The sequence below is a fragment of the Columba livia genome, chromosome 16, assembly GCF_036013475.1.
Source record: "Columba livia isolate bColLiv1 breed racing homer chromosome 16, bColLiv1.pat.W.v2, whole genome shotgun sequence".
NCBI lineage: Eukaryota > Metazoa > Chordata > Aves > Columbiformes > Columbidae > Columba > Columba livia.
The window spans coordinates 9,572,567-9,633,514 of NC_088617.1; the positions used below are offsets into that span (position 1 = coordinate 9,572,567).

Consider the following 60,948-nt stretch of genomic DNA (forward strand, 5'->3'; position numbering starts at 1 on the left):
GTACCACAGTAATTCTCATTTTTTAATCAAAAAAAGACTATTCATTCACATCATTTCCTTCCATGGCAAAGCCTTGGTAACACAAGCTTGTGCTACCACTCAGGGTTGCAGATTCACAGAGGCATTGCCACGCTCTCTGGTTCAGCCCTCATGCTTTGCCCTTTCCCCATCTGCAGGGAGTCCAGGTCGCATTCCAGGTCCCTTCCCATCTCCTGGAGCCTGCCCAGCCAGCTGTGGTCTGCTGCTCCTGCTTCACCCAATTAGTGCCTCTCCATGCAGCATCTCCTGTCAATCATTGTCATGCCAGTGGTGTTGCTCCCAGCAACGCCAGTTCAACAAAGAAAAGACAAACAGTCTAATGGTTGCCAGCAGGTGAAGTGAGGCTGAGGCAGAATAACGGTTTCAAGTATTTTAGGCATTTCTGAAATATTCACAGTCACAAGAACAAATTGCTATACTTACATACATATATATACTTACAAATGGCAAAGTGACATCTGAGTTTATCTCTTCGGTACCGGCAGTAGTTTGTTCCTGTTGCCATCAGCAGGGCTGTTCGTTAATTGAATGGGATTTGCCTGCCCATCCTCTCCTCCTTGGAAGCCAGAGTCGGTCAAACCCAGTGCTGCCATTGCACCGACTTTCAGGGTCAGCAGGACTAGTGCTACATATCGGGAGGAGTCATACTGCTGGTATGGCCCACAGAGACTGCAGACTCTGATATCTGCCGTCACTCCATTAGAAAAGAGGAGCAACAGCTGTTTTACATTGAAGAGACAGAAATTAATCACCATCCTTGGAAGGGAAGAAAAATAAATGAGTCTCTGAACTTGTCTGCAAACACTACTAGGTGCTTTGCACAGATTCTTATTCCAAGAAGCCTCTGGGCTGCATGATGTACCATCAAAGATGTTCCTCCCCAGTCCTGCCTTTCTGCAGCTCTGCTGTACTATTTACCTTGCCAATTTACAGCTGCAGCACAAACATTTTATTTCATTTTCTTAGAGTTGTCTGATGAGAAAAAAAAGTGTTTTCTACCTTACGAAGGCTGATTTTGACTCACTACTTGGTATTTAAGGGCTGGCACCTTCAGTTCTTCCTGCATTCTTTGAAATTTCCTGATCATAGGCTTCCTAAATAGAACATAAATTCTGAAGACAGGGTGGTAGAGTCATACGTTACATGGTGTTTAACACTTACATGAAATCCTTCATCTTCAGGGATGCTAATTTCCTGCAGATACCTGATGTACTTTTCCTTTAATGCATTTGCAGTGGCCTTGCAGGTTGCAGGCAACTAACAGGGTGGGAATCTGTGCTCTAGTCCATTCTCCTCTTCTGATGATCAGGTATATTTTGACCGTTCTTACCAGCTGTGTTTTAAATTATTCAAGGATTACTATTCCACTGTATCCTTAAGCAATCTGTTCACATACTAACATTAGAAAACAGACCCATTTCATTTTCCTTTAATGAAAGTGAAATTATATACTTCTTGTCCTCTGCTCCATAGACAGGGAGAACCACTCAGTGGTAACGTCTGAAAAGTGTTGCTGTCCAAGCTTGCTGAGGGGAGAAAATGGGTATTTCTCTGCTGCACCTGACATCAAGGACTTTGAATTTGCATTCCAGATCTTTTAATAATTTCCTATTAGAATAATGCTTAAAGAAAAAAAAACCTATTAAATGTTAATACAAAGTGTTACAACTTATTTGGTGGAATGTGGCTCATTGACCTGGTTAGTTTTATATCAGTGTCAATATATGTGGCATTTTTAAGCATCATTATGCACTATACTCCTGTTGATGCTTCTCCATTTATTGTTGTGGTAATACATTTGGCACAAGGGACATATATAATGCTAACATTTCTATGATATACACACCAAATAAAAGCTTTCTCAATTTCATTATTTTGACAGGCAGATGCCATTAACACAACATTAACATTGCCACAACAATCATGTTCCTTTTCTTCAGGATCCAAGAGAAGAGGGTTATTAAAAATTACAGGCACTACCCTTATACGCTTAATCTCTCCAAATTCACTTTACAATTGCTGTCAACATCAATAATACCAGACAGTATAATCAGGTTTGTACGAAATATCAGAACTTGGATATTGTCCAAAGGGGATTTCTTTCCCCACCTAACAATGCAACCGCTGTTGGTTGTTGTTTGGGGTTTTTTTCAGTCAGAAAGAGATGCTCCCAAAAGCCTGTGGAGAAGGTATGTGCTGTGTGGTAGTCAGGCTGCAGCTCCTTCATCTCATCCCATTCTTCACACTGTACCTTTGGTCCACCTTTCCATTTCAAAACCCCTGTCATAAATAATGAGAGGAACAGGTCTTCCAAACCACAGAGGCTTTTCTTTAGGAGAAGCAAGAGCTTGGAGAATCCATATCCCTTCTTCATTTGTTTTTCCAACAACTATGTGAGTTGTCAGGCAAAGATTACTAATATACAGAGGTATTTGTATCTTGAAAGTTGCTCAAACTGGGAAGGGACTTACAGATTGCTAAAAGTTGTCTGTACAGGTTTCCAACAGTGTGTTGTTAAGGGATGATTGTTTAACAGCACCCACTCTATACTGAACAAAAGGCTTTTATCCTTTTATATGCTGGTGTTATCTAAATTTATTGCAAGTATCTCTGACAGGGGAGACTTATAACAGAGAAGGACTCTAATGTTTGAGCAATTATGCAGCATCGATAGCATATATGTTTAATAAGTTTAGCATGAATGATGACCTGTGATGCCAGCACAGTCAGAGCTTCAGTCAAATAATCTGATTCCTCTTTTCTTAATGCCCAGTTTGTAAACCGTAAGACCGACACGTCAGATACATGCATATGGATATAGATCAAAAGGGTGACTGCACACGTTGACAGGACACTAATTAAATTGATCCACAGTTAGTGATTACCTATTCTGAGCTGTTAATTTTGCAAGTGATAAGATAGGCTGCCTTCTTTTTTCTAATTAAGAGGCACTGATACTGTCTGTCTCCTCTAGACAGTGAGTGCCACCTACTGCACACTCACTGCGGCGGAATGGCCAAGAATTCATAACGTGAGTACACCTGAGCAAAGAGAATACTCAGCATAAAAGTGCTTCATCAGGAGTGTCAATGGCTTAGTTCTGACCTGTATTATGTAAATATCTCATAGAATAAATAGAAAATAGACTGATATTTCTGTGCAACTGTATGGAAATGTGACAAGTAATGGTTCTTCCATCAGCTGTCCCAGAGGGTCATGCAAGTGTATTAATAAATAGAGGTGAAGAGCTTCAGAGAATCTAAAAGGTGTGACCATCACACCTCTCAGTATAAAGGCACTGATTTTTTGGGGGATTTTTTGCTAAAGTCTCCATCGATATCCTGTGGTCAAACCTTGATTAAGATCAGAACATAAAAGTACTGAAGCAATTGACAGTGTTGATATTTATAAAAATAAAACACGGTTATATTTCTGATACTCATGCCAGTGAACCAAAGCAGGAAAAAGAGATTATAAGGCACCTGTCAAAAATTCCTTGACAAGAGAAACTTCATGGGTAATTCTCAGAAAATGTGCTTTGTGAGGGTTCAGCAAGCCCTTAAATGACTCTGCAAAGACAAATACTAAAAGAATACTGCTAGGAGAAGCTGGATTTAGTAACGTATTTTAGATTCTACAATATGCCAGGCAGAGCTATCATTTTGCATCCTTAGAAACAGCTCTGTTGTCTCGGGAAACAATTCTGAGAGGGTTTCTTGACAAACTGTTACCAAAGAGGTTATGCAAATGCACGGTGGTTTGTCTGCAGTTCATTTTTCACAGCAAAACGGCATCTCCTTGCCAAAAGGAGATAGCTGTGACTTCTCTGACAGATGGGGCAGGGCAAATTGATTCTAATGAAAAGCTAAAAAAGCTGAAGTTTGACTAAAATGAAAACAAATTTAAGAAAGGAATTCTGTTCAGTCCATTGTCCTTTGAATTTCACTCCAGCGGGAGATTAGAAGCTGAAAATATGCTTGAAATGACTACACAGGAAACTTCGCAGCTGTTCTACAACAGGGATTTGCCTGTAAGCAAAAAGATACAGGTTTACCTACGTTGCTTAGATTCTGAGCCAATGACCACAGAATTAACAATACTATTTTTCTTATTTCAGAGAGCTTTGATTCCGATATTTGGCAATAAAAAATGAAAGAACTGAAATTAAGAAGTAAAAACACTTCAAGGTTAAAAGATTTTACAAGTGATGAGCTAATACAGTAGAGCTATGTATATTTAGTACATATTGATCAGCATCTCATGAACAAAGGATTTAGGATGGATCCATACTTTATTGCAAACCTTTCTTTCAATCGAATAGATTTTTGTGTTTATAGGCCGGATTTGTAATTTAAGGGAAGGATTTACAAGAGGAGCCTAAAGGATGTAAGCACTCAGCTGCTTATGAAGTTCAATGGTATTTGAGTGTCTGAGTCCCTCAGGCTCTATTATGAATTCTAACCGTAACTTATTGACAATAGTCTTTCAGTTCAGAAAGCACAAAATGGTTACCCTTTACAACAACCGAATATTTGTTTTGTAGCTATAACAATAATCTAGTCTGCCTTCCAGGGACTATTTTGTGGTCGAATTCAGGATAATTGACACAGTTTACCTCAGCGGAAAATTCAGCTTTGTGTGTGAAGAAGACCTGTCTTTACTATAGATTTACAATCACAAGTTGCTGCCTAAAAGATGTTAATGCCTGCTCCAGCTTCTCCATCCAGAAGACCCTCTTGTCTGCCCCCTGCTCATATCTGTTCAGCCCAGAAATGCTTCCTCAGTGTCTCTAACCTGGGCCTGACCCAAGGCCTCACAGACTTTATTCCCAGCTCCCTTTCCCCAGGAATTAGTCTGATTCCACAAAACACCCCAGTCCATCATCTCACTGCTGCTGTCTGGCTCTGAGAGTATAAAAGACACATTAGGACATAAAACCAAGCGATGGAGATGGATCTGGAGTGTTGAGTAAAGCTTCAGTTTGTCTTGTGGTCTCTATAGTTCAATTTTGCAGGAGCAAATTGTAATAAATATCTGCATGTGCACAAAAGAGACTCTCCCTCTGCAGCTGAGCTACACTCAGCGTAAGGTTTAGAGGAAGGAGCAAATAGGGTTTAGAGACACATTCTGCTGTCCAGATAGTTGGGCTGGCCAAAGGCAGGGACAAATGCCTGCTTTACGATTTTTCATGTGAGATAAAGGATATTCAATATAGCTGTCACTACGTAACATTCCTTAACTACTCTACTATCTGCTAAAAAGTGCAAAGAGACAGAGAGGAAACCAAATGGCTTTGCAATAGGACCAAAATCAGGATGGTGGTTCCTATTATGGGAACACTTAGTAAGGTCTCCAAGTTGCTCTTGCAGCTCAGCGTAGCCTGACACAATGCCTATAAACAGTCATTACTGCTTGACTGAGGGTATGAGGAGGGAAATTCTAAGACAAAGTTAATTTACATCTTAAAAGAGTTTCCTCTTAAAAAATCACACCATGGTAACAAAATTTCAGTATTGTAATGATTAATGTCACCACACTGTACTGACTCTACTGCCTCATAATTAAATGGGAGATATTCAGTTGTACAGCACTTGAATATGATAATGGTTTATGTATTAAGTCATTCACCTTGCAATTTCTTGACCCATTTTTCATTTTTAGAGGCACATGATGATGGGATGTATACAACAGTATCAACTCTGAGAGCAGTCTCCAAGTAGTCATGGGGAAATGAGAGACACTGTTGCTATTGGCTTTGCATAAGGCTTCCTGATAAACTGAAATAAAAAGCTGGAAGTACATTTTCTGAGGGCTTTCTAAGTATTGCACTCTAAGTAAGGGACTAGATAACTAATTCCCAGCATATGGTTCTAAAAATTTTCCATGAACCAAATGACAGCTGAAGAGGAAAACTGGAAACTCTGCTGGTCCTTTTGTTGCAAATCGCCATTTGTTGATTGTAGGGATTGCCTGCATCTAGTGAAACAGAGGAAACACTTAAACTCCTGTTCAAAGATACCTTCCCTTCTCTCAGTAATCCAAAAAGTGCAAAGAAAGTAGTCTACACTTCAAACATTAGACAAAATTCCCAATAATTATGCTTCTCTACCATGTTAAAGCCACCTACATTGAAATATGTTGGGATTTTAAATCAGTAGATGTGTTTGAGTTTTTTGCTGGTTTCTGTCAATGTCTCACTCTGTGATGTTTGCCAAGTATCTTACATCAACTATGTGAATGCCCAAAGTTAACCATTGAAGTTCAACAAGACAGTGAAATAAATCTCAGTTTCTCAGAGGTGTTGTACTCCCACACTTTCCATTCAAGTCAAGCACGTGATTGTTTCACCTTCATCGTGGTCTTGCTAGTAAATATCCAGCAATTTCATAGCAGGGTGTCAGTTTTCCTCCTCATTTCTGATATAACTAGCTTCTCTACATGAAAGCACAGACTATAAATAATATTGGATCTTTAGCTTAAAAAATGCATATCCTGATGAATATTTATTCAGCACATTAAAAATATCATCCATGCTTTGCTTTCATTTGGCTCATAAACCTGAATATTGCAAAAAAACTAAAGACAATATTTATTCAGCACATCAGCAAAGCATCAGTTTAGGAAAACTTCATATTTCTGTTTAGGATACTTATGTGCCTCCTATTGCTGTCCTGTTAAAATACTTCATAATCTTTGGAAGTATTTATTTGAGACAGGAAGGACCGTTCCCATTTCACAGCTGGAGAGACGGAGTAGACAGATTTATGACATCTATTTTCCACTAATTCCAGTGGAGGCAGATGCTGCATAATTCGTTAAAATCTGACAGCAACCAACTGACCCAAGGTCACAGAGGAATCTCATGAAGCATGATTTTCAGAGTTGCAGATCAGCCTGTTGGGACACCTGGCTTCCTGATTTTCCTCTCATGCTGAGGGTACGTTATTTAGAATATCGTGACTAGGTTAATACAGCAGTATTAGCTTAGGTTTTCAGGTCAAACTTGAGCCAAAACTTGCCATTGTCTATCCATAGCAATAGCTTGCTCCCTGGCTCTGTTTTGGAGTAAGCCACCTAGATCTTCAAGCAAGAAAACTCCAGTTGCTTTTTACTGTTCTGCTGGAACAAAATGCAAACACGAACTGTCTCCTCCACCGGAGGTCCTGATTTTCTTGTGTCTGGAGAGGGATTTTGCAGTTTGAGTGCTCTTCCATGTATGCAGTTGCTCCAGACACAGCACCTCTCTAGCATAATTATGTCCAGGTTTGCGTTACTCTCTAGCACAGTGCTTTGCCATATTAAGCCTTTTTAGCTTCAGTGTTGAGTCACTCCAGAATCCTTCATTCTTGTTCATTCAGTTTGGATTTGAAGAGATCCCATTTTATACTGCAATTTCTAGGAATGTCAGAATAAGAAGTTGCCCAGATTCCACAGTCCAACCTTTCTTGGCTTCTAACATCATTGGGAAAGGTCAGCTTGTATTTCCAATTTCCACAAGTGTATCTCCTTTTGAATATATGCTCCAGAATTCCCTCTCTTCAAATAGGCAGAAGGTTCCTCTGTGTAATGCTGGCATGTGTAAGCAGAGTGTCCTGGTCACAGTCATGGACGCTCTGACCAAGACATGCACGGGGCCCCGTCTTCTCCATTTGCTTCAGTTGACCACACTGGTTTTACTAGTATCATTCTGGATTTGCCCCAGCATAATGGAAAGAAAGATCAGGCACTGAAGTGAGAAATTCTTTCTACCATAGGTAGAAATAGGAACTCACATGTCACTGCTGCTTTCAAATGTATTTCTAAATGAAAATACCTTTTATACTGTCGGTAATATAACACAGAGATGACAGGTTCTGTTGGTTTTCCATCAGTTACAGCCTGTGTCAGCAGTTTTTCAGGATCCAGAACACACTCCAGTTTCTGCACTAAAAGCCATTTCTTTATGTTGCCTTTTTGCCACTGTGAGTGCTAGTGCCTTGTAATGCATTTGTTATTCCTTTTTTCATAGAAGAATCTGTAGCGTATTCCTTGGAAGATTTGTTGCCACAGCTTCCACAATCACCTCCTATTTTTTCCATATCTCTTCTAAATACAATTCAGCGAAATAGGTTGATGGTGTTTGCATTAGTCTAAGCAGAATTCTTGGCAATATGACAAGCTGAACTGGGCTGAGTTTTTGTGGTTTTATGATAGTCCTGGCCATAGCTGATGTTTCTTAAACTAAATGTTTGAAAACAAAAACATGGCTTTTCTTAAATGTGAGATTCCTGTCTCTGGTTATGTGGAAGCTATTTGGGGCAGGAGGCAAAAATTGCAAAAAGAAAAATACCCTTTCACAGATATCCTACAAAATGTGTTGGAAAAAAATTTCAAAAGCACAAATAATAGTTCTGTGTCTGATTGTTGTGACTTACATTGCAGAAGCATCTTGCAGGCCTAATTAGGGACTAAAATCTCTTGTTTCAGGCTCTGCCAAGGAATAAAAGATGATGCCTACCCATACAATATGTAGGCTGAGATTCATTGATGTTTGATGGAGATCAGGAAGGATGGTGAAGTGATAGTCTACCCTTCTGAAAGAAATACGTGAGTTTAATATTTTTTCTTCTCTTTTATATTAGTATATTCATGTCTTCTAGTCCTAGACATTTTACCTTTATCAGTTCCTGGGAATTCATTCAGAACTTAGCAATGTGACACTTGCCTTGCCAGCTGTTTACAAATCTCCTTACATAACCCAACTATTGCATCTCAGAGCTGATTTGCAACAACTGCACTAACTCAGCTCTTGGCCTTCGATAAGGGGAGGATTCAACTATGACATTCTGTGGCACTTTGCAAATGCCTAGAAAAAAAGATATGAATGCAGAGTCTATGAAGATCAGTTTCAGCAGCTGTGTTATCAGGATTTGCCCCAAGGTCCAAGAAGTGTTGCTTGTTTAATTGCATTTCTCCATGGTTTCACTTCTGGTCAATAATGCTAATGTGACAAACAGATTTCCAGTTAGCAAATTTCATACTCATCCCAAATGCAATTTTATTGTCACTGAATGAAGAGAGGGAAAGTGATCTCCCCAAATTTTTGTTTCTTCTTTGAAGATCATTCACCACCATGTGCAGAACATATTTTCTGTTTATGGGATTGATAAGTTTGAATGATGAAAATGTATATTGGAATATGTAAATTGCTCATGTGGAAAGTGACATTTTGAAGGCCAGTTTCAAGCATAAGTCTCCTTTTTGTACTTGGAAGTGTTAATTTGCTGGTGGAAATGGATTCTCCCATATGCCCTATACTTTTAGAAATTATTTGAATCAAACCCTTTGGAAAAGCAAAGAGAATAAAATGAACTAGACAGAGTACACTACAGATACAAAAATACACAGATATCTTTCTTGTCAGTCATTATTGCTGTCTCTTCATTGAAAGAAACAGCAGGCAAACAGAAAGATTTCTATATAATGGACATAGTCTAATGAAAAAAAAAAATCATGTGTTTCTGCTGAAGATTTTCACATTAGCCTCCTCACATTCCTTTTTCTCCATACTGTTGTACAGTTATTAAGTGGTACTTTCCTTGCATGATGCTGATGAGGAAAGGGCTATGTCTTAAGAATAAAAAACCTCCCCACTGACCATATAAAAAGGCATTTTTATAATCAGATTTGTTTCGAAATAGGGTATTAGGAAGCCTTCCACAGTTTTCCTTCTCGGTACTGGAGGGTTGATAACTAGCCTACTTATGCCATCTTCTGGATACTTACAGAACTGTCTTTTATCACAGGAAAAGCCTCCATCAAGAAGCATTAATAATTATCATTGCCTTGAAATAATTTGCTAATTGAATCCCTGAAGTAATTTTCTTTCTTATTTTACAGAATTTAGAGCAAGCCAAAAATTACTGAATTATTAATAACGTATCATATTCAGCTATTATGAATAGCCAGAAGATTGTACAAAACAGGTCTTTGTAAGCGTGGTCCCAACAATAATGATAGTGAAGTTAGGTTTTACAAAAAACTACTTTTTATGCTGATATTTTACTAATGAGAGCCCAATTTTCTCAAAGACTGGCTTTTTATCTCTTGGGGATAATCACAAAGAAGGAACAGATGTTAATCATGTTGCATAATATGTGTGCTGGGTGACACTCGATTACCATTCTGGAGCAAGTGGTAGAAGAACCTGCAAAGAGTAGATGATTTTGTAGGAGCTTCTGGAAATTTTAGCTTTGCTATTCTGTTTATTCATTTAATCACTCTTGCCAAATCTCACATTGGGTAATTACATCTGTCTTAGAAGACAGGGAAAAAGGCTGAAGGGCCTCTACTGTCTTCTGTAGCCTCATTATGTTTCATTTTCCATAGTATATAATGGTTATCTTGCAAACTGGGTTTGACTGCAGCTTCCAAAGCAGTAGAGAGGTGGCACAGGCAGAGCAAAAGAACTGTGGAGATTTATCCTTCTGAGTGAAAAATGTTTTGCGAGTTTGAGTTTCAGTTCACACCTTACAGCACAAGTGGAAATAGTAGACTCCTACCACAAGTGGTAAGCGAAACAAAGTGGGCATCTGAAATATTAAATATTCGGGTTTTTTAAGTGCCTTCTGTTTCTTGAGAAATATATCAGTGCATAAGAACTGTGCATTCAGGATTGAATTGATTAATTACAGTAGACACAGTGAATTATGTTATTGTAGACATCAAGAAAGTGTCCTGCTCAGATCCGGGTCAATGTGCTGTGTTTCACTAACAGGGTTAGCACAGGAGGGTAGAGGTCTCCATTTTGAAAGCTTCTCATCACTTTTGAAGAGCGCGAAGAGCAGGGATGGCACAGAGAAGTGCCGGCCCAGGGAAGCGCTGGCTTGGTGTCTCTTCCCTCGCTTTTCCCCAATCACCAGCCTTCCCATCCAAGTGCAATTACAGGCTATGATGGAAAGCCACATTGAAACGGCCTGATTCTCTCATTATTCACAGTCTTCAGTACCAGCATGTGTTAAGAAAGAAAAAGCCCATTTTCAGTTTCTTTGAAGATGATGGTGGCTTTTGAACTGAGTTGAGAAACTTTGCCATTGCCACAAGGGCTACAATGTCTGTTCCCTACTTGTTCTCAGAAAATTCGAGAGAAGTCCCCAGCTTGGCCTATGGGATTTTTTAAAACACTAATCTAACACTTTGTATCTAAGTGTTTAATTATTAGGACTGTGGAATACAACACCTAGAGCATTAATAGAAAGAACTAACTATAGCAAACTCAGCAAATGCTTTGCCCTTGACTTATAAAATCTCTTGTCATTTATTTGTCCTTTAAATGACTTCTTGTAACACCTTAATCAGGATAAATGGATTCTTCAGAAGAGAGAAAATGGGCCCCAAACTGGCACAGAAAGATCTGATTAAAACTTATCCTCCTTCTGTGGCAGCCTGAAGATCCCAGGGGATCTGCCATTGCTCAACAGAGCAGAGGGAAGAGCAGACAGGGAAAAAGCTTTCTGCCTGAGACCAAAAGATTTTATTGCTAACATGCTGCCATCCACTCTCTGTAGGACCATCCTGTGATCAGTCTCTCTTGTATCCTTTAAAACTCAGTGTCAGAAGTTTGGTTCCACTGTGATTAATTTCCCCTTTACTGATTGTGTGTCATTTACTTTTACGTAAGATTTTTATAAACGAGGCAAAACAAAGACAGAGATGAAGCTTGTGCGGAGATAAACATTTGTGCTGCTGGGACTCCCACTGACTTGGGCACAGCAGGGGCCAGAAGTAATGGGGATTCACAGGCATCCTGATTAGACCTCTCACTGTGAACAGGTAATTGAAACACTATAGCCCATCACCAGCATTTACCGGTGTCACCCCGAGACCCCCGCAATGTCCCCATGGGGTACCCCCAGAATCATCTATAAAGGTAATTAGTTTAAAGCAGACCCTGAACAAACCAGAGGCTTCACACGCTCCTTCTGCCATCATGTACAAGCAAAGCAGAAGCTGAGGCCATCGATCATCCATGCTTGTGTTTGCACAGACAGCACTCCTGACACCAGCCCTGCCGTTGTCCCCTCAGCAATGGCTATTTCTGTGTAGTGTTTTGGTGATTGTCAGCATGATGTGTTGTAGACCCAACACAAGCTTACACAAACAATAAACACACAGAATACTTTCATTGTTATTCTTGTATATTTTTCAGAAAATATGGCAAAACACGGCATAATTCTAATCTGACCATTATGGTTATAGTTTGCAATAAAAAAGTCATCTTGGTTATTAGCAGTGCTGCTAAATCACTGACCTGGTTGGAAATGTTCCATCTGGAATTATAAATTAGGGACAGATTATCAGAGTAGTGATTTATTGTGCAAATAGATCCTGCTGATGGTATTCAGGAAAACTTATCTGCCTGCCACTCAGCCAAATTCTTTTATCACAATTGACTGAGGTTTCCAGCCTTGAATTATTAGTTAATAACATCAGAGCAAAATCAAAATTTATAGCTTAAGTAAACTTTGAAACAGGAGAACAGTGCCTTAGATACTGGACTTAGTGCTTGCCTTAGGCAAAGCGTTTTTCTTTTAGCACAGAATTGTAATAAAACAGAAATAAGATTTGTGACTAATTCCACATTTTATTGCCTGTATAACTTACTCGATGGCAGAATACTATCTTCTGAGCTATTCTTTCCTCGTTTGTGTATTTTAACACCAATAGCCATCGTGCTATAGCTGAGCATAGGCCAATTGCACACATCCAGATATGTACAAACCACAAAATTTGAAAGTAACACATCTGTGGTTTCTGTTTAGGGAAATTTGATACAATCCCTGTTTTATCATTTCACCCGGTTTATCAATCGTGCTTGAGGAAACCCATGGATTCCTTCAACTAATTTAGAGAAGATAGTTACGTGAATGAAAAGAAACACCATACCTCGTCCTCTGTCAACAATTTCTTAGCATTTACAGTATTATTTACAATTGTGTAATAATAGTAACAGCCACCAGATGCCAGCATAAGCACGCAGGCACTAAATAAGTGCCTGTTTAATGCTAAAAGGCAGGGGTGGCGCAGACCTCTCAAGTCATTATGCAGCCACAGTCATGCGAAGAGAAGTGCACATTCTCTTAGATGTTTCAATGTCATATGGAAATAAAAGATCTGATCATCGAGTCAGATTCACATGGCGCTGTACTGAAGTTAATCTTGGATTTAAAGAGACCACTTATTGGAGAAAGGGCTGTATCACTTGCCTAGCTGGTAATCACCTTCTCTGCTCAAAACTGGCTTTTTTCCATATGGAACTTTGACTGGAATTTCTAGCCTAATAGATCTCTGGTTTCAGTTTTTTGTTGTTGTTTTTTTGTTTTCCTTTGCATGTTAAATTGAGGATCATAAATACCAGATCTTCTATTTGTGTAAGTGTGCACAGAATATGCGAAAATCACTCCATCATCTATTCAGAGAAGGATGGACCTTCCAGACATGTCACATTCTCAGCCGTGGACATGTAAACAGTGCAGGCAGGAAGAACAAAAGGCAAGTTACTCATAGTGCAAACGTACTGTGATGCTTTCAAATGCAGATTTTCCTCTTGATTAGTTTCAGCAGAACATATGAACATGCTGCGTGTGAAATTAAGTTACACATACTTATCCACATATAGTAGCAACATGGCAATGTGGTTTTCTGCAAGCATCTACCCACATGTCTGTGCTGTTCTTTGGATCATGTTTTAAGTGTCCTGGAGATTATAAAAGAGAATATGAAACTCATTGATTAGTATGAATATGATGAAGTAACACAGCCATTGCAGAAGTGACTGCCATTTGGAGTAGAAATAACCATAAAGCTTTAAGTACCCAGAGCTTGGCCAGCAGCAGCCAGAGAGCCGAGATATTCTGCACTGCATAAACAAGTTCTCTACAAGAAAAATCCAGAGGTGCCATCTTGTGGATGATGAAAAAACTACAAATAACAAAATAGGTAATATCTCACTTTTATTATCATAAATATACAGTAACTTTGATTTACAAGATCACTTTCCAATGAAATTACTAGCAAAAATATCCACCAAAAAAGTTCAAATAAATAGAACACATGGTTACCAACATCAAAAGCTCAGCTGCAAATTCTCAGTTAACAGAGTTCCAGTCTTTACAGGTAGAGTGGTCTCTTTAATTGTTTTTCAGAAGAAAACCCACTAATGCCAACGGGAGCAACAAAGGCTCGATACCTTTAAAATAAGGCAAAAACCAGTGCATTACAGGTAATTTCATACTGTAGAAATTTCAGCTGTAATATCTGTCAAAATACTCTCATATTTCTAACAAGATCCTTTAAATAGCAAATACAAGATAAAAGTTACCTCAAACGACAAATGAAACACAGAAAGGACGCAAGCAATACTGGGATTATGGCATAATGGAGCATTGTGGAGTCAAACGAGACAGTTGGGTCCAATGAAATAAGAAAATAAGTATAACCATCCTAACTTCTGACCTGCTGTATGTAACTGAAAGGTACCACAAGGTGTGAGGGGCTGCGGGGGAGGTAAAACTTTATCTGACCACAGTATTTCACTGCAGAGATAAAAGTAATGTAGAGAAAAAAAGAAACATGTCAAGGGAAAAACAATATTTTTTAAAAAATTCACGTTATGCATTAAAAATACAGTTTAGCATTACCAAGGCAAACAGTTTATACCTGTTGGAATACAATTCTGTTTCTTAACATCCTTATAACAGGGTAATTTCACTGAAAACAACACAGTTGTTTAAAGCTTATACTAGTGTAACTGAAGTAGAATCTCGCTATTTATTTAAAATGCAACCTGAGTGTATTCGTTCTGTAGGTAGGACTGCAGAACACGACATTTTCAAATTATCCAGAAAAAAATAAATCACTCTGTTTCAATATCTCACATCACAGTAAACTTGTTCTTCAAGAAGCATCCTCGGTGCTCGGCTTAGACACACGTAGGATCATATTGCTAAACATGGCGGGAAAAATATACATAGTCACACAAACACTGTGCTCTGGAAGGATTTTAATTTCAAACTGAATGTATTTGATGGAATAAACTTTTTCTGCTATACTCAGAAGTGCTTCTAAAGACAATATAAATACAAAATGAAGGAAACATAAACCATAGTCCTCTTCATAAAAGGAGCTCTTTTTATCTATAGGCCCAAACACAGTCAAGTTAAAATGGAAGCAAAAATGCTGCAGGATCAACTCCAACCCTTGCAGGTCTGCTCATGCTAAGAGCTGCTTTTTGAGGCAAAATTATATAATCTATATAATCTATTTCTGTACGTGAACAAAGAAGACTGTGTAAAAAATAACAAATCAATGAACAAAACTGAGAGTTGTGTGATTATCATGTGAGACAAACTTACTTGGCCAGATCACAGCCAAAGCTTAATGATGAACACGTACTCAGACTCACTTCAAGTGGCATCACCATCTCTGCCTGCTTAACTTTTCAGTCTCCATCAACAGACTGATGTCCGTCAGATCACAAGCGCTACCTTCAGTCAAGCCTTTCCTAGGCCTGTGACAAAAACCTTTATTCAGTGCCAATCAAAGCTGACTGAAACACTATTTATTTATTCTTTAAGAAGTGATCATGCAAAATGTGCCTGTGTCTACACGCCCTCCTTACAACCTAGGAAAGCATCAATATAGAGTAACATTTCAGAGAAAAATTTAGCATACACTAATATTCAGTGCTATAATAACATGCTAAATTAATTACTGCATCTAACAGAATATGTTTAAAAAAAATGCTATTCAGATTATTGACTCGAGGCTGCTCACCTCGCGTTTGGTACTTCTAACAATGCCCTAAACCGGAGTACTCAAGTCGTGCACTAAAGTAGCGCTTATTGGCAAGAGCAGTCCTACTAACTTGTGCTACTCTTAACATGAATCAGGAAAACTTGACTAATGAAGGTTTGCAGAGTTTGGCCAGAGCTTCAAATTGTAGCACTAGATGCAAGAACCTTTTCATGTAAAAAAAGCCGAAATACCCAGCGGGTCTGGAACAAAACAAAAGGATGAAATAGCAAGAATGGAATGTGCTGGTCCTCTGCGGTTGCTGGTGTTGAACGCCCTCCTTTAAGTTTCACCACACTTCTGACTCAGCCCATTTATTTGATCTTTGAGCAGGTCAGATTAAGTTTCACTTTAATTGCATAGAGCTGAATGTACATGCGACTACAATCCATTTTAATTGTACCTTCACAAATACTGAATATGGAAATATAATACTCTGTATTACATGTGTTTCTTTTGTCAATTTAAAATTTCACATTTGGTCTCCAGCAGACTAGGAAAAAAAACACTAAAAATATTTCTTAGACTATTCCTGAGCAATGTACTGTAAAATACTCTAGTTTATTACTACATTTATTAATATCCTCACATTTTAAACTATAGATAAATCCATGCTTTGAAATCTTACAAAGCTGTAGATCTGATAGGCACAATGAAAGAGCAGAAACAGCTAAGCATCTTAAAACCAAGATGAGATAAACAAGTGCAATTTAGCTATATACATACTGTACTCTGTAGGATTTGCTACTTTTCCATTTTCTATCACAATGTGAAGGATCCACTTGTAAAATCTGGTCCATCAGACCTCAGCTCCCTTCTCATAAACAGTTCACTGTGGTGGCTGAGGATGAAGTTAATGCTGCTCAGTATTTAATTTGAAAATGAAAGTACAAAGCATCCTCTAGAATTTCATCTTTAACAAGATTGTGTCCCCAGCTGCTGTGATTGATTAATTTGAAATTATAACAGATGAACTGACATTCGAACACTCACTGAACCATTCTTCGTATTCTTATGTATCTCACAAACACAGGAGAAAGGAGAGGGTCCAAGGACAGGGTTGTACTGTTTCTTTCTGCTGGGTATTTCCCCACATCACTGCCCTAAACCTTGAAACAAGAAGCCAAACAAACTGAAGTAGACTGCACCATGGGAAAACCAATAGTCATCTCAGGTGGGTGAAAATAGGTATCTTTTATATCAAAATATATCTTTACTTGAACTTAAAATAGCCTTTAAATTCACCCCCCCAGTTCTGCAAATTAGACCACAGTCTCTATTAATACCCTTATTTTGCATTAGTCATATATATCCATGTGCAATTCGAAATTTGGCCATTTCCTCTAAACTACAAAAATTATCAAGGCTTACAAAATGAACTTTGAGGAAAGCTGTCTGTAAACACAGTGAAGATTTCTGGGTATAAAAATACACATTCCATTTTCTTAATCTGTCACTATTGAAGCTGTCTGCTTCCCAATATTAATAATTTTTTGTCTTAAAAAGAATACTTTCTGCATTAAAATATTTCAAAACATTTTCTCCATTCTTCTTATACAAAAAAATCTAATTCATCAAAAAACATCCAATTCATCACCTTCATTTTCTGTGAAGAATTACAGTTCGACTTTGCATAGATAAGCACGCTCCATTCCTTTATAAAAACAGTTGAGCCCTTTTCCATCAGAAAACACCATCGACCTGTCCCACAAAAGAGCACATCTGTTCACAAACAAAAACATGGATCCTATTTTCTCAAATACACCGATTAAGCATGAGAAACACCACAGACTTCAGTGGATTTCACCTGGTGCAAACAGGAGGGCATGTTATCATTGTATATTTCTCTAAACTTTCATACTCTGCTATTGTTATCTTCATTGAGCAATTGTAAATATTTTTGAGGACAGACCAGTGGAAGACACTTGCCTTCAGGGAAAAGATTTCCTGCTGGCCTTGCTGGCTAAAGATCAAATGTATTGAAATGAACAGTGGTGATTTAGAACCATGCAGCAAGAACGTATTTTCTCAGGATCTTCCTCTGAAGAAAACATGACCCTTCTGCACTGGCCAAATGCTTTCTAGCAGTCAAGAAGCATCAACATTTACTAATGAATTTTTCTTCATTTAAATTTCTGTGATGTTTGCTTCGTGCCATTTGGTTTTATTTTCCTGTCCCCTGTTGGTTTTTTAGAAGGAACATAATTGCTGACATTGCCATTCTTCTTTGGATTTGTACATGCGTATGTTTTTAAGCTTTTGATGGGAGCAGCTGAACCATTAAATACTGGGGTTTGCTTAAGGGGTCTGATATTACCGACACTTTGAATTTTGGAACTGTTCTCGGAGGGCTGCACATTGAAAAGCTGTTGCTTTGCAGTTGGTTTTTTTTTCAGTTCACTCCTTACTTCACCAGATTGTCTCTGAGAAGACACTGCACATCCCATTCCCTCAGACAGTTTCAAGCGACCTGGATGAGAATATAACTGGCGACTTTCTTCACAGTATGAATCTCCCCTGTGACCTGAGTAGCTTCTGGGCAGCTTTGTAACACTTTCTTGGGGAACCACTTGCTTTTTAGGCAAAGGGTTGAGCAACGCCTTGCCTTTGCCAGGGCTCTTCAGGGTGTGGATGGAGCCGGGAGCAGTCTGTGGCCTGGCTTTGGCCGCCTTGCCTTTCTCGTTCTGCACAGTCTGCATTTGCAGCCATTCCAGCTGCAAAAGGCGATCAATGTATTTCTCAAGAAATCCTGTTGGCTTTGGTCGAAGTTCAGTTTTACCCTCTACGTTAACAAAGATGGCCAGTTGCTTCAAGTCCCAGGAGTTGAAAGGGGGTGGGAGGAAGTCTGGATAGTAATATTCTGATTCTTTAAAACTCATATCAGGGACATGCTCCAAACAAACTGGATCAATTTCTTCAGCTCTGAGAATGAGTTCTGGCGGTGTGCATGGAGATGGGGGAAGGGGAATCCTTTCTGAATCAGAGAGATCACTGGCACTATCATCTTCAGCATCTTCTTTAATAATTTGTACCGATTGAAAATCAAGAAACATTTCATCTACAGATGCTTCTTGCCAGTTAGAAGAGCATGGAGCAGCTTCAACAACAAGTTCTTCATAATTCCTTTCCAACTGTTCTTTTTTACTGCAATAAAAATGTGGCACTGGGACATCTCTAACCCTACAGAAACTACCTTGTGTGCTACCCTTTATGCTAGGAGGGATCCTCTGCATAAGGGATTCATTCTGTCTTCTTTCTGGGAGACTCCTCTTTGGTCCTTGTACTCTGTGCAGTGATGTGCAAACACTCGCGATCCTAAACAAAAAGAATGATCAAATCCTGTTAGAATCATTAACATCTTTGGAACAACAGTTTACAAAGGTCTTGCTACCTCCTTCAGAGACATGGATCTACACAAATTACGGTAAACTGACAAGGAAACCTAATAATGATGTGAAATAAATATTTGCTGGCAGAGACAACACTGCCTACTACTTTTTTATTGTTGTTTTATTTTATTCTGATTTTGCCTGAGAACTCACTGAGTTTCCATATTGATTACTTAAATTTGTTGTCCTCATAAATGCTGAATTCTGGGACCAGTGAAGCCAAAGGAAAGCAGAGAAGCCATGATTTCATCCCAAGCATTTTATATACCAGTTTGAAATGTCTACAAATTAATCAGAAAATCTTAACATAAAGTTACCTTTTTGACTGAGTATTGTCATCCAACTGGTTTCTTCCCTTCTTAAAAATACTTGGTTGGTTCCCATCTTGAGTGTCACGTGAAGTCTGAAAAGATATGAAAGCACGTGATGTTATTAAGAGCTGACATAAATTAAGTACCCTTTTCCGGTAAACAACAACAACAACAAAATAATAATTTACCTTTTCAGTGGCACTTGATACATTTTTGCCTGATCTTCCAGGAGAAGATTTCACATGAGAAATTGGTCTATTTAGTCCTTTGGTGCTCGGATGACCTTTTCCATTACTACAACTAGCAAGAATTGAACAGAATAGCACACATAAATAGCAGTGTCAACAATCATCAGTATAGAAATACAATAAAAGTTTAGAATGCAATTCAGTTTAAAAAAGTGAGAGAGTTGATCACAACTATTCTTAGACTTGAAGTTCATCAGCACTACACCATGGACACTTTGTATTTTTAATACTACTAATGCAAAAGTGAATTATTCAATCGGATGAAATAATAATAGAACTTAGCCCTTATGTAGGATCCTCTTTCAGAGGATCCCAAAGTTACTTTGGGGATAACAAATAGTAAATATTAGAGACTACATTTTTAATTACTAATTTCAATAGTACCTGGTACGTGGTCCTACTGCAATTTAACAAAATTAATTATAAAGTAAAATATGAGGGCTACTGCAAGCCAAATCTTGCTTGCCTTTCTCATTTGCATACTCTTAACAAAATTTAAAGGATTGTTCCTGTGAAGTTAAGGAGCAGAAGTGAGCAGGGAGCATACAGTCTATTTTGATACTAAAACAAACTATTTCACAACAAAGGCACAAATAAAATTCATTATTTCATGTTATACTGGGTTTGTGGAAATATTAGTAGGAGAAAAACTAATATGCAAGCAAAAAGAATGGGATTATTGATCTGGACAGCCTAAAATTCATATTTCCTCACTTAAATCCGATACATTTCTATCTAACCACACAGAATAATTAAATCACTGTATTCTGTAAGAATCATAAAACAGTGTTTGTTGTACAAACAAGCAATATTACTAGTTTTAAAAAGAAAAGCTATAAAACATTATTTTAGAACAAGAACAAGCAAACAGTCCCCTCCCAGTCTAATCTAGTTTGACTGCAGTTCAGTTAATTTGTCAGGCCGTGTATCTTGTTCAGTTTTTCTGTCAGTATAATCAGATTTTGCTTTAAAAAATCTGATTTCACCAATTCAAGAGCCTGTAAAAGAATGAAAATAGGTCTCGTGCCTCCAGCATTGATGCAGGCACCTCGGTCACTCTGTGACCTGCAAAATCATACTGCACAATCATTTCAGAGGAAAGGGTAAAAATCTGGACAGTACGGCCATGCACTTATTAACTAATCCACAGTATTTAGGGATTTCTCTAACTAGAGAGAGGGAAAATAATTTCCTTACTTTACCATTCCTTTGTGGTTTTCATTGATTTGGTTTTCTTTTTTCTGTGTCTCTCTGTGCAGTAACAAGGGATATTCTTGAATGCCTGGTCCCATTATTACTCTTTTTAAAGCACATCTGCACCTTTATTTTTACATAATCTCCAGTTGACTTCAGTCTTTTGGGTTCGTAAGACACAGATATCAAATGCAGACATCACCACATCCTAGAGATGCAGTAAACAAACACCATGAGATTCTTCCCAACATGATTTACTTTTGAAGCAGTATAATAAGAGCATAATCAGCAAAACTGTACAGGAAAACAGTCCCCTCCCCAAGAGCTCGCTTAATGGGAACTAGCATCACTGGCCTCGCTATTGCGGATCCACGTGGGCTGTCACCACCCGGGCACTGAGGACAGAGCCGATCAGCGAGGGTTGGTCACCAGAGGGGACAGGAACAGCCCCTTCGCCAGCCCTGGCACAGCAACCACCGGGCTCTTGCCATGGGGTTTACTAGCCCGTCCCTGAAGGATTGTTGGTAAAGTACAGGAAAAATATCTGTGTTAAAAGAGCGACTTCTCATTGTGGGATGTGCTCATCATCATTTTGTTCCTCCTGCGCAGCGTCACATGTGTTGACTGGAGCCAAGTATCACATTCAAGTGGTGGTGGGTGTTTCTGCTCTTAATTTAATGAGAACAGATGATCAACCACCCGCGTTCTGTGCATGTCGAGTTGTCCTTTTTGTGTCAGAAAATGCACTCTTCCTATATTCATATATGCAAATTTTGTATCAAATACTTAACTTTTTTTTCTTTTTTCCAAAACAGATCTCTCAGTACTCATAAGCTCCTACTAAAAATACTCTGAGCAGAATTTGTAACGTTCCTTTATTTTCCAGTAACTGCATTCCCATACCGGGGACGCAGAGATTCGATTTGCAAAAGGTGACAGATAACTAGCACCAAAATATCTCCCTTCACTCACCTCTAGCTTTGTTGCAGTGCTATTTCTATATTTATAGCTATAGATCTGTATCTATTTACATTTGATGCTGTCATGATTTTAAACGCTTCTCCCCTCGCCGGCCGAGGAGGGAGGGCAGGGGGGTGTCTGTCCCCAGGCCCCACGGCCGGGGCTGAGGGGTCACCTCGCCGCCTGGGGAGAGCCCGAGTGAGGCACAGCGGCCGCGGGCTGGTCCCATCGCTCCGAGCCCGCCATGGCCGCCTCCGCCCGCTCCCGCCGGGCCCCGCTCCGCTCCCTCCCGGGATGCACCAGGGATCCCCGCTGGTCGCTGCCACCGCGTTCCGTGTCAACAGCTCGTTAATTAACGGACCGTCTCCACGCGTCTTCTGCTTTTCCGCCCGCTCCAGCCCCGCCGGTCCCGGCTTCCTCACCCCCGGCTCCCTCACCGCCGCCTCCCAGCCCCGCCGGTCCCCTGCCCGGTACCTGCCTGTGCCTCAGCCGCCACCGGCAACTAAGGGCAGGCCGAAGGGCACCGGCGTCAGGCAGACAGTGCGCAGGCGCGCGGCGGCGGTGTGCACAGGCCGCTCGGTTGGATTGGCATGGGGCGGGGGGGGACAATCCACGCATGCGCACTCCGGGAAAGGGGGAAGTTGGCGGTGCTCTGTGCCGCGGGGCGGCCGGCCGGGGCCGGGGGCTGTTGCGGCAGCGCTGCTGCGGCGGGCGCCGGGGCGGGCTGGGCATCGCCTGGCCTCGCCGCGGGGCGGAGGGAGGGCCCTGCAGCTGATGTGGGCTGTAGAGTCGCCAGGCGCGGGTCCCTCCCCTTCCAGCCACAGGACCGAGCCTGCCCTCACAGCCCCGCCCGACAGCCTCCGCCGGGACAGCGCCCGCGCTCCCTCCAGCCTGTGCAGCAGCCCTGGCCTCGGCTCCGGCTCCCTCCCGCCCGACAGCCTGCAAGCCTTCCCCGGCCTCGGCAGCCCTCTCGAGTCGCCCAGCATCCAGTGTGACAGCCTGGAGTGTCCCTGCTGCTGCTGCGGGAGCGTGGCGTCGGGCAGCGGCTGCCCGGACAGCCTGCAGGCCCCTCTCGCCCTTGGTAACGGCCGGCGGTGCTTTGGGGCGCACCACAGCAACCCCCAAACACACAGCGACCTCTCCGACAGCCTGGAGTCCTTCGGTGTCCAGCACGACAGCCTCCAGTCGCTTTCCAGCCTGTGTGAGAGTTTCAGCTCCTCCAGCATCGAGGGTGACAGCCTTGAATCCCTTTCCAGCCTGAGCGGCGGGTCAACCAGCCAGCACAGCGGCCTTGAGTTTACCAGCCAGTGAGGCTGCCTTCATCTTCCACACAATGCTCTAGGCCTGGTTCACTTCCAGCTGCTGCGAGAGCGTCCAGGCTTCTGCCCTTCATTCAGCAGGCTGCGTTGTTCCAGTTGATTCTTGCTGCATCCACTGCAATAGCTTCAAATACTCACTGTCTGTGGCTGCATTTCCCAAGTTACGTGCTTCAGAGAGGCAGCGCTCGTTATTACCTGCATTGTTAACGCTGATTTTTTTGTCGTCGGTTAAGAATGGAGGTACGTGGTCCTCGGAGGAATCCCAGCTACCTCTCTGATCTCTATCAGAACATGTTACGGGCTGGAGAAGCACCGCAACAAGGGCAGCAGCAGCTCCCAGCAGCCCGTACCAGCAGCTGCATGGCTCTTCGGAGCAGTTCCCCAGCCAAGGGGGGCCCCCAGCCAAATAACCTTCAGAGTAGCACATCCTCCAGCTGTGATCCAGCGTTACGGCCTATCATACGCCGCCGAGCAAGATCTTTGCCTACATCACCCGAAAGAAGGAAGCGGGCAGCAGTGCAGTGTCAAGTTCCTGGATGCCAGAGTCGCATGAACAGGGTGAGATTTGCTGATGCTTTGGGCTTGGACCTCACCGAAGTGAAAGTCTTCCAGACTGGGGAGGATCCATCGATCCCCCTGCATGTCCTTTCCAGGCTCTCCATAAACTCAGACCTCTGGTACAGCAGATCAGACTTGGAGTTTACCATGCAGTGCTTGGTCCCTGACTTCCAGCAGCCTGCAGACTGTATGGATTTCTCCTCTCGACTTCAGGAGCAGCAGGTGTGTCTTGAACGAGTGACCAGCTCAGATCTGGGGCTCAGTGGCACCATCCACGTTTGCAATGTTGCTTTTGAGAAGCGGGTATCTGTGCGATACACCTTCAACCAGTGGAAGAGCCTCCATGAAGTTTGTGCTCATTGGCACAGGAGCATTTCTGAGAAAAATGGGCAGGATCAGGTTGATGTTTTCACTTTCTTTCTCCCTGTGCCTCCTTTCCTCCTTCAGCTGTGCTCTGTAGTCCAGTTTGCAGCAAGGTACCAAGTCAACGGCCAGGAGTATTGGGATAACAACAAAGGCAAAAACTACAGCCTTACTTGCCGGACTCACCCCCTGAAGATGCCAAGAGAATGTGAAGAGAGCTGGATCCACTTCATCTGAGCAAGGAAATGGATGCAGAGCAGCCTGTCCGTAGCCTGGGTGACACTCTTCCTTGGCATGGCTCTCTGCTCCTATGGCAACAGTCTCCTTTTTGAAACCTGGCAAAGTGTTCCAGGGCAGGGAAGTAGGCAATGACCTGTACAAACTGTTCTAAACCTCTCAAGAAAGTAAAAAGGGCCAAAATGTGTATTGAGTTACATTCGTTGGAAGCCCAAGTGACTTCTTGTGTGTGAGTCGGTGCAGGATGGTTTTAGGGGATGCTGTCAAGACTATCAGAGAGTGAAAAAAGACACTTCATGTTGCTAGTAATATTCTAGGTTGTTCTAGGACGTTTCTATCTGATCTATTTTACCATTTTTTACTGTCTGTTTTCTAAATGGGCAGTGTGGCTTTTCTGGTTTTGGTTCTAATTTTGTTTATCTCACCAAGTCTGGGCACTATTCCATTTATGCATAATTTGGATGGCGGACACTGTAGGGAAGTACTTGTATTTATTTTTATATATTATTAAGACCCTAACCATGTTAAATATTTCCATTAATATTTGTGTGGGAAATTTGGGACATTTTCTTCCATCGGCAAAAACACTGAATTACTTCTCAGCACGCTGTTAAAAACCCCTCTCTTATGAGACTGGTATTTGACACCAGTTTACAATGAATGTTGCTGGAGCCCAATGCAGTACTTGGCTTACAGGCAGAAAGATGCCGTTGCCATCTTCTGGGAGAGACTCTGGTGTGCCAGCAAATGTCAAATCTGAGTGTTAGTGCAGGCAGGGACAAATGACATACAGCTGGGGCTGTCACATTAAAGGTTAGTGTCATGTGTACTGTGGTACAAGAAAGAGCTGAGAAATTAATGTCTCAGCCTGTATTGTCTTCCTTCTGCAAACTCTCAGGGTATTTGCATGTGCAAAATCTTGAATACTGAAGTTTCAAGATTTCAAATTCCAAGTTTGCCTTTTGCCTCTTTGCTTGTCTTGCACTGCTGGAGAAGAATTGACAGTAGCTCTTAGTAAACCAGTTGTCTGGCATTGCTGACTGTGACTTGAGACCTGTAACAGAACCGAGAGGATCTCTGGATTAAGCTGTTAAACTTTCTCACGATTACTGGCACCTGTCACATGAAAGATGAAATTTGCACTGATGTTTTCCTGTCACATTCAGTAGTGAACATGAAAAGGATTCTAGTTGATAAAAAAGGGATTATGCCATTAAGTAGTGGTAATACATATCTGTTGTGAAGGTAAATTTATGATCACCCTTACCAATTCTCAGGACGATTTGACTGCTTTGCACTGTGTTGAACACTTCCCTTCTAATGAGCATTTTGTAGAAGTGAATTCTTCACAAGGGTTATTGCCATATATTGCACTTTTAAAAACCTATATTTATTATAATCGTACAATAAATAAATGTCTCATAATCTACCATTTCAAGGCTCTTTCAAGTGTGTTTTTTAAAAAAACATATGGAGTCCATGTAAATGAAAAGGAGTTGTCTTTCCTGGTTAAATGTCTTGTCCAGAATTAAATATATTACACAGTATATCAATAAAGCACTTATGCTAGACAAAAGGTCATTTTGTTTTAGTGGAAAGTTGTACAATTACAAAGTGCTAAATTAATTTTTAAAACAATAATAAAACTATGCCTATTGCAATACAAAATATTGTAATAAAAGCTTTTCACAGTTTCATGTTGTTTTTGTCAATGGTGTACCTGTTAACAGCTAAGAAAAGTCATGAGGCAACTCAGTGCTGAGTTGTCATAGAGCAACACACTCAGGAAAGGTGGGGTTGAGATGCTAAAAAATGAAGAGCACTTGGTAAAAATACAGTAGTTAGTCTATATAGCTGTAAAAATCACCAGACGGCTACTCTTTCACTAGGAATGTGCTGTCATTTCACCTCAGAGTTGTATGCAATGCAGCACCTGCGGGATTAAGATGTGATGCTGGCAAAGGGCACGCTGCCACTTGGTTCTAATGTGGTTTCGTGGAAGAGAAAGGGGTTTTCTTCTAACAGCATTTTCAGAAGCTGTGCCAGACTCAACACGATAATTTCTGAGTCTCCCAGTTGTGTTATTCTTTCTTCCATTTGTTTCAGTTTTCATTGCTGCTAGACATTTTGCTAGACATAATTAAAAAAGACATTTTACCAGATACTTTTTAATCGGTGTTAATAACTTCAACACTGCATTGTCAAAGTTGCTTGGGGGAAAGATGATTATTGCAAATCATGGTTTAAATACATAGGAATGTCTATATTATGCTAAATTGTTTGAGAATGTCAATGTCACTTTTTATTACAAAGTATACAGATTATATGTTATATGCATGTACATGCATTAATGAGACTGCTTTTAGAAAGCATGGTATCATAATGTCTTTATGACTCTTGGTTTTCCGTTATCTTATACTACTGATCTGAATAAGAACTCTCAGTTAATTGTCATAACTTTACCCACTAAAATAGAGCATTAAGTATCACCTGGAAATAAAAATGGCAAACATGATGTAGACTAAGCAGGAAAGCAGCAAAGGATTATGACGGTGGTCTTTGATTTTAACAAATCACTTGAAAACAATGTGAATTGGTTTTAGCCTAGAGAGTAGGGGGGTGTTTGGGGTGGTGTGCAAGGGTGTTTAAGAGCAGGACTGGCTTTTGCTCTGAACATCCAACCATCAGCTCTATTGTACAGGTAATTAGTTTTATTTCTAATACAGGCTTTGATTTTACATTTCATTTCAAAATCATCTCTTTTTTTTTATTTATTTATCTTAAAAAAATATATATAAATTCCAGTTTGTAGTATTAGTAACATGCTAACAGTCAATTGTAACTACACTCAATTTAGTGTATCAGCAGTGCTCAATACAATGTTATACGTACTTTACAACATTGCTGGGTAAAGACACAGAACAGCAAGTCTAAATGATTAGTCATTTGTCAACATGAGTCTAATGTTAGTACTGACTTCTGTCCTGATTTGGCTTTCTCCTTGTGATCTCAGATCTGCAACTATTTCAGCTGACACTTGATATTAAAACTGTTGGCATCAATGCTTCTGACCCTTCTCAGTTCTACATACAACTGCAGCTGTGCCAAAGACTGGTTATATTGACCAGCACAATGTTTTCCAGCACCTGAAATGAAGGTAAGTATTTCTGCTACTGTAGTGAAGAAAGGGTTCCCTGTGCATAGTGCTACTCTACCTTAAAGACAGTTTTGCTTCCATTTTCTCTAAATTTGTTCAGTGTAGTAGCCGTATGTGTGGCCAAAAAAAATTTCACTGCTTTTTCCAGACTGTTTATGCATAACTTGAGGAAAATTCTGCTTTCTGTTGACCTCTCTTCTGCTAAACCAAACAAAATAGACATTAGAGAATGAGAACTGAATACACAGTAGCCTCCCAGTCACTGTAGTGTACCAACTGCAGGAAGGAAAGTGCATGATCCACTTCTCCCGTACTTTATGGCTCAGTTTTCTTTTGCTATAGAATAAGGCTGTTTTCTTTACAAGATTTGAAAATCTGCGGATAGTGTAAGCCTCCATGTGTGCTAATGTGACTGGTAAGGGAATGCATCAAATGCAAATTAGCTTTTATTACTTCTGCTTCATACGATGAAAGCAGAATTCAGTTTTTATACAAAACTTCTAACGCTTCAGGTTCCTCACAGCAAGTTTTGTCCCTGGTAGTTTCTCAGTAAAGCAGCACTTGTGCAGATCTGCTTCAGATCACCCAGTGCCTTCTGATGAACGGACGTGACAGCAGCTGGTCCTGTGGTGAGTCCGGGCAGCTGAACGTGCCTCCCACAAAATGCTCGGCACTACTCACTCCTTTGGCATCAGCTCCTCGGTAGAAATAACTCCAATTCTCATACCGCTTGTCATTTTCTTGAATTATAGTGACATCTGGTGGTATTTTAAATACTTCCTGCACAGCTTTTCTTTTTGTAGTATTGACTTGTTTTCTTTCTTATTTTAGGTCATCGGTGTTATTTACAATTGCTGCAGGTGTATCTGCTGTGAAAGGTGACTCTTCTAGATGCTCCGCTATTGCTGTTTATTCTAGGTATGAACAGAGATGCTTCCTGATACTCCACTGGAATATGTGAGATTCATGATAAATATTATCACCTGTATGTGTGATACAGGTGATAGATACACAGTGGGGTAAACCCCACTTGGGAACTGTGGGATTTCATTTAAACGCATTACCCAGTTCCCCCTGTATATAAAGATCACAAACGTCTGCAGAAGCCCTTTATCAACAATGGGTTTGTATCCAAGTTTCTTTATCTCTTCTACCTACTTGGGCACTTGCTGGTAGCAAAACTGTTTCTGAATTAAGCATAGAAATTAATTACACTGGTTTAGCAAACTTACGCCCAGTAACTCGTCTACACTATACACTGACATTTGTGCTTCTCCTCCTGTTCTTACGTCGCCCTAATGCCGTGACCGCAGCGGTTCCCGCTGGAGAAACACTCGGGAGCGGCTCGGTGAGCACCAGCACGACGGACGAGCTGGGGCGGGAGCTAGCGGCGCCGGCAAACTCATTGGACCGCGTGACGCCCTGGCGAGCAGTGATTGGTTAGAAGCTGCCGGCGCTGGGAGTGATTGGCCGGCGGGAACTGGCGCTTTTTCCTGCCCCGGCGGTGAGGTGAGGGACGCCATGTTGTGAGGCGTCTCTGCTGCTGGGCGGTGTGGTGCTCTCTCGGCCAAGCGCATCCCGCTTTTCTTGTCAGTAACAAATTTATTGGGGGAAATGGCAGTGGTTCCCTGTGTTTGGAGGGTAGAGGTCTCAGTCCCTTGTCGATAAGGAGGCAGCTGGAAGGGGTTTATATTTTCTTATTTGGCTTGTCTGGCCAGGCAGGAGACCAGAGACCTGTGAGGTGATAGTGAAGACTTCAAATTAGGCTGTTGCGTCCTTGTATTGGGGGGGAGGGATGGACAACAAACCAACCAAAACCCACGCACACCCTGTATTGTATTTGTTATATCTATATATCTATATCTATATATATCTATATATCTATATCTATATCTGTTTAGGAGTACAGAGGTGACTCGTGTTGCCGGTTGCTTGTTCTACAGCAGTCGTTCCCTATTTTCAATCATAATTTCCCTTTGCTTTGTTTAATTCTAGGTAATTTCTGGGATAGGGAGACTGAAACTGAACATGGTGAATGAGTTGATGTAGATTGATTTATGCCAAGCATGCAAAAGTTTGCTGTTTGTTTCCATGTGAACTCTCAAAGAAAAATACTTGCATCTGCTCTTGAGTATTAAGGCAATGTTTTCAGAAAACAATAAATTTTGAGATCTTGCTTTTTGGGGCTAATACTAATCTCAGCCCATCACTGTATGTATCATTAAGATGGCTTTTCCCCCTGCATGTGTTTATCACATTCTTTTTGAACAATTTAACCTGCCTTTTTATAAAAAGGCTCTTCTGGAGTTCTACTATTCCTTTAAAAGTCCCTTCCAACTCAAACTATTCTATGATTCTATTGTTTACCTATTTTGAATAACCCAATGTTGACCATATAACTGGCCGTTTTCATGCTCTTGGTGAGAAATGCTGAGAGGCCACTGCAGGACTTGCTGTTCCTCCATTGCCAAACATGATAATTTCTTCCACTCCTAATTTAAACAATTGTTTATCCATTTAGGGAAGTTGTATTATATTCCCAGTTAGTTTAATTTCTTAAATAGTATTTATACAACAAACTTTGGAACTTGTATGTTGAGTAATTACCGATATGCTTGCAAAACCTGTTTGAAGCCTATGTCAGTGAATTGTGTTTTGGTCAAGTGATGATTGTTTTGTTCTTATGCAGCCGAATAGATGAATTGCAAAAATGGCAGCCAGGAATGAGATGCAGGTATGTGTTTATAGACCAGAGTATCAGTGTTGATTGTTTAATTACTAGCTTAAAGCAATTCTGCTGATCCTTCATTAGAAGTGAAGTTTGCAGCTTGGCAAAGAATGTGATAGGAAGAAATTTTCCTTTGGCATAGGTTAGTACTAAGTAACTGGATAGAAAGCAAGAGGAATTGTTATTGATGAAAATAAATCACGTGCATTGTATCATTGAGGTAATACTTAAGATCAAAATGTTGAAATCTGGTTATAATTGATCTAGAAAGAATAAAGTGGCAAAACAATTGAGGGAGGCAGTAGTCACCCAATATGTTAATATCTTTTACAATGGATAACTAAGAAATGCAAAATATTAAATGTACTGAAGGAGGGCTATTAAGGCAATAAGCACTTATGTAAGCATTTATTTCTAATATGAGGAAAGAAAAAACATCCAGCTAAGGAAACCTAGCAAATCATTTAAAATGCAGTGCATAAGTATTTGCATGATTAATGTATTAGATGTGGTGTTCTGTACTTCAGGTTTTACATTTAATGATTTTGTGATTCAGAATATTTGCTTAGAATGCAACAGATGATTGTGTAAAATCTATGTTAATTCTTAACAGTTGCTCTATTTTCTTGTCAACAGTTTGAAAAGTTAATCGATGAAGTTGCAAAAAAAAAGGATTTCCAATTGTTAGAACAATTTCTGGCAACAGAAGACTGTGAAAATGTCTCTCACAAATGCAGCAAACAGTTTGTCAACAAATTAGACAAGCTTCTGAGTCGGGTAAGGTAATCCCTATGTCAGAATCATCTTTACTGTCATTGTAATAGTCTGAAAAAGTTGGGGTTTTTCCATTTGGCTTGGTTAATAGCAGCAGTTGATCTGAAAAACTGAAATGAAGTTTAAGAATGAAATCTCTACTTGAAGCTGCAATTAAGTGGCTTTCGAGAACAAAAAGGCATCTGGTTAATTGAATACAGGTTCTTCTTGAACTAATCCTTGTGTTACAATTTCAATTTCAGGAATTTGACAAACGTGAAGTCAAAAGCATTTCCACTTTACTAAATTCTATTCAGAAATATGGGAAAAAAGTCAGCATAGCAGGAGAAGATGGGCTCCCAGCAATGATGAAATACGGTCTTATTGAAAGGATAAGTAAAACTATAAAGCATATGAGAACTTCTGAAAAAAAAAATTAAAAACTAATAAAGCATGCATAAGTAATGCTTCAGTGCTGAACAGCTTAGTGTTCACTTTGTTCCTCAATTGTTTCTCAATTAGGAATTTCTTACAACTTTTGAACAAACATCATTCAGATTTAAATGTTCTTGGACAAGGTTTCGCAAATTATGCAATATGTAATTAATTTAGATAGGCTTACAGCAATTATAACAATATGATGTCTCTTGATGTGAGCTTGCTATACGGCTTTTGACTCAGGAATTGGAATTTGCTGGTGCAATTAAATTACTTTTTGTTCATAGTCGCAACAGCAACATTGTACCTGTTCTTTGAACAGCTCTTTTATCTGTGATGGCAGTTGAAAAGTAGGTCCCTAATTTTTGTGTTAGAAAGTCAGCTGCAGAAATTACTTGGATTAGTTTGAAATTGCCTCCGTTTGTTCAGTATGAGTGAAGAATTTCAGGCTGGGGCTAAAGTATGTTCAGCAGACTGGTAACTTTGCCGCTCTTGTTTTAATCTTTGTAACTCAAAGGAGGATGGGCTTGTAGCTGGGCTTGCATCAGTGGGACAGCACTCTAGAGTTGATGAAGGCTGGGAGGCCTTCCATACACCTAGGGTAAAATCAGTGTGCTCGGCTTGTTCTCTGAGATGCCTGTACACCAATGCACATAGCATGGAAAATAAGCAGGAGGAGTTAGAAACCTGTGTTTGGGCAGGAGATTATGACCTGGTGGCAATTATGGAGACATGGTGGGACAGCACACACAACTGGAATGTGGTCATGGGTGGCTATGTCCTTTTCAGGAAAGACAGGCCAGCCCAGGCGTGGTGATGGAGTTGCTTTTTACGTGAGAGAGCGAGTACAGTGTATTGAGTATTCTCCAGGCACGGATGAGGGGCAAGTTGAGAGTCTATGGGTGAGAATTAAGGGGCAGGCTGGCAGGGGAGATACTGTTGTGGATGTCTATTATAGGCTACCAGATCAGGGTGAAGAAGTTGATGAGGCCTTCTACAGACAGCTGAGAGCAGCCTCGCAGTCACAGGCTCTGGTTGTTATGGGGGATTTTAACTTCCCTGATGTTTGCTGGAAGGACTACTTGGCCAGCCAGCCACAGTTTAGGAGGTTCCTCCAGTGCCTTGATAATAACTTTCTGATACAGAGGGTGGAGGAGCCGACTAGAAGAGGTGCACTGCTGGACCTCATCCTCACTAACAAGGAGGGTCTGGTTGAAGCTGTGAAGGTTGAGGGCTGCCTTGGTTGCAGCAATCATGAGATGGTGGAGCTCAGGATCTCGTGTGACAGGAACAGAATAGCAAGCAGAATTGCAACCATGGACGTCAGCAGGGCAAACTTTGGCCTTTTCAAGCAATTGCTAGGGGAAATCCCATGGGCAAGGCTGCTTGAAGGTAAAGGGGCCCAAGATAGTTAGTGTTCAGGGACTGTTTCTGCCGGGCACAAGATCAGAGCATCCCGACATGTAGGAAGTCAAGGAAGGGAGCCAGAAGACCTGCGTTGTTAAACAGGGAGCTCCTGCTTAAGCTTAAGTGGAAGAGGAGAGTTTATAGATCATGGAAGGCGGGGCTGGCCACTTGGGAAGAATATAAGGCTGTTGTCAGAGGGTGTAGGGAGGCAACTAGGAAAGCTAAGGCCTCCTTAGAATTAAACCTGGCAAGAGGGGTCAAGGACAACAGAAAGAGCTTTTTCCAATATGTGGCAGGTAAAAATAACAGCAGAGGCAATGTAGGCCCACTGATGAACGAGATGGGTGCCCTGGTGACAGAAGATACAGAGAAGGGAGAGTTACTGAATGCCTTCTTTGTCTCTGTGTACTCTGCCGGAGGCTGTCCTGAGGAGCCCTGTACTCCTGAGACACCAGAGGAAGGCAGGAAAATGGAGGAGTTTGCCTCGGTTGATGAGGACTGGGTTAGGGAGCAGTTAGGCAACCTGGACATCCATAAATCCATTGGTCCAGATGGGATGCACCCATGGGTGCTGAGGGAGCTGGCTGAGGTCATTGCTGGACCACTCTTTGTATATTTTTACTTAAGTATAGCACAAACTATAGTCCTTTTTCATGCTATTAAAATAAATTTATTTTCCCTTTACATGGTTAGTTGGTTTGAGAAGGTGAAAGGAATTTTGGTCCTTGGAGGAAGTGGAAAGAATGAAATGCTTACAAGTCTGGCTGAAGATTTCTTCAACATGTTGCTGGTAAAATATACTGATAATAAAATACATAGTGTGTATTTGTGAAAATAATTATTACTAGTCTAGCAACACAATTAGTTTTTAATGGGTCTAGACCCATTAAAAATCCAGTGTGTATTTGTGAAAATAATTATTACTAGTCTAGCAACACACAAACTTTAAAATATGTTTCTATTTAATAACCTTATAAAATGAATGTTACAATGATTTCTGAAATAGATTATTAGGTTTTTAGATAAATAGTTTGCCTGTATTCATACTTGTTTTCTGTTCATGAAATGAAATTTTTTAGAAAAGACAATGTAAGTGTTCAATGAACAAAAAAAGTCTCATCTTGGTCTAATTTTGCTTGCATATATTTTTGGTATGCTAATCCCAGGACCCAAAGTTTATAAGATCTGTAAGTTTTCTGTTAATCAAATTTGTTGTCATTGAGGAAATATTTTCCATAAATTTAACTGAAATATAATTTTATAAAACCACACTTGATATTAGAATAAACTCTTATGTTCTGCATGAAGGGTGAAATAATTTTAAAATGCTGAGTGTATTTTGTTTACTTGCTTTAGGTACATTTTACTTGATTTTTATGTTGTAACATTTAGTATCAAAATTATGTGTTTTCTTTTGGATTTTATTTTAGGCTGTATGTGATAGCAGACCAGAAGGTGAGCTTGAATAAAGCGTATGCTAAACATGATAGTTCAAGTGTTCGGAGAGATGCTGAAGTGTTGAAATGACTCTTAGTACTTGTGGAACCATCTTGAGGCAATGTAGTTGTGAGAAGATGTAATGAGGGCGATACAAAGTTTCTTGATCTAATGTAAATGTGCCACCAGATCTACATGCTTCAGAACCCTTCAGAAAAGGGTTTTATCCTCAAGAGGGCTGTTCTGCACACAAACGGCTGCATTACTCATTCATGTGAAAAAGGCTTGAGTGTCAACTGTAACTTTGATTGTATAATTTGAGGTTTCCCCACTGACAGATTTCCTTGTAACTTGCTGATGTCAGTAGTAAAAAAGCAGAATAGCCTTCTCAGAAATGGCACCTGAACCAAGGGTTTTCCTAAAACGTGTGTTGTTTCTAAACCACTGTCATAGCTCAGCATAGCACAGTACTTATTTATTGACCTTGTTGTAACAAATATCACACTGCTCTTACTTTTCAGTGTAGCACTAGGGAGAAATTCACTACGGACCATTACAGTGCCACGATCAAAATGAGAGATACATTTCTGTGTTCCTGGGAAGATAAAATTCCAGGGTCTGAATTATATGTAGGGGAACTAAGTTATAGAATTGATCCAATTACATCTTAAAAATAATAATCTCATGCCAGGGGACTTCTGCAGTGATGCACAGGAATAGAAACGTCATAAAAAAACATATTTACTAGAAACTGAAGTAACTATTCTGTCTTGCATTCAACCACGAAGCTTAAGGTGTTAGTTGTTAAATATTTCCTATGTGGAAAGGAAGGCATCCTGTGTTTTATTTCCAAGTGGAAATGAATGTTTTTCCAAACGCTGATGACAGGGCACTCTAGAAACTCTTTAAATTATTTTTTTCCTGTTCATTAGGTAAAATGCAAATACTAGAAAACTTTGTTCTGAGAACATGTACCCTTATCGCTGATGTGAGAATTAGTATTTATGTTCAGCAGGAGGTAAATGTGCTTCTTTCTAAGTAACAGTTTTCTGGTTAGTGTTTTAATAGACTTTGTGAAGATAGTAACATTATTGTGCAGATGCTACAAGAACAGAGAATGTTGTAGTGTTCTAGTATCGGATGATTTAATGTTTCTCTGGGAATGTTTGTTGTTAATATGGTGGGGTTGTTTGGGGTTTTTTATATTTGTTTTTCAGATTACTGACGTATAATTTTTGGTGAGAAAGCTGTATAGAAGCGTAGGGAATAATATGCTCTATTACAACCGCTATACATTGGATTAAGATTGTTGGTTGTAAATTCTTTAGATACTTGCAGGAAATGTGTATACCTTCTAGTATACTGCAAATTTCTCAGATTTATTCTAGTGATCTCAGGTTGTCAGTTTTTTTTTTTTCCTTTTTAAAAAAGGAAAAGTTACAAAAAATCTTTTGTAAAGGCTGCAGCCCTTAAATTTGCTCTTAATGCAGATCTAAAGCAGACTAGATCAGCAATGAACTGCATCAGAGCTCTAGCTTTGAAAGCTTTTAAAATATATTTAAATCTGCAAATAAGACACATAACCCTTTAAGAACTGATGTTCACATTAAAGCTAGTGTAATTTATTGAAATTGAGGTAGTTATTTTAAGAAATATCATTTAAGGCCAGATTAGAACTCATTGTCTTTTCTTGTTTGGAATTATTTAAGCATAATAATTTCGTCAGTGATGTGAAATGTATTACAAGGGGCCAAAAGAAGAGTAACTTAAACAACTTATTTTATATTTAGTCTTACTCCCTTTTTTCCACTCTTCTTAGGTAGTAAGAAAACTTAATTTAATGCTTGAAAACACACCTCGAGATGCCAGGAAAAAGCTATTTTCTACGAAGGAAATGTCTCTTGTCATGTAAATAATCTTTAGTATAATTTTTGCATAGCTGGGAAGGCAGTTTTTACTAAGGCTGTTTACAATGCATGTGGATTGCTCCCTCTTTAATTTTTGCATTCGCTATTGTGTTGCCAGTGGTAGTGGCTGTGGGCATGTATTCTCATGTGTTGTTCTCCACTATGAGCCTAAATGTACCTCTCTCCCAGTCTGGGTTAGGTGGCTTCTCCTCCCAGTTGTCTTAAAATAATTAAACTCTTAATTATGTCTGTAAAGCACAGTGAATCAGTCACTGAAGTACAAGCTGTTCACGTTGGGAATTTTTTTTACAGCATTTCAAGAAATTAATAGAATAAAAATTATATATATCAGGTGATTCACTTCCCCAGTAGTACTTTCAGATGTCTGTCCTTAGCATAACAGACTTAACCTTTTGGAGTCTTAATAGTTTAGTGCTAGCAGGGTTTCATCTCACACATTAAAAACTTGTAATTTAAGAAACGTCTATGCTTTGTGTTGCTGTTATATTTTGATGAAATATTGCTTTGCTTGGCAGGAGTGACATGGGGAGGAGAATTTTGGATGCTGGAGGTGAGCATGTGACTTAATAAACAATTTAGTGTGGAGCTTCTTAAAAATTACATGCAGACCCGTTAAAAATCCACATAAGACATTTAGAAGCTGCAGAATCTTGCGATTACAGTTCTCTGAAAAATATAAATACTGCATGAAAGCAATCTGCAAACTGGAATGTTGCAGATGTGTGCAGTGTGTAGCTCACTTCTTGAAGTTTTCAGTCCTTTTCTTCTCTAGAATATGTTTTAAAATAGCAAAAGCTCATAAAGAAGTCAGTCTTTGAGGACAGTGAACTGCCAGCCACGGTTAATAGTGCTATAACTTCTCTCAGTTCAGACTGGTGAAAGTTGTAAACTTCTTACCTCTTGCTTGTGTGCCAAGTGTTGCTTTGACATTCCTTGAAAGTTCGGTTGAAATTTCATTTTGAAACATAAGCTGTTTAGTCATCCTTAGTTCTTTATGTATCCTTTATGGGTTTTGTATTTGGATATAATGTGATAAATAATATGAAACACACTTATACCAGTTTCCTACGTAATAACTTTTTTTTTTCACATCAGTAGTATCTTTAAAACTACTGTTCATGAAAATGTCTTGTGCTGTAGACTATGACCTGCAAGTAGCCATTACGGAAGCTTTATGCAGAATGATATCAGAGAAACAGAGACGAGAACTGGCATGCCAGTGGTTTTCCATGGAGTTTGTGTCCAATGCATTTAAGGAAATTAAAGACTCTGAGTTTGAAACAGTAAGTTGTGTGTTAAAAAGTATTTCCAGGGAGGTAAACTTTTGGTTTACAAATCTTTAAGAAATTTCTATGTTTTAATAGGATTGCAGAAAATTTCTTAACCAGGTGAATGGAATGCTTGGATACAAAAGAAGGTAAAACCTTTTCTTTTTTCTTTTTTTTTTTTTTTTTTTCTTTTTAAAGCTAATATTATTTTTCTCTTTGGATTTTATGGCCGTTCACTGGGATTAACCTTGGTATCACAAAAACTGTTTAGGGGAAGCTCTGAATTAAAATAACACAAGCAAATAAGACTGAAATTTAGTAGTTCCTTGACTTTACACCACACCAGAGTTAAGATATGTTTTTTTAAAATAGTAAAGAAATGGAATGACATCTTTTGGCACACTATCACCGATACTGTTGTCTTCACCAAGATGTTAATTTCATGTAATTCCCGTATTTGGAAAAAAGACAAACAGAATGTATGTTTCAGGTTATCAGATAACAGCTTGAAGAAACTGTTCACTAAATAAAGAACATTCATTTGAAAAGATTCTTGAACAATATAAAGCATGTGCTACACTTTCTTTAATAAATGTTTATAAGGAACTAGTTTTTATGTTCTATTTAGCGCTGTTGCAAAATCCTGAGATTCTCATTAGTTCAATGAACACCACCTAACAACAGCCAGTAATCTGTTGGAATGTATTCCTTTATTTATTGATTTAGGATATTTACATTGAGATAATGATCAATGAGAATATCTACTAGAGAAATGGGGCACAAAAAAGAAGAGAAAATAAGAGCTTTTTTCTTATCAATATGGTCACATGCTCTGCGTGTTACTTTTCTACATCATGACAGCGAAAAGATTGTCTGATGTGTCTATGTCAGGTGTATATTCAGTTTGAATATCATTCTTAAAATATCAGCATACAAGCTAGAAGTATGGAGCGTAGTAACAAGAGGTCTAGGTCCACTGCTTTAATTGTGAGGATATCTGAAATTTCATGTTATCTGCTTTGGGGAAGAAGTGTAGTCAAGTGACTGCTCTGTTGATTGCTGTGATCCCTTTGTCTCCAAAGGAAACAAGTTTTGTGCTGAAAACACGATCCAGTTGCTGTGTTCAGATTTGCAAAATTCAATTTAGGATACTTGACAAAATATTCTTTCATTACAGGGTTTTTACATATCCGTGTTTATCAGCAGCTCTTGATAGATATGAGGTAAGTTACAGGATTAATCATATATCCACATATTTTCATTCATGCAGCTGAAGAATTTCTTTGCCTTCTGGTTAAGAAAAAAATAAGGATGAAGTAAGAAATTTTCTTTTTTCATGAGTATACAGCTGTGCATGGATTTCTAAGTTTGTCAGACTGTAACACAAAGCCTGGTAGATGGAATAAATCATTGCTTTCAGTTCCTTTTTTTTTTTTTTTTTAGCTACAGATACCATTGGATGAAAATCTTGAAGAATTTTGGATTGATTTCAATGTTGGTAGCAGAAGCATATCTTTCTATGTGGCAGCAGAGGATGCAGTAAGCTAATTTTTGTCTGTCATACCAGATTGTCCTGAGGGAGTAGATACAATTTTCAAGTGTATCTGTGGAAGTTATATGTGCATCTATAGTGTGAAGGGGGAAAAATTGTAATCGAGATTTGCTGTACATATTTAGATCAAATCATTTCAATGTAACAACTTTCTAATACTGTTTGTGAGCAGTTTAGCATAGGCATAGGTCAACAAGAAGCCATTTACAAAATTCCAGTTATGATTCTTGTAGATGAGTCTCACTTGTTCAGATTAATCTCTCTACCGAAGCTCTTCTGAAATATCCTTTGTTGTTATAAATGAAGCGTATGTCCCTTGTCGCGCCTTGTAAGAGGGGATTTAAAAGGTGAAAATCACTTCATTTAATTGAGGTATGATGCTTTTCTATTTTTAAAAAAATCTGTATTTTTTCATATAAGGATCATCAGTGGGAAACAGTCATTATACCAGAAGAAGAGGTAGAGTTGTACAGCCTTGAAGGTATTGGCACTCAAAAATGTGACCTTTTGTTACACACTAACTTGCATTTTCAAATTGATTAATCTTAAAGTGCTGACCCAGTTCTCAGCAAAGCAAAATTCCTACTTAAAGTATTGTAGGTACTGTTTTTATCAGGACTAAAATTGTCGTGCAGTCACATTTGCATTTTAGGCATGCAGGTGTGACTTTATTAAAATACTTTCAAAATAATGTCTTATAGTTCCTTCAATGCAAACTATGGCATAAGACAATGACATTTAATAATGTTCCTATTAAACTAGTTTGAATAGTTTCATAAATATCTATGATTTGCATCTGTAGTAAAGAACCTTCAAAGGAAATTCTACAGGCTAATAGACAGAAGTAGTATTTCTAAAAGATGGAATCTTGAATTGTTTCACTAATAAAATTTATTGTAGGTTACAGTGAAATAAATAAAATGTACATCTTAATAGCTGAACTGAAGAATACAAATAAGTTTCATATATTAACAAGCATTCTATGGGGTGGTGTTAAATTGTAATAAAGCTACTCTTCACATTTTGATTTTGCACAGAAAAAGATTCGAAGAAATTATTAACAATAGATCTAAAAAGCCCAATGAATGTGGGTACTCAAGAAGGAGAGAAAATTTTTTTATATTTTGATTCTATCTTGGAAATCAAAGATGTAACGGGAAAGATTTATGGATTAAGTAAATGTAAGGTAAGATTTAAACACATTATCAAATAGTTTTTGTTTGATTCAAAATAATTGTCTCACTGCCTTATAAATGTTGTAATAGCTGTGATTATTGTTATCTATTTATACCAAGAGTTTCTGTTAAGATCACAACAGAATAGCATTTCTTCCATAATATGTTAAGCTTTGGTAAAGATGCCTAATAAGATTTAAAATTAATTACAACCAAAATTAACTGGCTAGAAAGAGTTTATAGATCATGGAAGGAGGGGCTGGCCGCTTGGGAAGAATATAAGGCTGTTGTCAGAGAGTGGAGGGAGGCAACTAGGAAAGCTAAGGCCTCCTTAGAATTAAACCTGGTGAGAGGGGTCAAGGACAACAGAAAGAGCTTTTTCAAATACGTGGCAGATAAAAATAATAGCAGACGCAATGTAGGCCCACTGATGAACGAGGTGGGTGCCCTGGTGACAGAAGATACAGAGAAGGGAGAGTTACTGAATGCTTTCTTTGTCTCTGTCTACTCTGCTGGAGGCTGTCCTGAGGAGCCCCATTCTGCTGAGGCCCCAGAGGAAGTCAGGAAAATGGAGGAGTTTGCCTCGGTTGATGAGGGCTGGGTTAGGGAGCAGTTAGGCAACCTGGACATCCATAAATCCGTGGGTGCTGAGGGAGCTGGCTGAGGTCATTGCTGGACCATTCTCCATCATCTTTGCCAAGTCTTGGGAAATGGGAGAAGTGCCTGAGGAGTGAAGGAAAGCAAATGTCGCTCCAGTCTTCAAAAAGGGCAAGAAGGAGGACCCGGGTAACTATAGACTGGTCAGCCTCACCTCCATCCCTGGGAAACTGATGGAACGACTTATCCTTGGTGCCATCTCAAGGCATATCAGGGATAAGAGGGTCATTAGAGACAGTCAACATGGCTTCACCAAGGGGAAGTCACGCTTGACCAACCTCATTGACTTTTGTGAGGACATAACAAGGTGGATGGATGATGGCAGAGCAGTGGATGTGGTCTACCTTGACTTCAGTAAAGCATTTGACACAGTCTCCCATAGCATCCTTACACCTAAACTGAGGTAGTGTGGTTTGGATGATGGGTAGTGAGGTGGACTGTGAACTGGCTGAAGGGAAGAGGCCAGAGAGTCGTGGTCAATGGGGCAGAGTCCAGTTGGAGGCCTGTATCTAGTGCAGTGCCTCGGGCATCAGTACTGGGACTGGTATTATTCCATATACTCATCAATGATTTGGATGAGGGAATAGAGTGTACTATCAGCAAGTTTGCTGATGACACCAAGCTGGGAGGAGTGGCTGACACGCCAGAAGGCTGTGCTGCCATCCAGAGACCTGGACAGGCTGGAGAGTTGGGCAGGGAATAATGTAATGAAATATAACAAGGGAAAGTGTAGAGTCTTGTATCTGGGTAGGAACAGCCCCAGGTTCCAGTATAAGTTGGGGAATGACGTATTAGAGAGCAACGTAGGGAAAAGGGACCTGGGAGTCCTGGTGGACAACAGGATGACCATGAGCCAGCACTGTGCTCTTGTGGCCAGGAAGGCCAATGGCATCCTGGGGTGTATTAGAAGGGGGGTGGTTAGTAGGTCAGAGAGGTTCTCCTTCCCCTCTACCCTGCCTTGGTGAGACCACATCTGGAATATTGTGTCCAGTTCCAGAAGGACAAGGAACTGCTGGAGAGAGTCCAGCACAGGGTAACAAAGATGCTGAAGGGAGTGGAGCATCTCCCGTGTGAGGAAAGGCTGAGGGAGCTGGGGCTCTTTAGCTTGGAGGAGACTGAGGGGTGACCTCATTAATGTTTACAAATATATAAAGGGTGAGTGTCATGAGGATGGAGCCAGGCTCTTCTCAGTGACAACCAATGATAGGACAAGGGGTAATGGGTTCAAACTGGAACACAAGAGGTTCCACTTAAATTTGAGAAGAAACTTCTTCTCAGTAAGGGTCACAGAACACTGGAACATGCCGCCCAGAAGGGTTGTGGAGTCTCCTACTCTGGAGACATTCAAAACCTGCCTGGACACCTTCCTGTGTAACCTCACCTGGGTGTTCCTGCTCTGGGAGGGGGATTGGACTGGATGATCTTTCGAGGTCCCTTCCAATCCCTAACACTGTAATTCTGTGATAGCTTAATGTCAAGTTTTGCATATGTAATTTTCCAGAAATACAAGAGCTGGATGCTGACAATTATTAAGTCTTTCAGAATGATTCATCAGCTATCCCATTTTGCTGTACATGGACCACTCTTATGAATTTACTCATTTAGTAAAAAAATTTTAGCAAGCTGTAGCTTATTCCTTACTGCTTGTAACAAACTGCTTTGCTCCAAACTCTGAATGACTGAGAAACTCATGAGGAGTGTAACTGGTATGAGCTTGTAGAATCTATTTTCCCTTATAACCTGATTTCAGACACTTAGGATCTCTGACTTTCTGTTTCTTGTTTTAAAAAAATGAGCAAAGTGTATATTTTACATAGATGGTTACTCATTTTGTAGGGCTTTAGTAAGAAGCAGTCTTCATCAGTTGCCAAAACAACTGTACATGTCGTCTTTGATGAAAGCGGATCACAGGTATTTTACTTTAGTGTGCTGAGGTGGTTGTTTTCTTTTTAATGTATAATCTGGTAATTATTTGTTCATGATCATTCACCATAAAACAAGGACTTCTAAAATGCCAATATGTAAAGATAACTCTAAAACCAGTTAAGTGATTTCTAGTACAGCATGTATGTATTGTATATTTGGGTAGAAAATGGTATTAATATCCAAATCATAGAATACTTCAGACAAATATACACAGGGGAAGTTCTTTTCTGTGAATTGTGATTTGGTAACCCATGCTTGTTAGTGAAAATAACAGGTAGAATGCTTTTCAAACTAGAAGTACATGAGCTCTGCAGTTTATAAGAATCTACAGGAAGAAATGTGTTACTTAGGATGAAGAAGTTGCTCTGTGTGTATTTTATAAAATATTTGGATTTTATTATGTTTTGTATTTCTCCATTTTTTTTAAATCCAAAATATTATATAGGTTCTAGTACCAGAAAGCCAGTTGTCACCATGTTTGGAAGAAAAATCTGAAGAGGAGAAACTCCCCAAGTACAAAACCCAACAACTTCCTGGAACTTTGAGGACTCCGAATAAAAATAACAATCAAGAAAAAAGCAGAGATGGCTCCTCCAAGGTTAGTAGGATTATCAAAACAGAAAAGAGCACATCAAAAAGACAGTTCAGTTTAAATATTTATCATAATTTATAGTATACAACCTCTGTTATTTTGCAGTTGAAATATAATTAATAATAATCTTGGGAATCATCTTGATTACTTCGATTGTTAACAAGGGAGAGAATTTGTCTGTGCTTTATTGAGTAAATTTAGAAAACAACAGTCACTGATCTCTGTTTAAAAACAGTAGTTTTAAGTGTAATGTAATTAAAGTATTTCAGTGCACTTTCTCTAAAAAGGAAACTGCATAAGAATCACAGTACATTGATGTGTGCAGCAATAGCAATTGATGTTCCAATTATAGAAAGTGTTAAAAGCATCTAAAAAATAATTTTCTAAAGTCTTGTGTTGTCATTCTTAAATCTGTGTGTGATGGTCAACTCTTTTCTGTTCCTCCAGAAAACTAGATCTTGTAAAAGGAAAGTGTCTGAAGCATCCGTACTTATTCCTGGAACCACAAGATTTTCCACAAGGAGTCCACTTGAATTTATTAGCACATGTAAGTGTACAAGTACTTTCAGGGTAAAAATATGTTATAAATCATCTTTTAAATACAAGCATGAACTGTGATCCTTTGCAGAGGTGGAAATGAAAACTAGACTTTATAACATCTCCTTAGCAGGTGCTTTAAACTTGACATTTTTAAACTAGGTCATAGACATGATGCAGGATAGTAGCTGCGTGTGCATTCCAAACAGGTGAAGGCCACGTATTGGTTTTACTGCTACTGTCAGTCAGCTGGTTGTGCTGCAGCAAGCTGAGAAGTCAGCAATTGATTAGAAATCCTAAAACATATGTGTTTTATCATGTCCTTAAATCTCTTGGTTTAAAGAATTCTCAGTAGTTTGTGCCTTTATAGCAGTTGCAGTGGAAAATCAGCTTTCTCTGACGTGTACGGCTGTCACTTGCATTTTACATCTAGAACCTGCATGTGTTTCTTCAAGGGGAAGTTGATGAGGTGGCTGGTGAGCAAGGCGGGATCCATTGAAAGTTTGAGTCACAGGTCCAGTGCTACTGATGCTTACATCAGAAGTGCTTCTTAGAGACTTTATCACAAATAGGAGTCATAATTTTCCTCCTAATGGTCTTACCATAACAGATACTTAATACTTTCTGCAAGGGAAAGATTTGTAAGACAATGACCAGCAGAGATTGGAGATACAACTAGTGGCAGAGCAGCATGACTAACAAACTTATTTTTTTTTTACTTTAACTGTCCCAAGTGCATCAGTAGCCTCAGTTATGTATATCCATGTATGGTGTAGAAATCAGGAGTAACAGAGGCTAGAAAAGAAAGCATTTTCAAATTAGGATGGAACAAGATGAAAACTTTTCTAACTTTTTTATTTGGAACTTAATGACACAGTGTATTCCAGCAAAAATACATTACGGCGAAATCTTTAAATAGGTGACCAACTCTTTTCTCCAGAGTCAGGCTGTAAAAAGCATTGCTTGCCTCCAGACATCCACAGTCTCTGGGCTTGTTAACCTCCATGTCACTTAATTGAAATCAGTAGAATTACAGAATGTACATAATGAGTTGATATAAAGACTAGTCAGCTTTCCTACAGTTTATGGAATAGATGTGATCATAGGCAAGACCCCTCCTATTTTTTCACAGACAGCACAGTAATTGTAATAGCAGAAACGGTAGAATTCTAACAGGTCTGTGGTTTGTTTTCAGCCACTCCGTTTAAAGGGCGATTTAAATTACCATTGGAAATGATGAGCTCTGCTGAAAGGTCTAACAATAATGCAGTAAATGAGACCAGAACAAAGAATTTCTATCAAGAACCTACTGGAGTATGCATGTCATTTGTAGCTAAGTCTTTTATTTAAAAGTAACATTGATTTCTAATTTGTTCCTAATTCATATTTTAAAGAGCTGGGGTTTTGCAGTCAGCAACTCATTTTAGAAAATAGTGTGTTTTACTTTATTGCATAATGTCATCTTGTCCTCTGAATTTCAGGATTAATATAAGTTCAGACTGCACTGTTACAAAATAAGCCAAGATTTGCATTCAGTCACCAGTTCTGACCCTAGGGTTAACTCATGACCATTCTTCCTTTGTCTGTAATATGAGAACAGTGTATGCGCTGAATCTCAAATTAATTGTGCGGTGTTTGAAATACTCTTAAATATGTTCAGCTGTAGTTGTCCAATGTTAATATCGTCAGGTTATAGCATTTATAGCATTGGCTTTAGTGTATTTGGGATTAGGCATTCACTAAAATCAACCAAAACTACGTAACTTGTCACTGAACTGCTGTTTGAGTGTATGTATTTTGTTCCAGTTGAACAAAGATTTCAAAGTAACATTTCTGTTTTATTCGTGGTACTAAATGTCTTTCTGGGTCAGATTCAGACCAAATCCCAGACTGTGGGATTCTGAAGCATCTTTTTGCTTTAGAAAAAGGCTTTAATATATAGAATGTGTAGTTTAGAATATTACAAGCATTACTTTCTAGGAGAATTTTACTTATTTTGTCTTTATGGATTGTAATTGTCAGTGTTACTTCTTATGCTTTTTAGAGTGGCCAAAGATGTAAACAAGGCAATGAACTCTGTGAAACAGAGCAGAAGATCAGGAAGTCAAATAATAGAAAAGAGACAAAACTACCTGAAAAGGTACTGTAATCTCCTTCTGTCATATGAAAAAATAATTTCATATTTTATTAGGGAAAGTACAAGTTTATGAGGCTACACTCTTTATAGTCCTGTGCTAATATTTTCTTTGGGGTGTTATTCCACTGTAGCAAATGTATGCTGAAGAAGTTTTCAAAATGGTGCAAGAGACAGAAATTGAGACCATACAAAAGCAAACTTCAGGCAAGTAATTCTACAAGTGTTGATAGTCCTTACTTTTTAAATTATTTTATTTTTTTCCCATTTCTTTTGCAATAATAATTGATACCAAATTAATGTCTCATTCAGATGAAATGCTAGATATTGTTCCTGATTCTCAACCAGTAGAGAGAAACAACAGACCTTTGTAAGTATTGGAAAAGAATACCAAGTCACTGTTGTCACTCACTTTGAAAAGAATGTTTTCAATTATTGCCAGAATTTCTTTTGAGGTCCCTTCCAATCCCTAACGTTCTGTGATTCTGTAACTGTGCTGTAAAAAATAGATTTGACATACCACAGAGCTACCAGAGTTCAAGCTTTAGTGATGCTCATAGGATATCGTTGACTTAAAAATACATGATTTTTCTGAAGGTTTGCCATTTTACAATGTGTTGGTTAATTGAACAATGGTAGCAGACTTACGTATCAGTGTAAAATGGGTTGAGATCTACAAGACATCACTATTTTCCTATTTTGTGATGCATATTTATTGTAATTAAGACTCACCTTCTGCAGTTCACTGGTAATAAGATTTCATTATCTTTGTTAGGCTGTCTGATCTTCTGGAGAGCTCTTTTGATAAAACCAAAACATGCAAAAAAAGAGCATGCTCTGTTCCTCAGAAGAATATAACAACTGGTGACAAGCAAAAGCTAAAGCCATCATTGGCATGTACGTCCCATCCAGGTTATGTTCACGCTTTGTTAACTGTTAATGTTAAAAATGTTTCAGATGACTTTTTAACCTACAGCCGTGCTTTCTTCCCCCTTGTATTAGTTTCCATTGTTAAGGAAAGAGCTGTGAAACAAAAAGCTTTCTGTTAAATTTTTTGAGAAGAACCTCAAGAAAACTAAATTGATACCATGAGGGAAGAAAACTGCAGAATACTTAGTGGACAGTCAGAGTGTTAATCATTTGAAACAGAAACTGTTAAGTACAGAAGGGAAAAATATTTGAACTACTACTGAAACATCGTTTAAAACATTTCTTTCAGCTAGAGTGTCTGAAACATCTTTGCATCCTGGTTTTGCAAAAGAGGAAACTGATATTCTCTTGAGAAAAGAGACCACAAATCCAAACCAATTAAAGGCGGTGAGTTTCTTACCTTTGTTTCTTTGACTTGCAATTAAGAGAACTGTCAGATTTTCAGTCTTTCAGAATTTGTATTTTACTTTCATTTAGTCACAGACTTATTTTTAGTTGACTTTCCACTAATACAAAATAAATAAAATAATGTCAGCTTCGCTTTTTTACTGTTTCAGTATAACTTAAGATTAGTTTACACTGGATGTCTTTTAGAAAATAATACTTTTAAAAAATAATTCTTAAATAAGCTCCCACTTGTGCTTTCGTACACTTCTCATTCACTTTTAAATGTTATTTCACACAAAACCACAACATTTAAAAGAAAATGTCTCCTAAACTGATGTTTTATTGCTCATTGTTTGGGTAATGCAAAGGAAAATGGGGCTTCAAAGGGATGTGATTTAGTACATCCAGACGACATTAAATGAAGTTCGGGTAATTGTTGGGCACCTGTAGTTCTGTTTGCAGCTCTGCCCTTTTGTTGAGTCTGTCCAAAGCTCAGCCTTAAACTCTTTTTTTTTTTTAATAGAAAACAAAGTTCAAAGAAATTACAGATGCAACAAAATCACTAATAAATAAAATCAGTGACAGATACAAAATAAACACTGATGAGAAAAGCAAAGCCAGAGATTCCTTGGGTTTTAACAGGTATGATGTGAACTATTGTTTGCTTATTCTCTTTGTGCACGTGGATTTGTTTGTGATCTGCTCCTTTGCCTACAGTTGTTTCACGTGCTGCTTTCACCTGAATTGTTTGTTCACTTCTGGTAAAATCTGTGGTACTGAAAAGTAGGAGATGAGTCGTGGAATAGTTCAGTAGCTGAAATAACTACAAGGGCTGTTAGAACTCTGTTCAGTGGTCTTTCACTAATTCATTGACATATTTTGTGGAGAGAGTTTTAACTGGAATAGTTCATGGGAATGTTGGGTGTCATTCTAGTCTGGGGTCTAAACCTCTATTCAGTCATCAATTTTTTGCTTATCTAAAGTTCCTAGTTGTATCTTCCTGAAAGAATTGACTGTTAGAGTTTAACAAATTCTTAAATACGAAAATCAGTTGTACCTTGCTGGAACTGCTGCTTGGAGATACACTTGACATGTAATTACGTGCTCTGCATGTTTGATTGTGACTGGATGACAAAGGACTGGAATAGTTTGAGCTACGTCACCTTTTAAACCTTTTGGATGGGGACTTGGAAATTCAAGGGGCTGATCTGCACAAAAATTAAAGGGGCTGATCTATTTTAATCCACGTGGGTTTGCATGTAATTGCCTGAATAAACTTGTTATGTTTGATAAGGCCTTTATTTATCTAAGCGGTATTCTAATGCATATTTTCTAATTAGCATTTAACAAAATTTATCCTTATTTTTTAGGTCACATTTAAATAAATCCTTTGTCTCTAAGGTAACATTATTGCTTTTGTTGGATTTTTCTTCATATCAGATGTATGTACATATGTGGTGGTAGCTAGCAGATGTAAAAGCAAAATTCACGAGTATCACTGATTGTTAAATATCTATAGATGTTAATGTTCATTATGCATTGACTGTATATATTTAAAATACTTTTTTGTGTATTTCCTTATGTCAAATAATATTTTTACATGCAACTAGCAGCCAGTGAAACCCAAATTAATTTCTGCTTACATATTATGTAATTGAATATTTTCCTTTTGAACAAGGCTTTGGTAAATATTTAGAATAAAAATATCGTAGTAAATGATATTATAGAATCCTTAAATGACATATAGCCAGGACACAGAAATTAGTCTTCATGTTTGTGGTGAAAAAAAATGCTGAGGTTTTATTGATATCCTTAAAGGATAAATTCTAAAAGGTTTAGTTTCTACTGGCTCTTGTCCCCATTTTGCCATATTGTACTGTTGCTAATCAAGTCTGAGCAGCTGCCATATGATTGTAATGTATTTTGAGATGACAGTGTGTATGAATGCACAGTCCCAATTTGACATGAATTAGCTTTTTATTTACGTATAGGAAGAAACCAAGGATAGAAACACAAAAACCACTACTTGTCTCAATATAACTGCTGGTAATACTGTGTAAGTAGTTAAAACCTTTTCAAACAAAATTTCTAATTAGCCATACCTAACTTTGTGAAATGTTCATTAATTCAGTCACAAAATTGATCTCTGTGTCTGTTTGACAGGGATGATGTCTACAACTTTAACATCAGTGGGTTTGATGAGCCTACAATAAAGCTTGGAGTAAGAATATAACTGAAACTGATATGTTATGAATAGAATATAAAGGAGCTCAGTCAGATTATGTCTACTGAAAGTATAGTTAATGTCTAAAAATTCAAATTATATCACTGAACTAAGGGGGGAAAGAAGTTTGCCATGTAAATACCTCCATCACTTTCAAATGTATAATGATAGATGCTGTCCTAGGGTTCTGGCCCCTTAAAGCTATTACTATGTTTTCCTTAATTAAGAATAGAAGTTTGTTAGGAGTATCATTATCTTTAAATGTATCCTATTATCCTGAAAGCATTATTGCCTTCCTTCCAATCCTCATTGTAAAGACATCTTTGCCCATGTGTTTGAGTAAAAAGAAAGTCTAGCTAAGATAAAAGCAAAAGACAACAAGAGATCGTTTTGCTTCTTATGGCTCAGAGAAGCCCACTGAATTGGTGAAGGTAGCGAAGCAAGTGGAGGAAAAGTAAGGTGTTAGTTTGAGATACTGACAGCTTCAGTCAGTTCTCAATGGTTTTAACTGTCAGGTCTGTTGTTAAATAATTTCTAAGATAGAAATCAATCAACATAACTTAATTGATTAATATAAAAACTGAGCAAAAAAGCCCATAGATGTTACTGTCTGGTGGCTTGTTTAATTTTGTTTAAATTGTATAACTAATGAAAACTTTCATTTGTTCCTTACTTTTCTTACGTTTTTAGATCCAAGAATCGTATGATACTGAACTGAGTGTTCGTACAAATCTGAACAAAAAAGGGTAGGGGTGTTATATTGCTTCCTACTCTTCTGGTTATCATCAAGAATAGTACTGTGTGCATTCTCCAGCGTTCTGTCATGAAAATCCAGGGAATGTAGGCATGACAGTATTTCTTGACTGTGTTGTATTTTCAAGCAATAATCATAGCTGGGGATATAAACTTCTGAATAGAGGGGGGGGTAGTTTTTGGTTGATGGTCAGCCTGCAAAGGGACGTATTGTTACTGTGTGTTCTTACTGATCATTAGCAAATATGCACATCCTTTAGGGCTTAAGGTAAATGGGTATTTCCAAAACAGATGTGAAAACAAAAGATATATTTGTTTGAAACCTTAATCTGCATATCACATGAATAGTAGAAATATTTAGAATAAATACGTTTAAATGTATTGTTTAAAGATGTTCTTTCTTTTTCTAATTAAGGAATGCGGATGAGAGTAAAACTAGCACAGAAGTGAAAGGAAAAAAAAAAGTAAGGCTGATATTTGTGGATCAGTATATCTTGTCTTCTTGCTTTTGAATACCAATAATGGAAGTAAAAGGTACATTAAAAGTAAATCAATTACTTGACAACTTTTTTGCTTTTTGTAGACTAGAAACAATCAAAACAAGAAGCATCTCTTTAGTGACACAGACACAGAATACAGAGGTGATGACAGCAAGACAGATGTTAGTTGGCTACATGAATCAAATCGAAAACCTAAAGCCCAGTTAATTGATTACAGCAGAAATAAAAACTTAGGGAAACCAATAAGCACAGACAAAAGTAAGAATTTTTTTTAAATTTCCTAAGTATGCTGCTATAAGTTTGTCCATAGATATTAACTGCACAGCACGTAATGTGCTGTGTTGCAGATACAATATGTTGTTGTTGTCTTATTTCCAAGCATAATGAGTTTTCAGGTTAATTCTAGTCATTTATAAATGTTAATTTCCAAAAAGTCTGTATTTTAACGTGGAAAATCATTGGAGGATGAGACGGGCAAATGTTGTCAACAAAAAACCTTTGGCTTTTAAAAATAATGTGCTGAAAGCTGTTTACCGAATCAGTAAGTTTACTGGCGTAAACGTGATTCTATGATTGGACTGATAAAAGTCTAAAATGCCAAATATTTATATATTTTGCTGATTTTTCTAACTTTATGTATTGTAGCAGCAGATAAATTTTCTGCACCTGCTTGCCACGTGGATAAACCTAAAGGCAAAAGTGCAAATAAGAAAAAGGTAAATGTAAATTTGTAACTAGGCTTGTCATACATACTTAAAATGTTTCTCACTAGAGAAACTGTTTTTAAATGATTTTTCATAAATATGTGCCATTTCTCCATGCTTATTTCAAGATCATTTGTTAAATAGTTTGTTCTTTACAGATTCTCTATAGTTTGTATATTGTATTTAGTTTATATTTCAGGCATAGCACGAGCTGTGAGTTAGAATGCTTATTACATATGCTGTACTCTATTCCTGAACATGAACTGCTATGGAGAGAGAGTGGCACTAGTTCTGATGTAGAAGGGAGACAGAGAGAAAAGCAGACGGATTCTGTTCTAGTTGCTAAGGTAGTCAGGTCAGGGTGATGGTGAAGGAAACTGGTTCCTGCTCTCTCTGCAGGCTTTTGCTTTATTTCAAGCCAGCTTGAAAGTAAGCTTTGGAAACCTAGTGCAGCTTTGCTGTAGTTCAAAGCTGGCATGTATTTTGCCCCTTCACCTTTTTGACCCTTACATTCCTGACTTGACTGTGCCTTATCTACAGTGAAAATTTTCTTCCCAAGATGGTTAGGCTGGTGATTGGACTTGCTGAGATTTGGTATAGTTAAAATTTTAATTGTTTTGAAATAATGGAGGTCAAGTAATTAAATGAAGTTACCTGCCATTTATTCTTATGTATTTATTAATCATTCTGATATAAACTGAAGATGGTTTTTATTCTTTCAAAGGTAAACAAAAGTAAAAAACAGAATACAACAACTGATGAAACAATAGAACAAACCACCAGACAAAAACGACCTCGAAGAGCAGCATTAGCAAAAAATTACAAAGAGCCTTCCACTTCAGAGTCAGAGAGTGAAAGGCAATCTTCAGCATGCGCCTCTAAAGAGGAGAAATCAAAACGACAGGTATACAGTTGCACCTCAAAAGAGGACAAATCAAAAATGCAGGTATACAGTTGCACTTTATTCTTAAAAATCTACTTCTACCATATTTTTTGAAATCAACTTTGAAATCAACTCTGGTCTACTTAGTACTGCTGAATTTTAAGTGCCCAATATGAGCAAGTTGAAATGAATTTTACTTATTATTTCTAGTAGCGCCCCTTTTTAAGATTAATTCTCAAACTCTTTTTAGTAACTTAAGCAATGACATTGTGTGCTAAAACATTTTTATTCTTTTAGCATAACAATGCATATGGATAGGTCTGCAAACTTCATTGAATAAATCCTGAAGCATCAGTAGTTGCCTCCAGTAGTTAAGAAGTGCATAAGAGTAGAAATTTGGGTGTTGAATTAAACAAATCTAATGCTTATTGGTCTTAGAACACCTGATATGCTTCTGAATTTAAATACTTCTAATGATGTTCCTTTTTGGACCTTCTGCTTGTTCGATGGTGTGTATGCTCTTTACCCTCATACGTATAGACTTCTGTATGTTTACAAATAATGTTTATATAAACTTTGTATTTTAATAGAAACATATGAATGAGAAAAACAAGGATGATTATCAGCAAAAAGAACTCCAGAATATTGTATCTGTGGAGCCCAGGGGAGTGGCTGAGTATGTACATAAAGCAAAATCAGAGAATTCTGCAGAACAAATGGATATTGAAATTCCTTCATCTGAGAGCCCTGCATCTCTTGAGGCAATGAGATGTAGGTATTTTGACTTTTAATTTATAGCAATACTGTATCAGAAATTGGAGGTTAAATGAGGATTATAACAGTAGTACAATTTTACATTTATTTCATGCTTTTACAATAAGAGATATCCCCCAATTCAGTGTGTACCACGTAATTTAAGGAAGTATATTAAGTATATGTCACTAACACTTTTATAGGTTGGTGCAGTTATTTGACATCAGCAGAATATACAAGTGCAATATGTGTTAGAATGAATCTGGTAACCACTAAAATAGTGTGGAAAGTGCAAAAAGGCAAGTGTGACAAGTCATATACCAGCACTTAAAGTAAAATTCCACATGTCTGAGACTTGCAAATACCTTGAGTTGGAGAAGTTAGCAATATGGGGCTTTAATTTACCTTTTTAAACTTTCATGCCGCGTGCTGACAGTTAAGTAACTGTTTTCTAGGTGACGAAAGAATATCAGAAGGAGATGTTACTCAAGAACATGCTTACAGTGAAAGATCATTTAATCTTCAGGAGTCAACACCAGAAAAAGAGGAAACGTTAAACTTTGAGGAAGAAATATCTCCCGATAATTTCCATCCACAAAAAAAGAATATTCCAAGTATACGCCTAAATCAGTCCTCTGAGATGACTGTTAAAAAACTAACATTTGGGAATAAAAGTTTCTCACCGGTTTTAACCGAAGCATCTTTGGTAAGAATATTGAAGTTGCTTTGCAGTTACTTGAACTGAAATTGTTCCATTCAGCTGCCAACTGTTCTATGCTTTTGTACATCTCCTTTCAATATCTTTTTTTTTGTTAATGTGTAGCTCAGCTTAACGACATGCAAAACTGTCAGTGGAAAACATGCAAAGGGATCTGTATCTGAAACACGTGATAATAATGAAGATTCAAGTTTCAGACATTGCTTTTCAGACACATTTTCTATTAAAGGAAAACTGCAACATATCACTGAGCCTATCACCCGAAGTAAAGAAGAGGTATGTTACTAAATCCTTTGCTCTTCAGAAGAGAGCTGCGGCTTTTCATCTATTTTATCTGCTTTACAGATGGTGAGGTTTAAGGGAAATGCATCTTTCTTAACACTAAACACTATATGTAGTGTTTACTTGTGACCTGCTTGGAAAATGCTGCTAGTTACTTTTCAAATATTTGAGATAATTTAGGGAATTGTTTATCATATGGCTACAAGGAAAGAATTGTATCCCAAGAAGATCAGTTATGGTTAGTGTGTTAAAAAATAACAGGGAGTAAATATTGTCGTCTTTACTTTCAATAAAAAATAAGTGATTTTTCACAAATTAAAGTATGATGATATCGGCATGAGGAAGCACTCTCATCGTTTTGGCATTAATGTATTTCTCAATATAACAACTATAGTAGCATTGGCAAATAAACCAAAGCCGCTGAATACCTTCAAATCACTTCTTGTAAGTGCTTTTTCTGGTGGAAAAACTACTAATGACTCCTTTAAGAAATAATTTTGTTTGTGTTCTGTTGCAAGAAACAGTTGGACCTTATCAGTCATTTGACTTATTGCTACCATTAATTATTAATGTGGTGAATAATTTGTTTATTCTTTCATCTCGTGAGACCTAGTAGCAATTCATGGAGTAATATTTTTTTCGTTTATGTCCCTAATATAATGAAAAGCAATGTAAGGGTGGATTTCTGACGAAGACTTCTAAAAGTGCTTCAATTCAGAAACTAATAAATGAATGACTTGACTCTTTAGGATTGTGTTCCACCATCTCCATCGTCTGTTTCCAGTGGAAGCAAAGCAAAGTCTTGGAGTGAAGAACCTCGTGGCCCCATACATGAGTCAGGTACAAACACTTAACTTAAAGCAAAAGACTTTTTCTGTGTCTCTGTGAAGGTTAAGAGTTCCACTTAACCACAAGAGGTTCCACTTAAGTTTGAGAAGAAACTTCTTCTCAGTAAGGGTAACAGAACACTGGCCCAGGCTGCCCAGGGAGGTTGTGGAGTCTCCTGCTCTGGAGACATTCAAGACCCACCTGGACCCCTTCCTGTGTAACCTCATCTGAGTGTTCCTGCTCCTGCAGGGGAAATGGACTGGATGATCTCTTGAGGTCCTTTCCAATCCCTTAAATTCTGTGGTTCTGTGTTCCAAGGAAATCCTGTTCATTTACATCAAGTTCTCATATCTACTGAACATGCCCTCCATAAATTCAGTGCTTATTAATGTTCATATAGTCCTCAAGCTTTAAAGCCAAGATTTTGGATCCAAAGGGTGAATAAACTCTTCTTTATCCTCCTATGTCATTGTTCTAAATAATCTTAAAATTAAACATTGTTTTCATCTTTATTAAAGGACCAACTTTAGAGACATTTTGTAAACGAAGGTACCAGAGTGATACAGAAAGCAATTCTGATGAAGCAGAAACAAGGAAAGAGGAGAAAAAGAAAAGAAACAGAAGAATGACTTTACAGCCTAGAAAATTGTTTAAAACGGGAGATGCTGTCACTTACAGAGGTTAGTAATGGAGTGGAAGGTGACTATAGTTGTGCAAAAGTTTAAAATATCGTAGCATTAAATTTTTAGCAAGATAATATCCCTAAAAAAGCATTTTACATGGTTGGGTTTTTTAAAAGAAATAGAAAGAAATGCTAAGTATTTAGAGACTATATTCATCAAAAAAGTCAGAAAATAGGTATGAAAATAGAAACCGGTCTCACCTAATTGGTGAAATGAATATATATGTAACAAACTCTGTTGTAGGCCCTGTTGTAACTTCAGATAGGATACTTTTTCAAACTAAATTGTAATGTTACTGGTTTTACTTCTCTTCAGTGTCTGAAAGCATATCTACTGTATCTGTAAATGATATCTCTGTTTTGGATGGGGAAATCTGGGAACCTGGTTGTTCAACTATAAGTGTATGTGAGAAGCTCCAGAAAGAATTTACAAAGAGAATCGAGGCAAGTCATTTCACATACAATATTAGTTGTGCGTGTGGGTACCTGTGCAGATGAATGATAGATTGTCTTACACCACAGAATTTGCTTACAAGGATACAAAAATAGCTATATCCGTAGAACTTCAAGAAACCACAGAATTCAGGTTTCCTTTTATGCCTTTTTCAATTCCTTTATGTTACTAACTCTCCCATGATTTTCTTTTCCGGATCTGTTTTATTTTTTTATCCTGTCTGTTGTTTCAAGACAAGTTTTATGTATCTGCAGTAGCGATTGTACTGCATTTTGATTTTTTTCAAATGATCACATGCATGAATGAATTTTATTTGCCAAAAGGAAAACACGAGCCTGAATAATGTGTTTATTCATTTAAGGCAGCTGTAAGCACACACAATTTATTTCATGTGTACTTTCTCTATATTGAGGAAATATAATTTTCATATTCTAATATTTTCATAGTCTAAGTTAGGGATAATTTTAACAAAACCAGAAACCCATGTTTATTTATACTTTGCTAACAGAAAGCTTTTCCTTGAAAGATAGAGATATTAAAAAACTGTTTTTGCCCAGTACAATCTATGATACTATGCAATTACGGTACTATACATAATAGAAGGGGGTTTTTCCTAAAGTGAAAATAACCTGAATTTATTGTTTAAACATCTTCACAGAGCCGCTCACGGAAAGTGGATCATTTTACTAAGCAGTCACTAAGAGTAGCCAATGAGCACCTGACAACAATGAGTTACCAGATTCACGAATGCAGGTCTGTACAGAAAGATTTCTTTTGGAATACCCTTAAAATGCAATCAGTACCTTCTAAAAGTAACTCATTTTGTTTTGGTAGGATCAGGCAGCTGGACAAATTTCATTTTGCAATCCTTGAGGAACTTGAGAATTTTGAAAAAGATTCCCAGTCCCTAAAAAACATGGAAAAAGAATTCTCGGTTTGTATTTTAATTGCTTGATCATGGAGAAAAGCAAATTCTTATGAAATCTATGGATTATTAATATAATCTTTAACTTTAGATCATTAATTCTGATTTTAAAAGCATTTTATCATTTTGCTTAAAGTTGGGTCAAATTTCAAACAGTGAATTTGAGTTGTTGGGATTGACTAATGCTATGCTCTTAGAATTTCTAGATTACTACTTTCTTTTTCTTCCTGGAGTAAACTACTACTGCTACTTTTAATGGGCTGTTTACCCACCTCATGAGCCCTTTTTTCAGCTGGCCTGTATTTCAGGAACAGTGTGCAGGCATTTGAACCTGATTTGCAACAAGCCAGACAACATTATGGATCTGCTACTTGCTGTGATGCTTTTTCCTAAGGCGTGACTTAAATTATTTGCAACGTCTGATTAAAATGATATGCATAGTCTTTTTCATTGTTTTTAAACTGTTACACAGAACAGATTTTTGCTCAAACTGGTTCAATGAAAATAGAATTGCTGAAGTGCCTCATCCTGCCAGCTCAGCTTAGAATTTTTCACACTTTTGTGGTGACTGTAAGTCACTGTAAGACTGTGCTAAGTCTGTGGTTGTATTTTATTAATATATTAATCAGTTTTAGTTCAGAAAATATTAGTTCCTACTGATCATAATCTCTTAATATTTTTCTTTCCAGACCTTTTGGAAAAAACATACACATACTTTTAGTACATTCATGAAGAATGAGCAACAGAGGTTAGTTGGCTTCATTATCCTGGAATGGGATTTGTGTTCTGTTCATTTGAGGTATAAATTAGGCCAACTACCATTCTCTACGCAATTTCACTTTTCCATAAAACACAGATAGTAGATGAGAAATTATGATTAAGATGTTATTTTACAGAAAAAGTGTAATTATTCTCCATCTAAATTTCTCCATTTACCTGAGGGACTATTCAAATAGTAACAATGATGGTAAAATTTATCCATCCTTTTACATAAAAGTGGGTTACAAATAATGGGGTGTATTCATGATATGTGTGGAATGTTCATTTGTAGCAAAGCTGCTTGCGCTGTCTTTTATTTCTCTAGAATTCAGGTTCTTAAAACTTCATTTGAAAAGAACATCTACCATACTGTTGACTATGAAGAGCGTATTTTTACTTCAGAGGTAGGATAAAATTTTGTTTTTCTTGTTTTCTGTAATTCTTCAGTTTTGCCAACAGATACTAGTATTGAATTTTTTGCAATGAAAGTCTTAATCCTCAGCAATGTATTAATGCAATGAGTATTTTTGTAGTTTTTCGTTGTCATAAAACATCCTTGAATGTAACAACATTCAGTGTTGCAGTCTTTTCTTTTTATAGATGCATCTGATGAAAGAAGGCATACAAAGCCTCCAAGAGAAACTTCTTAAAGAAATGGTAAATGAGTCACAGAATCACAGAATGTCAGGGATTGGAAGGGACCTTGAAAGCTCATCCATTCCAATCCCCCATGGAGCAGGAACACCCAGATGAGGTTACACAGGAAGGTGTCCAGGCGGGTTGGAATGTCTGCAGAGAAGGAGACTCCACAACCCCCCTGGGCAGCCTGGGCCAATGTTCTGTTACCCTCAATGAGAAGAAGTTTCTTTTCAAATTTAAGTGGAACCTCTTGTGTTCCAATTTGAACCCATTACACCTTGTCCTATCCTTGGTTGTCACCGAGAAGAGCCTGGCTCCATCCTCCTGACACTCACCCTTTATATATCTGTAAACATTAATGAGGTCACCCCTCAGTCTCCTCTTGTCCAGCTCCAGAGCCCCAGCTCCCTCAGCCTTTCCTCACACGGGAGATGCTCCACTCCCTTCAGCAGCTTTGTTGCCCTGCGCTGGACTCTCTCCAGCAGTTCCCTGTCCTGCTGGAACTGAGGGGCCACAACTGGACACAATATTCCAGATGTGGTCTCACCAGAGCAGAGTAGAGGGGAAGGAGAACCTCTCTGACCTACCAGCCACCCCCTTTCTAATCCACCCCAGGATGCCATTGGCCTTCCTGGCCACAAGGGCCCAGTGCTGGCTCATGGTCATCCTGCTGTCCACTGGGACCCCCAGGTCCCTTTCCCCTACGCTGCTCTCTAAGTTATCGTGTCTTCATTTTTATTTTTTATAGGGGAATAGAAATTACAATTTCTAGTAATTTAATATACAATCAACTATACTTAATAAATAAAAATGAGACAGATTCTGGGTATCACTGACATTCTACTTTAAACCTTATCTGGATGAAAAAGCGGCAGGTAGATACGGAAATACTGGTTTATTTCTGAGTCTTAATATGTTGGATATCGATGTGGAAAAGTATCATATTTGTTATGTTAAGAGTGGTGTGTACTATGCACCAGAATTACAATACTTACTTGCAATAAAATCTTCCTTTTTTATGTGATAAATGTCCTACTTTTTGCGCAGCAAGAAGAGGAGCTGTGTAATGTTCGCAGAGGGTTACAGATGTTGTTTCAATCAGAAGACAGAATTCTGAAGTAACATTTCCAGATACCTTCCTGAAATTCAAGGTGAACATAAACACTGTTTTATAATGTAAAATTTGACCTTTTTTTTTTTTTTTTTTAAACTCAAGAAAACTATTGTAATGAAAGCATATTTTACTTAATAGTATTCAAATCTTTGTGGATAAGACTTCTCCTTTTATATGTGAGATATTTGGAATTATTTTACTGACTATGCTAAAATGCAATATGTAAAATTTTGGATTTTTAGCACATGCTGTTTTTTAAGAAGTCTTTAACAATTTTTATAGGTTATTTAACTGACTTTCAGAGAAATAGCTTTGAGTTTCACTTAGAATCTATGTTTTTGGGCTATGTGTACAGAGGATACTTTAGTCTGATCCTGAATACAGTCAGAAAATATCCAGCGATTAAATTGCCTGTTTTGATTTCAGTCCTATTTGTCTGTGGTGTTAGACTAATATAGGAGTTTCTAAGAGAACACAAAACTCGAACACTTGTGGTTGAACTATGTTGCAAATAGTTGCATTAAAGATTTCAAAAAAATACATATTGTTTGTCTGTCGTTTTTACAACATGTCATTACTATTTTGCTTTTGATCGGTAATATGTACTAGTATGTCAAATAAAGTGTACTGCTGCGCAAGTATTTCATGTAAGACAACAGGCAGCAAGAGGCTCTGCTGTCTGTAGCTCAGAAATATATCCTACATATTAATAGTCTATCCCATGTACTTAGATTTCAGATTTCACAAGAAAACAACCAGTGTGTCATAATTTACACTTGTCCTTTGTTGCTGAGTATCAACTAGAAGGTTTCTTCTGAATATTTATGATGCGTGATTTCTGAGCTACAGCTTCTCATAATTTGCTTTTAAATTAATCATAAAACTACCTTGCATTTTTTAATTCCTTAGCAACCTCTTAATCTTTTTGAACTTCCAATCCTGCACATATATTATAAACTTTTCAGACTCGGAACAATACCTCTAATATTTTTCATTTAGTTTCTTTTCAAAAATGGGGATTGAAAACTTACAGCTCCTCAAGAAGTAACAGAAGTAGAGAATAACTCATAGAACGTGCATGTCCTGGAGCTTGTCTGCGTGAGCACATGCAGAGCTGCCTCTTGCCCGTGGGACCAGCTCAGATGAACAGGGGCGCATCTCGGAGCCCACATCCGCTCAGCACCGCACTGTTGCCACAGGTCTCACAGGAGCGTTAGCCAGTTTGGGGTAACAGCCCTTCACAACTTAATTGCTTTATATCCCTTATTTTACATT

At 38.3% G+C, this 60,948-nt stretch overlaps 3 protein-coding genes across 7 annotated transcripts; 2 read left to right on the forward strand and 1 right to left on the reverse strand.

Moving 5' to 3' along the window:
* Nucleotides 1-14,013: 14,013 nt before the first annotated feature.
* FAM217B (family with sequence similarity 217 member B) lies at nt 14,014-22,559 on the reverse strand. 4 transcript variants are annotated; one of them, XM_065032408.1, is made up of 5 exons: nt 22,451-22,559; nt 21,021-21,220; nt 19,759-19,870; nt 19,577-19,662; nt 14,014-19,185 (listed from the first exon to the last, which is right to left on the reverse strand). In XM_065032408.1, the coding sequence occupies exons 2-5, from the start codon at nt 21,038-21,040 to the stop codon at nt 17,994-17,996; spliced, it is 1,410 nt and encodes a 469-aa protein (XP_064888480.1). In that variant the 5' UTR covers nt 21,041-21,220; nt 22,451-22,559; the 3' UTR covers nt 14,014-17,993. The 4 variants fall into 4 exon arrangements, with proteins under 4 accessions (XP_064888480.1, XP_064888476.1, XP_064888478.1 ...); XM_065032404.1 differs by having other exon boundaries at nt 21,016-21,220; XM_065032406.1 differs by having other exon boundaries at nt 21,016-21,220; nt 22,447-22,470.
* A 257-nt stretch (nt 22,560-22,816) lies between these two features.
* PPP1R3D (protein phosphatase 1 regulatory subunit 3D) lies at nt 22,817-26,143 on the forward strand. Its single transcript, XM_005499605.3, has one exon. It carries the CDS (start codon nt 23,526-23,528, stop codon nt 24,447-24,449), a length of 924 nt encoding a protein of 307 aa, XP_005499662.2. The 5' UTR covers nt 22,817-23,525; the 3' UTR covers nt 24,450-26,143.
* A 2,160-nt stretch (nt 26,144-28,303) lies between these two features.
* Nucleotides 28,304-60,198, forward strand: SYCP2 (synaptonemal complex protein 2). Of its 2 annotated transcripts, XM_065032411.1 has the most exons (45): nt 28,304-29,195; nt 30,296-30,340; nt 30,971-31,111; nt 31,351-31,479; nt 33,618-33,722; nt 34,363-34,387; nt 35,302-35,387; nt 36,189-36,277; nt 36,813-36,847; nt 37,438-37,580; nt 37,662-37,714; nt 38,743-38,788; nt 39,009-39,104; nt 39,538-39,598; nt 40,155-40,303; nt 42,786-42,860; nt 43,321-43,473; nt 43,915-44,014; nt 45,200-45,318; nt 46,049-46,144; nt 46,273-46,345; nt 46,451-46,508; nt 46,914-47,035; nt 47,358-47,455; nt 47,979-48,097; nt 48,826-48,856; nt 49,447-49,511; nt 49,619-49,676; nt 50,370-50,425; nt 50,848-50,896; nt 51,016-51,190; nt 51,578-51,648; nt 52,361-52,582; nt 53,110-53,290; nt 53,728-53,978; nt 54,096-54,266; nt 55,022-55,112; nt 55,619-55,780; nt 56,099-56,226; nt 56,895-56,989; nt 57,071-57,170; nt 57,851-57,909; nt 58,246-58,324; nt 58,521-58,577; nt 59,607-60,198. In XM_065032411.1, the coding sequence occupies exons 2-45, from the start codon at nt 30,317-30,319 to the stop codon at nt 59,679-59,681; spliced, it is 4,371 nt and encodes a 1,456-aa protein (XP_064888483.1). In that variant the 5' UTR covers nt 28,304-29,195; nt 30,296-30,316; the 3' UTR covers nt 59,682-60,198. The 2 variants fall into 2 exon arrangements, with proteins under 2 accessions (XP_064888483.1, XP_064888482.1); XM_065032410.1 differs by lacking the exons at nt 28,304-29,195; nt 30,296-30,340; nt 30,971-31,111; ... (6 more) ...; nt 58,521-58,577; nt 59,607-60,198 and having other exon boundaries at nt 31,549-33,722; nt 56,099-56,425.
* Nucleotides 60,199-60,948: the final 750 nt, after the last annotated feature.

Coding starts and splice junctions, on each gene's coding strand:
- FAM217B (XM_065032404.1), bottom strand. CDS start 21,110: ATGGGACCAGGCATTCAAGAATATCCCTTGTTACTGCACAGAGAGACA. Junction 19,871..21,015: donor AACCACAAAGGAATGGTAAA/GTAAGGAAATTA, acceptor AATTCTTGCTAG/TTGTAGTAATGGAAAAGGTC. Junction 19,186..19,576: donor GACAATACTCAGTCAAAAAG/GTAACTTTATGT, acceptor CTTTTTGTTTAG/GATCGCGAGTGTTTGCACAT.
- SYCP2 (XM_065032411.1), top strand. CDS start 30,317: ATGGCAGCCAGGAATGAGATGCAG. Junction 47,456..47,978: donor ATCCAAACCAATTAAAGGCG/GTGAGTTTCTTA, acceptor TTTTTTTAATAG/AAAACAAAGTTCAAAGAAAT. Junction 53,291..53,727: donor ATCTCTTGAGGCAATGAGAT/GTAGGTATTTTG, acceptor ACTGTTTTCTAG/GTGACGAAAGAATATCAGAA.
- PPP1R3D (XM_005499605.3), top strand. CDS start 23,526: ATGGAGGTACGTGGTCCTCGGAGGAATCCCAGCTACCTCTCTGATCTC.